General features: G+C 44.3%; 1 protein-coding gene across 1 annotated transcript; it reads right to left on the bottom strand.

Annotated features, from left to right (window-relative positions):
• Nucleotides 1-14,717: 14,717 nt before the first annotated feature.
• Nucleotides 14,718-28,428, bottom strand: LYZ (lysozyme). Its single transcript, XM_063930488.1, has 4 exons — nucleotides 28,171-28,428; nucleotides 23,174-23,338; nucleotides 19,958-20,036; nucleotides 14,718-15,089 (listed from the first exon to the last, which is right to left on the bottom strand). Exons 1-4 carry the CDS (start codon nucleotides 28,313-28,315, stop codon nucleotides 15,005-15,007), a joined length of 474 nt encoding a protein of 157 aa, XP_063786558.1. The 5' UTR covers nucleotides 28,316-28,428; the 3' UTR covers nucleotides 14,718-15,004.
• Nucleotides 28,429-64,790: the final 36,362 nt, after the last annotated feature.

Here is a 64,790-nt window from a genome sequence, read left to right as displayed (position 1 = left end):
TTGTCTCACTCTAAGACCTGGGGGCATCGGAGTTGGGCAGACCTAATCCGCCCTTCAAACGCGGCTGCCGTGGGCCCAAGAAACCATAGTCACTCAGGCGTGAACTGACCACACGGGTGAGACAATGGAGGTAGGGTGCTAGGGGCTATTTCCATACCACACCTTATTTTCAGCATCACGTCCTGGTGCTCTGGACTCACTACGCAACATCGCTCTAGTTCTGAGCACCAGGAACGTAACAGCATCAAAGAGAATTGAGGGACAGGAGAGGCGCTGCGCTCTCCTCCCCTCACACAGAACGAAGCCAGCTTGATGCAGTATGGTGGACGGCCTAGCGGTACGACGTACTGGCTGGGAATTTCATACTGGTACGCCGTACCGCCCTGTACCACCATACTTGCAGCGCTGCTGCCCCCTTAGCAATCAGATACAGCTGAAAGGGTCTGGAATGTAGCCTGACGTATTGGATCATTTCGAAGGATGCTACCATCTTTCCTAGAAGCTGTACACAAAGATGCAGAGAGACCATCTGGTTCTGTAAAACCTGACATACCATTTTCCTTGATGTCCTTAATCTTGTCTTCTGGGAGAAACACCTTCAGATGTATCGTATCTAAAATGAAACCCAGGAATTGAATCCTCTGCGTTGGTTGCAGATTGGATTTTTTTAAATTCACGATCCAGCCGCATTGAATCAGAAACTTATGAGTGATCTGCGCATCTCAGATCAACTGGTCCTGAGAGGGAGCCTTGATAAGAAGGTAGTCCAGATACGGTATTATCGTTACCCCTAACGATCTCAATTTCGCTACCATGACTGCCATGATCTTTGTGAAGATTCTCGGGGCTGATGATAGACCGAACGGTAGGGCTCTGAATTGGTAATGAGTCTTGCCCACTGCAAACCGTAAATAGGCTTGGTGTGGGGTCCAAATTGGGACATGGAGGTACGCATCTTTTATGTCGATCGACACAATGAACTCCCTTTTCTCTAGTCCCGCAATAACCGACTGTATTGATTCCATCTTGAATCTGTACACCGTCAGGAATTGATTTAACACCTTTAAATTGAGGATTGGCCTGATGGACCCAACCGGTTTTGACACTACAAAAAGATTTGAATAAAGGGGCAAATACAGTATGAATCGCAAGTAGCGGTTCGTACAGAATTTTTGCTGAGGGTCCGCGGGCGCATGCGCAGCAGGCCCTATTGCGCATGCGCCTGCAATTTCTGCGGGGGGGCAGAAATTACGATCGCCTCTGCCTGTCAATCAGGCAGAGGCGGTCGCGGGTCGGTAGGGGGCGGCAACGCTCTGTTTTCTGGGTGGAAACGGAGCGTTGCGGGGGCGTGCCAGCCCAAACAGTGGGCTGGTACGCGCGAATGGGGGCATGTCGGGGGTACGGCCGCAGCGGCTCTGTGACATCACACGCAGCTGCTGCGACAACAAAAATGGTGCCGGGACTCTTGCGGCCTCAGTTAAGCTGCACCGGCAGGAGTCATCCCTAATTTCTGCTAACAAGCAGAAATTGCATGCTGTTCGCAATTTATGCTTGAAGCAGGGGGGAGGCGCCGGTCAGCATGCTGGGCGGCCCCCAGCATGCGTGCTAATGGTTAACAAATTCTGCTGATTAGCAGAATTTGCTAACGTTACTGAATTGGCCCCAAAATCCCATTCCTCTTTGAGAATTTGGGACAGGCATAATTACTTCTGTCTGAAGTAACTTTTGAATCGCCGCATCTAATGCCCTCGCTCTTTGACGGCACAGAGGAAGACCTGTTGTAAAGAACTAACTGTGAGGTTGGTTCAGAAAATCTATTTTGTATCCCTGGGAAATAATATTGTTGATCCAGACTTCCGGTGAAGTTTCAGCCCAGGCGTCCTGAAACCTCTCCAACCGTGCGCCCACCATAGAAGACCCAAGGTGAGCTGGGAGACCGTCATGCCACGGTCTTGTCAGCAGGCTTAGAGTCCTGTTTTCGGGCTGTGGAATGGCCTCTACCTCTGCTTCCACAAGCTTGACCACCAAAACCTCTACCTCTGGCTCGAACGGACTGAGACCTAAATGAATTGAACACCGGACCAGAGTAATTTCTTCTTAACGATGGTGTGATTCTAGGATACGTGGTAGGCAGAAAAGTAGATTTTCCTGCCGTGGCCTGTAACATACACTCAGTACCAAATAAAGCCTCACCCACAAAGGGGATCGCCTCCACTGCCTTCTTTGAATCTGAGTCCACCTGCCAATCTCTGAGCCACAGAATCCGTCTGGCCGATATAGTCAAAGCTGAGATGCATGATGCTATCCTGCTAGCATCCTTTGTAGCTTGCCAAATCCAAATGTATGTAGCCGACTCATGGATATGCTCTGCTAGTCTATTTCTTCCTGGCTGTTATCTTCCGCTACTGCCTGAACAATTTGACCAGCCCATGCTACAATAGCCTTGTTCATCTAAGCTCTGATAATTGTAGGCCTTTGTGATGTTCCTGTGCCACAAAGATAGATTTTAGTGGAGTATCAAACTTACGATCTGACACATCCTTTAGTGTAGTCATGTTTGGTATCGGTAAGATTGTCTTCTTTGACAGTCTAGCCAGGGAGGTGTCCACAATCGGTAGTGGGTAATTAGCCGTAAACTTTTTGGGAATCTGTTAGCGTCTATCTGGCTGCTTCCATGCCTCTCCCATCTGAGCCTGGAGTGTCTGAGGAACGGGAAAATTGCTGTTTGCAGTTTTTGAGATTCAAATAGATCAAACCTTTTCAAACCTTGAAGTTAAGGACCCGTTTTACAGCTTCAATAAAGGATTCTAACCCCTTGACCTCAGCATCCTCCTCCTGAGGACTGACGTCAATTATCGCCTCGACTGACTCTCCCTCCTCCTCATCCTCTATGAGACCTTCCTCCTCCTCCAATTCTCCCTGCAGGAGAAGGAGTGGTCTCTTTACCGCTTTATGCACATTCTTTTCTACCTATGCGGGCGGAGTAACTCTAATTAGGAATTCCTCCATAGTTTTGGAAAAACCTGCAGCCCATTATAAATGTTGCTTGCGGGATTCTGCCATTTCCTTAGAAACATCTGCCAGGGTATGTTCCCATGACCCAGTCGGACCACTGCTCCCAGGTTGAGCATCCATTTCCAAACGTGTGTCGCACGCCCTGGAGCTGCCAACATTAGTGCTCTTTTTTCCACATTTTGAATCAGCAGTACTTTCACCCTATTAGAATAGGAGGAGAAAGACCGTAGGGATATAGGGAAATATGAACACTTGGGAGTCACACAGCTTGAGTTATATTAAAAAACGGGGAAAAAAATGTTTTATAACCAGCCTGACATTTACAACCCTCACACCACCAACTGTTGATACAGCTTGAGTTGACCGGGTTGAGAATTGTGCTGCTCCTCCTCCACAGGACCTGTCAGTAGTGTCCTTTGGAAGACAATATATGAATTATTAATAATATCAAAAATGATTCCAGCGGGATTCAATAAACAGTGCTCCTAACATTAGTGCTCTTTGCTATCCTGGGTCTAGAGCCAGAGCAATTATAACATTTATAGTGGAAAAAAAAACTATATGCAGATATGGCTGCCTGTCTAATACTCTATATGCAGTGAAAATCATCTCCTCACTTTCCTCCCCTTCACTGTGGAGATTCCCGCTCTGCCAGCGCACCTAAAAGTGAAAATAAAATGGACGCAACTGAGATTTTTTAATTACTTCGTTGCAGCACCTAAAGCCTAGGGAATACCACTCGTCTGCTGCCCCCTATATCCGCGCCTCCCATCAAGGGATCTCAGCTCTATTAGCGGTGTACTTACCCGTCTCACCCCCTCAAAGCCTCTGCCAGTGCGCCACGTTCAGCCGCTCCGGAGCTCAGTCTCCGGCCAGTGGAAACACCTGCCTCAGGACCCGCTGCTCACCGCCGCTCCGGAGCTCCGTCTCCGGCTAGCGCAACACCTGCCACGGGACCCGCTGCTCAGCGCCTCCCCAGAGCTCCGTCTGACAGAGCACCGGCTAGTGGAGCCTACTCAGCCTGTGAGACCTGTGCTGCTGTCTGGTAGAGGAGCCTAACTAAGACCCTTAGAGCTACTCTCTGTTTAGAAGATCCCCTGGGTGAGCCACTGATCCCTTCATCTGGGATCGTTGCCTCACAAGTGCAGAATTTGTACGTTTGGAAAAGCCTGCACCCTCCTTTCAGATAGGTGGGATTGGGCTATAGATCATTTAGAACAAAAAGAATTCTTTCTGGAGCAAGAGCTCCTTTTCTGTGCTTCTTCCTCCTAGCACAATTTTTCAAACTGGAGGGATGGGGAGGAGTGAAGGGGGAGGAGCCAGCTGTGCATAATTTTTTAGTTTTACATTGTGCTACCTCTGGTCTGCATCCTTCACACCCCAGCTGTCTAGATCTTCAGTGTCCCCTAGTGGATGATAGAGAAATAATAGAAAGTACAATTAACAGAATGTGAATTTACTCATAGAAAAACCATGATGAGTAAGAGAAAATTGATCCGTACTATTAAGGGGGGTACACACGGAGAGATCCGTGCTTAAAATCTACACAATGGCCCTCATTCCGAGTTGTTCGCTCGCTGCTATTTTTAGCAGACTTGCTAATAGGCTAAAATACGGCAGTACTGCGCATGCGTATGCACAGCAGGGCGCACGCGCAAAGTATTTTTACACAAAACTATGCTATTTTACTCACGGGTGAACTAAGCTTTTCAATCGCTCTGCTGATCGTAGTGTGATTGACAGGAAGTGGGTGTTTCTGGGCGGAAACTGGCCGTTTTCAGGGAGTGTGCTAAAAAACGCAGGCGTGCCAGTTAAAAACGCAGGAGTGGCTGGCCGGACGCTGGGCGTGTTTGTGACGTCAAACCAGGAACTAAACGGACTGAGGTGATCGCAATCTAGGAGTAGGTCTGGAGCTACTCAGAAACTGCAAAGAAATACTTAATAGCAGAATTGCTAATCTTTCGTTAGCAATTCTGCTATGCTAAGATACACTCCCAGAGGGCGGCGGCTTTGCGTTTGCATTTCTGCTAAAAGTAGCTAGCGAGCGAACAACTCGGAATGAGGGCCAATATGACTAGATTGCTTAGATTTTAAACACGGATCTCTCCATGTGTATGCCCCACAGTGATAGCGATGCACTGCCTTGCGCGCCGCTATCGCCGGTGTTAAATTGGCCTGCAAGCAGGCACATTCTAGCACATCGCTCATTTCACTCAGCACTCATCTCGCTGTGCTGAGCGTGGGAGAGATGTCTGCTGAGCGATCTGTGACAGATCGGATCGCTCAGCACACATCTCTCCCCATGTGTACTGCTCTTTAGATCCAGTGTAATCTAGGTGAACTTTCTGCCATTTTATCTCCATTGGTGAATTGCTGGAACAATTCTACTTATCAGCAGAGGCGGATTTAGGGGACTGGTCGTCCCTAGGCACAACATTATTGGGCATACCCACACATTTCGAAACTATGTGTGCGCCCCAAAACACTGGCGTGGCTTCATGCTGGAAGGGGCGTGGTCACTGAAAGTGGGGCGTGTCAACATGACACGCCACTCATTTCTCATCACTCTGGGAACATTCCATATGAACCTTACTTATATGATGGTTTCTAACAATGGGGAACTTCTGAAGAAATGTATCCTCCCTAGGAAGACGGTGTCTTCAGTCGTATTCACTATTCATGTAGGATATTGTCTGGAAGACGCCTTTTTGTGTAGGAACAAGGTCATCATCATACAACACCGGTTCAACCATACTTGTGCCGCCTGCGTTGTCTCTAAGCACAACATCATCTCCCTCCTGTGTCTTCCAGCACATCATTTCCCACCTGCAACTCTCAACCACAACATCATCATCTCCCTTAATTCCTGTAGCATCTTACCACATATAGCAGCAACACACTGGCACACGCACATACAGACCCCTCTTACCACATATAGCAGCAGCACACTGGCACATGCACATACACACCCCTCTTACCACATATAGCAGCAGCACACTGGCGTACGCACACACACACACACACACACACACACACACCCCTCCTACCACATATAGCAGCAGCACACTGGCGCACACACACACACACCTATTACCACATATAGCAGCAGCACACTGGCACACGCACACACACACACACACACACACACCCTCTTACCACATATAGCAGCAGCACACTGGCGTACGCACACACACACCCCTCTTACCACATATAGCAGCAGCACACTGGCGCACGCACGCACACACACACACACACACCCCTCTTACCACATATAGCAGCAGCACACTGGCGTACGCACACACACACACCCCTCTTAACACATATAGCAGCAGCACACTGGCGTACGCACCCCCCCCTCTTACCACATATAGCAGCAGCACACTGGCGCACGCACATACACACACGCACACACACCCCTCTTACCACATATAGCAGCAGCACACTGGCGCACGCACACACACACACACACCCCTCTTAACACATATAGCAGCAGCACACTGGCGCACGCACGCACACACACCTCTTACCACATATAGCAGCAGCACACTAGTGCACACACACACACAAACACCTATTATAACATAAAGCAGCAGCACACTGGCCACCCATACACTTCTTATCACATATAGCAACACACTCAAATCAAATGAGGAGTGACGGCAAGTATAGGTGCGCAGAGCAGAGGTCACAAGCCACACCCTGCAGAGTATCATAGCCTGGACATTCCATAGAGCAGTGATTGCAAAACATGCTCTGCAGAGCATCACACCTTGAACATTCATCAGAGCAGATACTGTGACACACAGGTCTGCAGGGCATCTTACCTGGGTCATTCTGCATAGATGACATAACTCTCTGTGCCCAGTGTATCACAGGGGGTGGTATTCATGTGACCGCCGGTCAGCTGACCGACAGTCACATGACCTCCTCCACCAGCCCGACGGCTCACTATCCCGATGGTCGGCATGCCGACCAACAGGGACTATTTCCACTCGTGGGTGTCCACGACACCCATAGAGTGGGAACAGAACCCGTGGCGACCGCAGGTCGCCACCGAGCCCGCAGCGTGGCGAGCGCAATGAGCCCGCAAGGGGCTTGCTGCACTCGCCCCTCCCCGCCGGGATCCCGGCATCGGTATGCTGCCGCTATCCCGACGTCAGTAAGCTGACCGGCGGTCAGGTCAGCAGTACTACACCCTATCACAGGGAATAGTATAATAATGCACTGGGTTGGGTCTGTAGTAAAGAGCCACACTGCTCCCATTACACTAAAGGAAGAGAGACATGTCATAGCCCAGGACATATCACTGTCACATATGGTACTTTCTTACCAGTCCTAGGTAGCTCCCATCCATTCACTCCCCAGCAGCTAAAATCTCAGCCAGTCCAAGACTAGTTCCCAACCCAACAAGTCCCTGGCAACTCCGATCCAAACAAGTTCCAGATCTGCTGCCATAAAAGCCGTTTCCAAAGCAGCTGCCATCCATCCCATCCAGCACACTGGCACACACACATACACTGACACGCACATACAAACTCACACGCTGTCCTGCTCCAGCAGTGGCCATCTTTAGAGTGTGCAATGCATTATGGGATTTGTAGCTTTTTGGGTTTTTTTTCTACTGTTCAATGTCTGAGCAGTAAAATCCGATACCACCCCTCTTCATTCTGTGGCCGCCAGGTGGGTGTGGCAGACAGGACGGGGGAATCTGTGGTGAACGGGAGTGTGGGCTGTGTGGGTACAATTCTGTGGGCAGTGGTACTGGCAGGCAGGGGGCAGTCAGCAGCACCCGTATGTGACTGGTCATTGTCTGGCCATGGTGGCGGGGTGGGCGGGTGGGGGGGGAGACCTGATGTGCCGCCCATAGGCCTAGTAGGAAATCTGGTACTGCTTATTAGTTATCGCATATAAGACAAGCACATACTGGTATTGTTGGAGGTAAACCTCCTTTAGCCTCAGCCTTCTCTGAGAGGACTCCAACAACAGCCTGTCTTTTGCATTCAGAACTACCTGTGAATAAAATATGTGCCGTGCAGCCAGCTGGAGAAATCAAATATTCACACACTCAGCCTGGTGTATTCAATCTGAGTTCTGTTTAATGTCCTTACATACAGATATATATATACTTGAAAAAACCCTCAGATGAGTTTACAGATTAACCTCAGGGTTGTGTCCTCTTCCTGATAACGGTCTTGTTCTTGTTCTTTTCCTTATCTCTATCAGACATGGCTTACCCACAAGTTCCTATCTTTATCTCTATCAGATATGGCTTACCCACAAGCTCCTCTTTTTGCTAACTGAATATTTCATCATTCTAGACATTTCTGTTTCCCCCCAACATATATAAGCATATCATATATTAATGCTAAAGTAAGCTTATAATGTATTGAATATAACAAAATGGAGTGACATTGGCTTTATTGCAGAATCATACTAATGCTTGCCCATCTACCTTCCTCATTTTCCCTCCTTTTGATTCTCAAAAAGACATCACACTATACCTCGCTACCCTACTTCGCCGAGCAGGCCAGGCGATGACCTGGTCAAGTACGTCTGTCTCCCTGGGCCTATTGCCAGGGGAGGGTAATAACCATCCCGTACAGACAAAATAGTCACAAGGCATAGATGCATAAGAGTCCTTTTTACAGTCTTTTTTGATTGCTTCCATTTTTGTAGATGGGTGGTCTGTCATTACGTGATTCAATATCATCATATTCATCTTGGTCACGTTCATCCATTTCTTCTGTATGCTCGAATCTTGCGTATTTAGCAGGTTTCTTTTTGTTTATCTTGCGTTTTACTTTTTTCGAAGTGCATGAAATACAACAGAGAATAATACGTATGAGTACATATACCAGCAAACATACTCCAGCTACTTTTGCAATTAGGAGAACAATGCCCATTATCCATCCTCCAATCCCCTTGAACCAAATTGGCATGGTTTAACCATCCAAAATCCCAGTCTCCCCATGTCCATGATGATTCCATCACCTTTCTCACAAACTGCTGTTTTATATCTTCTATTTCCTGCATTTTTGCTTACTGCCCTCTTTGCCTGGCTTCTAACAGCCATGCCCATTCGTTACTCTTATGCAGGGAGGGCCTTGTCCAACAGCCAGTCATACATGTCCATTTCAAACTGTTTTCTGGGTAACACTTCCAACATGTCTGTAACCTTGCAAAATATTTTCCCCATGTACTGTAATCAAATTTACATTTAGTCTGACATTCCATTGCTTTTTCCATTGGTTCCTGTCCACACTCACACAAACATTTATCCCTGCCTTCCATTTTTGCACACTGGAGTATAAGCCACACTGCATGTCTTTCTTACACTTCAGGGGTATTTATTCATGGTTACAGGGTATTTTTCCTACTTATCTCAGGGGCTGGAGTAGGGCCTTGACTTACAGGCGTGTTTACCAAATGTACAGTAAATACAATTGCAACAACCAACATTGCGGATCCCAAATAACCCCCCACAGGGACCTATCAGGCATAGGTCCAAGTAAATTCATAGTTATTACTTTCCTGGGGGTTTAATAGTGATCTTGGTCTTCTTGCAGTGCGATGCATGCACCCACGAATCTCGACCCTCGAGTTTCACCGAGGTGGGGGTCACTAGCAACACTTGGAAAGGACCATCATATCTGGGCTCAAGTGCTCCTCTCACTTGTCTTTTTAGGTAGACCCAATCGCCAATCAGGATGCTGTGTGGTTCAAGATCAGCTCTTTCTGGTCCTGAGGATAAAACTTGAGAATGCATTTCAGTTAGGTGTTCATTCAACTGCTTTATATACTCTGTCATATTTCCATGTTTATGCTGCAGTTCCTGGGGCAAATAACTCCCTGTCTTAGGTTTTGTCCCAAATAAAATCTCATAAGGTGAGTACCCTGTTTCCTTGCCTGGTGTTCTAACTGCAAACAATGCTAAGGGCAAGCACTTTACCTATGCTTTCCCTGTCTCTAGCATGGCCTTTTGTATTTTAAGCTTTAGGGTCCCATCTTTTCCCATGTCTTGTGTTCTGCTTTTGCTTGTTCTTGTAGCTTGATGAGAGTCTTTATGTTCACTTCTTCGGCTTCTTCCTGAACATAAATGGCTGGTTCATGTTTGTTCTTTAGGGCTGCTTTCCTTGCTTCTGCATCTGCATTATCCTTGCTTTCTTCTGTTTCTTCCTTAGTATGTGCTTTGGTCTTTATGACTGCCATTTGTTTGGGCAGTTCCAATGCTCTTGTTAGTCTTTGTATTAGATGCCCATTCTTTATAAATTTACCTGCTGCTGTAAGGAAACGTCTGTTCTTCCAGACTTCATGGGGGGAAACAATTGCATACCCTGCCACCCTGTATCCTTGAACATAATAACTAGAACCATCGGTAAACAATAAAAATTTTATATTATGTATCGGTCTGTCATCAATCTTCCAATCTGGCTGTATTTCTTCCTTCATGAGGGCTATACAGTCATGTTCTTGTTCCGGGTATGGTTCTGTTCTTTCCTCTGGCTGTACTTCTTCTTCTTTCCCTCCTTTTGAACCGTCAGGTTCATCTTTAAGAGGTAGTAAAGTTGCAGGGTTGAGAGTGGTACATCTCTTAATAGTAAGTTTGCTTGCTGATAGAAGGGCTACTTCATATTTTGTCAGCCTTGCTGTGCTGAGATGTCTTGTAGATGCCTGTTGCAGTATTTCTGTGACTGCATGTGGAAATTGTATGGTAAGTGGGTGATCTATCACAACATCTGCACATTTGTAATTTAGGATGGCTACAGCTGCTACTGACCTTATGCAGGTTGGTGATCCTTGCATCACTCCATCCAGTGCTGCTGAATAATAAGCGACCTCCTGTGTCAGGACTCCTGTTGCATGTCCCCTATGTTCATGGCAGAACAAGGTAAAAGGCTTTGTGTAGTCTGGGAGTCCCAGGGCTGGAGCTGAACATATGGCTTCCTTCATCTTCTTAACTGCCACCCATTGTGTCTCTTGCTCTTCTTGGGAGTTTGTAGCAGTCTTCTTGGCATTATACAGTGGTTGCATAAGGGCTGAAGCTCCTGCTATCCAGTCTCTGACATAGGACACCAAACCTAGAAAGGCTCTTTTCTGTGTTAAGGTCTGTGGATTTGGAGCATCCAGTATAACTTTTATTCTTTCTGTTGTAAGGTGGCATGTTCCTTGAGAAATTCAGTGTCCTTCTGCGCAAATTGCAGCTTGGCTTGTGTCACTCAGCAGTCTTTATCTGCAAGAACTTTAACAATGATATTGTCTCTTCTTGGCATTGCTGTTTGGTAGCAGTTGCTAGTAGTAGATCATCCACATATTGCAGTAGCTGAGTTTCTTCTGGATAGTCAGGTGCCCATTTCTTCAAGACTGTGGCCATGGCTTCTGTGAACTCTGATGGGCTTGTAGCTCCTCCTTGAGAAAGTCTTGTCCAGCAATATTGCTGTCCATCATGTGCAAGCATATCTTTGATCTGTACTTCTATGGCTGCTGTCTGTTCCTTGTTCAAGGGGTACTGTTTTATAGTTACTGGTTTGATAGCTTCACAGGTTGGACCTTCATGGTTCCCACATCTCTTTTTCCTTTTGCCCATACCTTGTCTGGAACTCCCCATCCTCGCCAGGTTTTAATTTGTTCTGGGGTTTCTTCTTCATCCTCTTCTGTGGTGGTTGCTAGAAATATCTGTACAGCGGCTTGCACTTGATCATAGTCGGTGGGTGATAGTGCTGTCTTGAATATCACCTTGTTCCCTCTGTACAGAATGCTTGCTTGTAGTTTCTGTAGCAAATCTGCTCCAAGCAAGTTGACTGGGCAGGTGGGAGATACTAGGAACTCTACTGGGATTTTATGTGGATGTCCTTGTACTTGTACATTGAGGATCCTAGTTTTCCTCAGCTGGATCTTTTCTCCACTTAATCCCTTTGCTGTCACTGGTTTTCCTGTAATGAGGTGTGCTGGTACTTCTTCCTGTCTTATAACTGATTGGCTTGCCCCAGTATCAAGCAGGCAGGAAACATTTTCTCCCGTTGGCAGTTTGACTTTAATAAACCCATCTTCCATTCTGTCGGGGGGGTTCATCGGGAGTATCACTGGTACTGGGATGCCGGGACTTCAGTCTGACTTATTCTCTATCCAACTCTTATATGTGCGACAGTCTCTTTTGAAATGTCCTGGTTTCTTGCACCAGAAGCATTTTCCCGATTCGGGCTTGATCATGGCTCTTCCTTCCCCTTCTAATTTTTTCTTTGAGCCTTCTTCTGTGACCAGGTAGACAGTTTTGGGTTTGGCTGCCTTTTTCTCCTTTTCTTCCTTTTCCAGATCTTCTAAGGCCTCTACCGTATCCAGAATTTGATCCATAGGCGTAGACCTATATGCAGGAGTACTAGTAATTAATTTCTGTTTTAGACTTGGTCTTAAACCTTCCAATACTCGATATCTGACCATCCTTTCTCCTGCTTCTGCTTCTGGGTCCAAACCTTCATTTCGGACCATATCCTTAATTTTACAGAGGTAACTTCTAAACGGTTGTTCTCCTTGTGGTCCAATGTCTTCTGGATACCTTTGATTTCTTAAATAACACCATCTCCTTAGGCGTGCCACAAACTGTGGTCCACTGGCTATAGTTTTCCTTTGTGCTTCTAGTACATCTTCTATCTGTTCATGATAATCAGTGGCTTGATGAGCTGCCATATCCTTAATCTGTCTTAGATCACCCTCTGCTAATTTATTTTTACATATTTGTTCCACATCTACCCATGCTGCGGAATGTAAATTACACATAGTCTCCATATATAACCCAAACCGTCCTGGCTGTTTGTAGGGATCTGGGCTATCTTTTATTATGGCTGTAACTTCCATTACTGAAAAAGGGGTATGTTGTTCTCTTGTAAGAAACTGTGGTCTAAAATTATTCTGTCCTCCTTGAACATATCCCTCCTCATTCGCTAATATAGCCTGTCCTCCTCTTGGATTGACATAGGCATAGGTACGTACTGGGTAACAAGCAGGAACATCTAAGTTTTCTGATTCATCTTTTTCCTCAATTTCATGCATCTGTAGAGTTCCATTTTCTGCTTCAGTGTAAAATACATTTCTTGTTCCCAGTCTCCCCTTTCTCAGTTTTCTTTTGTCTTTATGAGACAATGGGGATCCTGAATGCATTTCCCCTTGACCGGGCAGGTTGTACGGTTTCAGTCTATTTATCATTAATGGAGTTCTGTGGCCTGTTCCTATCTGGGGTGTACAGTTGGGACATGTCATCCTCTCTGGTTCCAACAAAGATGCACATTGGGGACATTTAGTTAAATCAGGGTACTGGTTCCATATTATAGGAGGTTGCCCTGGGGTTCCCAGATTTGCGGGCTAAGGGGGTGGATCTGTGACTAGTGTAGGTACTGGGATTGGTATTACAGGTGGAGGAGGGGGCAGATTGGGAATAACTGGCACATTATGGCCCTGGTTCGTTCCTGTAGTTGCTAAACAGACCGTCATATGCTGGTCATCTTCCCTCTCTTTCTTCTTCCTTTAGATTAACAAAACCATGACATCCTGTTGTTAATATACCTTTCATATAACCCACAGTTTTACCATAAACACCTTCTTGATGTCCCCTACACCTTTTAAAACCTGATATATCTTTTTCAGTGCGTACAACAAATGTAATATTTACTGACCCATGAGGACCTTGCACAAACCACTTTAAACTAACAGTACAACACCCACAACCATATGAGCTTTCAAAATCAATACATTCTTCAATTTCAGACATAAATTTACATTACTGTTCTGATACAAAAGAGGCAAGGCTTTTACTAGGAAGCGCTTGAGTTGAACAGAGAAAACTGGCACTTCTGACACAGACGTTAAAACACGTAAAGTAACAATTGGCGAAAATCGCAGTCAATTTGTTACTTACCGCGGTTTAAACGGTTCCAACGTCTAGAGTCAGGTGACTTGTTGCTCCTCTAATCAACTTCTTGGCTTCCCGGGTTTCGGCACCATGAAAATGTTGGAGGTAAACCTCCTTTAGCCTCAGCCTTCTCTGAGAGGACTCCAACAACAGCCTGTCTTTTGCATTCAGAACTACCTGTGAATAAAATATGTGCCGTGCAGCCAGCTGGAGAAATCAAATATTCACACACTCAGCCTGGTGTATTCAATCTGAGTTCTGTTTAATGTCCTTACATACAGATATATATACTTGAAAAAACCCTCAGATGAGTTTACAGATTAACCTCAGGGTTGTGTCCTCTTCCTGATAACGGTCTTGTTCTTGTTCTTTTCCTTATCTCTATCAGACATGGCTTACCCACAAGTTCCTATCTTTATCTCTATCAGATATGGCTTACCCACAAGCTCCTCTTTTTGCTAACTGAATATTTATCATTCTAGACATTTCTGTTTCCCCCCAACATATATGAGCATATCATATATTAATGCTAAAGTAAGCTTATAATGTATTGAATATAACAAAATGGAGTGACATTGGCTTTATTGCAGAATCATACTAATGCTTGCCCATCTACCTTCCTCAGTATCATGTAAGGTATGCATGAGTCATGTTATATAACAGTAATAGAGCTTATTTAACTCCTAAAAGATTCAGAATTTACCTATAAATATTACTTCTAAAGTGTTTAGATCGTCATCTGTCATAAAATTAAAGAGAATCAAACACATTAAATAGCACACAAAAATATACATATCTTCTCATTAATTTATTGATTGGAGTGATCCTACATTACAATTTTCGGAAACAGTAAGGACCTAAAAAAAAAATAAGCACATATATATATATATATATATATATAGAGAGAGAGAGAGAGAGAGAGAGAGAGAGAGAGAGAGAGAGTAGTATTGCAGGTGCGGCTCGCAATGCATAATTTCAATAAAAAGCATAGAGGCTAAGGGTTAACTTCACCATTTCCATAGCTGTGTAATGTCATCAGGATTTTAACAGTGTGTGTGTGTAATTTCAAGAGTCACTACATTTACAAAATTACAATACATCAGCAGTATCAAGTTTGCAATCTTTAACCCATTGAGACAAGTCTCTTCCTTTGCAGTTATTTCTCCATCCAACCCTGCAGAAGAAAAACAAGTATTTATTAGGACTCGTTTATTGTCTGTCATTGTATACAAGCACAACAAAATTTGCACAGAAATTACTGTAACCAATTAGAAATTAGCGTTACTCTAGTTAAAATTGGACAATCAAATATCTGGTTGCTAGGGTGTTGTGAACCTTTTGCATATGCAGTATTAACTAGTAATGTGCACCGGAAATTTTTCGGGTTTTGTGTTTTGGTTTTGGATTCGGTTTCGGGGCCGTGTTTTGGATTCGGACGCGTTTTGGCAAAACCTCCCTGAAATTTTTTTGTCGGATTCAGGTGTGTTTTGGATTCGGGTGTTTTTTTACAAAAAACCCTCAAAAACAGCTTAAATCATAGAATTTGGGGGTCATTTTGATCCCATAGTATTATTAACCCCAATAACCATAATTTCCACTCATTTCCAGTCTTTTCTGAATACCTCACACCTCACAATATTATTTTTAGTCCTAAAATTTGCACCGAGGTCGTTGGATGGCTAAGCTAAGCGACCCAAGTGGCCGACACAAACACCTGGCCCATCTAGGAGTGGCACTGCAGTGTCAGACAGGATGGCACTTCAAAAAAAAAGTCCCCAAACAGCACATAATGCAAAGAAAAAAAGAGGTGCACCAAGGTCGCTGGATGGCTAAGCTAAGCGAACCAAGTGGCCGACACAAACACCTGGCCCATCTAGGAGTGGCCCTGCAGTGTCAGACAGGATGGCACTTAAAAAAATAGTCCCCAAACAGCACATGATGCAAAGAAAAAAAGAGATGCACCAAGGTCGCTGGATGGCTAAGCTAAGCGACCCAAGTGGCCGACACAAACACCTGGCCCATCTAGGAGTGGCAGTGCAGTGTCAGACAGGATGGCACTTAAAAAAATAGTCCCCATACAGCACATGATGCAAAGAAAAAAAGAGGTGCACCAAGGTTGCTGGATGGCTAAGCTAAGCGACCCAAGTGACCGACACAAACACCTGGCCCATCTAGGAGTGGCACTGCAGTGTCAGACAGAATGGCACTTAAAAAATAGTCCCCAAACTGCACATGATGCAGAGATAAATATATATATATATATATATATATATATATATACACTAGTGGTCAGCAAAATTCTGCACTGTCCTCCTACTATAATACTGCGCACAACTACAATGCAGCACAGATATGGATAGTATACTTGACGACACAGAGGTAGAGCAATGGACTACTGTACCGTACTGCTATATATATACTGGTGGTCAGCAAAATTCTGCACTGTCCTCCTACTATAATACTGCGCACAACTACAATGCAGCACAGATATGGATAGTATACTTGACGACACAGAGGTAGAGCAATGGACTACTGTACCGTACTGCTATATATATACTGGTGGTCAGCAAAATTCTGCACTGTCCTCCTACTATAATACTGCGCACAACTACAATGCAGCACAGATAAGGATAGTATACTTGATGACACAGGGGTAGAGCAATGGACTACTGTACCGTACTGCTATATATATACTGGTGGTCAGCAAAATTCTGCACTGTCCTCCTACTATATACTGCGCACAACTAAAATGCAGCACAGGTATGGATGGATAGTATACTTGACGACACAGAGGTAGAGCAATGGACTACTGTACCGTACTGCTATATATATATATATACTGGTGGTCAGCAAAATTCTGCACTGTCCTCCTACTATATACTACAATGCAGCACAGATATGGAGCATTTTTCAGGCAGAGAACGTAGATATTTGCAGCACACTGAGCACAGATATTTGCAACACACTGAGCACAGATATTTGCAGCACACTGAACACAGAAAATGAGAGAACGCTGCCACGTCCTCTCGCTATCATCTCCAATGCATGAGTGAAAATGGCAGCGCCGCGCGGCTCCTTATATAGAATATGAATCTTGTGAGAATCCGACAGCGGGATAATGACGTTCGTGCGCGCTCGGGTTAACCGAGCAAGGCGGGAAGATCCGAGGCTGCCTCGGAACCGTGTAAAATAGGTGAAGTTCGGGGGGGGGGGTTCGTATCTTGACGAACCGAACCCGCTCATCTCTAGTATTAACAAGCTTTTTTTCTTAATAATTACAAAACATAAGATGATTATATATGTACAGTATGTATGTATGTATGTATGTATGTATGTATGTATGTACAGTACGTATGTATGTAGAAACATATTTTTATACTTGCATATTTTTAATACCTTTTTATTATTATTTTTATCATAACATTTCATATACAATAAAGAAGATAACAAAAAAGAATGCACTCAATATTAAAATGTAATTTGAGTTGAGATACAATGAGACACAATAAGCTGCAATCTCCAATCCTCCCACTTGGTAGTTCCTATGATACTTGAAACAGTCTCCCTCTTAGGGAGGAAAAGAAAAGATTTCCTTCTTGGACCTTTAGAGGCATCACTATATTTCTGGAAAAGAAAAATGGTGCCAGGTAGACTGAGGAGGGATACTACGACTAAGGAGCCTGGTTGGGAGGGGGTGGTTTCATCGGGCCCAAAAGGTTGCGCAAAACAGCAGCCTAAACAAATGCCATATAAGAAATGTCACCACATTTCCACACCATATAAATCAAATAAAAAAACTGATTTGACACAGTGAAGGTGCTCACTTATAATGGTAACAAAGAAGATAAAAGTTACAGACAATAATGTCCTTCTTGGATTTGTCTTATGTTCTCATCCACATGTAGAGAGAAGAAACTGCCACAGTGTAGTATTTATGAAATCTGTAATGAGTAACCCCATGCAGACATGGCAGGAATCACAGTGGGTGGTCAAATGATATTATAATAATCCACCACCATCAAACTGCAAAGAATCTACCAAGAGGGGCACCCCTTATGTGGTTGCACACACACTTAAGAATTTGAAATACTTGAAGGTTTCTTTGAGCTTCAAGCGTTTTCTAATTCTATTCCTTCCAGGATGCATATACATAGAAGTAAAAAAAAAAATCAAATAGTGTAACACCATATTTATGAGCCCAAAAAACTGAACTGTAAGAATAATATAATGTAAGCACAAAATGGTACATAAAAAAAATGGTACATAAAAAAACAATTCAAACATATACAGAATCATTGGACTTGCACCAGAATAGGATGTTTTGACAAAGATTCCCTAGACAAAATAAAACACATTGACAAAGAGGCATGTGTGGTCATATCCACTGGTGGGACTTGTTGACTAGAGGAGTGAGAGTGTTCCTGGTGTGATGGAGACCTGGGCTTCCTTACCGGTCATCAGGTTATATGCCCTCTTTACATCCTATTCTGAGTCCAGTTACTCTGCATATGTTTCTAATAGTTTTTTATGTTCCATTTCATGCTTTCATTTTGATTATTGTGCATACTTGATGTAATCTAGAGAACAGTGAAATTTCACGCAAATTGAGAATTACAGCCTCACAAGTCAAATAATATAAAAAAAAATATGAATTAACCAAAGCTCCAAATCCAAAGTGAAATATCCCTTTGTTGAAAATCCCTTAGTATGTAAACTCATATTAGGGCACCTTTCCTCTTGGTCTTCCCTACCACATTCCATGTCACCGGTCCTCTGCTTCTTTGTCTCCTGCTCCCCTTCAGTGACTATTTGCCCACCCATACATTGGGTACGGGATCATTGATTACTTTGACATAACCACCACCTCGACTTACCACTGCATCTTCAATCTTCGGGAGTAGCCCTAATGGGCCCTACAGACATGCCGATCCGCCACCGAGGTGCCCGACGGCCGATACGACCGACCCGGCGGCGGGGGGGGCAGTGACGGGGGGAGTGAAGTTTCTTCACTCCCCCCGTCACACGGCTCCATTGAAGTGCAGGCAAATATGGACGAGATCGTCCATATTGGCCTGCATGCACAGCCGACGGGGGAACAGCGATGAACGAGCGCAGGGCCGCGCATCGTTCATCGCTGGAGCCTCCGCACTGAAAGATATGAACGAGTTCTCGTTCATTTATAAACGAGATCGTTCATATCTTTCAAACAAATCAGCCAGTGTGTAGGGCCTACAAGCTGCCCTTGTTTTTTGTCCTAACCAGTCTGCAGTCATAGTAGTGATTGGTACCTATGTTATGAATTTATGCTATATTAGCTGTTCTGTATTGTATTTATGCTCTGATACTATTGTTTTTTTTTATTTACCCTTTACAGCACTGCACACTTTCTTGTGCTTTAATTAAAATAATAATAATAATAATAATAATAATACTCCATAATAAAAACAACAGGGATATATAGGGCCATAACCCTTAGGCATACTTACCGATATTCTGGCTGCTCTCTGCGGGAGAGAGCAGTCAGGTCGGCTCAGCGGGCGGGCAGGGGAGGCTGTGCTGTAAAGGAGGGGGTGGCCAGAGGCAGGACAGGGGTGGAGCAAGGGTGGGACGGGGGCGGAGCAAGGGCGGGATCACAGTGACACCTCCTTTAAACCACGCCCCCGCTCTGTAATGCCGCGATCACCGGCATTACACTGCAGGGGGCGTGGCTATGATGACGCGATTCAGCAAGAATCGCGTCATCGACTGCCCGGACCGCCCACTTTACACACTAAGTGGGCGGACGGGCAGGGGGGACCCCGCAAATCGGGAGACTTGCCTGCTCTTCCGGGGGGCCGGGAGGGTCACCCGATTTTTGGAAGCCTCCCGGCCATTCCGGGAGAGTAGGCAAGTATGCCCTTAGGTAGTTGTAATTTTAGTGAGATTCACACGAGATGTGATTAGTTGTATTTTATAATATGATTTTGGGCTGATCTCTACTGTCTATTTGCTAAGTCTCTTCTGCTGAAGATAAAGCAAGAAAGAAAAAAATCTATTACTTACCATGCACCCATGCCATTTGGATCACTCACAACACGTTTTGCACATCTCACAGATTCAGTGATATCATTGGAAAGTAGTGCTGTTAATAAAAAGTACTGGTTATAAAACTATTATTTATTTTGGAAAAACAGTCATTCTTACACCCAGTAATGCTAGTCTGTCACTTGTCACTGTAGGTGTAGAAATCTACTGATAAAAATCCCAGTCTGTCCTCCTCTGTTCTCTTTAGCAAATAACTAGCATCATATGTATGCAAGGTGTTATAGGGTCAAGGAAAAAATTACTTAAATGGCCTAATTTATGTGTTCATTATTTAGTATGAATAGGTTATCCTATGTGCACTCTTCCAGTGGTTACTGTTTGTTTCTCATTTTCATATTTCAGCCACAGTCAGAATTTATTGAGAGTTATTTACTAACATTGCTCAATTGCAAAAATGTAAACCACAAAAACAACAGCAACCTATAATCTGTTAACTATAACCTGTCAAGTGCAAGAAAACAAAAACATGCATCTTATTGGTTACTATGGTTTTAGTGCATATTTACACATTTCAGCAATATTAATAAATAATTTTAATTAAACTCCTCCCAGAAAAGAGAAATCAAAATTAAGTTGTCAGGACTGTGTCAGTTTTGTATCTGCCTGCAGGACCTCTGTGCTACCAGAATAGGAGGAGCCCAGAGTCTGAGGGGGCCGCGGTATACCAGGAAATCTAATCAAGTACCATAGCGGTCTCTCCCAACAGTCTCATACCACTCTGTGTGTCTGAGGGAATCTCTAATCCTCCTTTAAAAATCTATTGGGAGGTTAGTCACATAGCTTTCCTGGGTATAAAGAAATTTTGAGGCCATTTTTCTTTTTCTAAAGGTGTCTCCAACCAATCCATCTGAAAGAGGTTGTGCATTTTTCCCTTGAAAAGAGGTAGAAATGGAGGATGAGGAAGGATCCATGTCTGTCAGATAGACTTGCGGGATGCTGCGCTAATGGCCAATGGCCTACAACCCTTGGCAACCCTCTGGCCTGCAGGGATAATCCCCCCAAAATTGCCCATTCTATGTTAAAAGGCAGATAGTTCACTAAATGTTCTGTAGCGTCGAACCTGCAACCAAAAGTAACGGAGCAATGGACATGTCCAGAAGCAGTGAAATAGATCTGCTTCTAGTGTACGACACCGAAAACACTCACCAGAAGCAGACATAGGGGGTCATTCCGACCAGATCGCTCGCTGCAGTTTCTCGCAGCGCAGCGATCGGGTCGGAACTGCGCATGTGCCGGCACATGCCAGCCGTCGTTGCCTAGCGATCGCCTCTGAGGCAGAGGCGGTCGCTGGGAAGGAGGGGGCGCGGTCCAGCCAACGCCGGCGTGGCCGGACCGCTGGGGGGTGGCCTGTGGCGGCTGCATGACGTCACACGCAGACACTGCGGGCAGGGGAGCAACGAGTAGCTCCTGGCCAGCACGCTAAAGCTGCGCTGGTCGGGAGCTACTCTTAAAGTGCAAAGGCATCGCCGCTGTGCGATGCCTTTGCACTTCTGCGGGGGAGGGGGCCGGCACTAACATGTGGGGCGGACTAGCCCTGTACTGGACGTCCCCCTGCATGTCAGTGTGAATGATCGTAGCTGTGCTAAATTTAGCACAGCTACGATCAACTTGGAATGACCCCCATACTGCTACATGTTGTCTGTGGGGAGAACAATACACTTTATTAAATATGTTCCAGTTATATATTTATTAACAGTTTCTTATATAGCGCAGCAAATTCCGTTGCGCTTTACAACTGGACACAATGATGAGACAAAACTGGGTAATAACAGTCATAGAGAAGGAAGGCCCTGCTCGCAAGCTTACAATCTATGGGGAAATAGGCATTGATACACAGGACAGGTGCTATCTATTGCATAGTTGTTCACCAGATTGCAAAGGTTCTTGGTGGGCTGCATGATATCACAACACAGCAGTGATGAACCAGGGTCAGGAGGAAGGGAAAGTGAAGAAAGAGAAAATATGTGGAAGATATGTGTGGACTGTACAGTGGTGATATTATTGGATAGGAAAGATTATGAAGGTAATTTGAGTGGTTCTGGATGGAATTTGATAAGCTTGTTTGAATAGGTGAGGAGTTTTCAGGGAACGCTTGAAGATTTGGAGACTAGCGAAGAAATGTCCACGATCATTTCTGGACACTGTGCAGAGGAAAGTAAGTGACATGACTTTATTAAATTCTTGAGTAAAAAATCTCACGTGAGTGATGGAAAAATCGGACAACCATTGCCTCATACTCAAATGGACAATGAAATGATCCATGGGCAACCATATCCATCCATAGTGCTTGTATAGATATTGCCTTGCCAGTGGCAGGCGGAGATCTCAACATACAATAAAGGTCGCTGGACCAACCTGCCTCTGAAAACACTGCATTCACCGAACCAGCATAATGTTGTATTTGAAAATATGGCAATGGGTAACACTGAAGTATGGGAAAATTTTGCTTGGCTTGTACAAATGATAATGTTTTCTTGGAAATTAGGTTAATGATATATTGTTTTAATATTTCTTATTCATTATATATTTGGATTGTATGAATATACTTAATGGGTTTTTTTGTCTATAGAATAGATTTTTGATCATCTAATAAACACACTTTTCAGGATTTTAATTATATTAGTTCTATCACTATATATCGTCATATCACTACAGATACGTTTATTGGCATAGTATCTACTTTTAAATAACATTGGGTACAATAATTATCCGAGTGAGCTCAAAGTAATTTGTTTAATTTATCTTACGGTTGTTTTCTATCTCTTCACATTCCCATTCTCATTTCATTTTTCTATTCTCCAAATTTTACTCTTGTATTCTTTTATTAACTAGTATATATTTTAAGTTGTCATGTAAATCATTACATTTTAGCACTATTTATTATATCCAATATCGTGTTTTTCCTTCTTAGTAAAAGTAAGCTAATTATTTAAGAAACACTTATTTCAAATATTCTCTTGAGGGAGAGGGGTGTGCCCTAGTTTTCATTCTTACATAGAAACAGAATTTTCTTCTTTTTTTGTAATATATTTAATGATTCATTTGGGAATTCAGTTCACTTGAACACAGGATAATATATGAAAAATAATGTGCATTAACCTACAACATCTGTAGTATAATTTACATAAACAAATAAAAGAATGAAAGTCAGACATTGCACTGTCAGTACCTAACCATTACAGTTGATATTGCAAGCATTGCGAGATCTGGGGGTCTTGTAATCATTGCACCACCAACGGCTATTTATTTGGAGAATGCCATAGTCAGTGCTGTTGTCACCCCTGTTGAAGTTTGTCCTGTCTGTGAAAAACGAGCTTTCGAAGAATGCAGTACACACCCCTGTAAAGATTATGGTTGGGTCTTTTTAGCATAAACAAAACATGTTGTCATGGTTGTATTAATTATACACAATTACTTCATGGAATTAGACTACTAGTACACAGTAATTCAAAGATTCCCTATAATCTGGAAACATAATTTCCTTAAGTGGTCACTCCCTCAAACCAGAGCTTTGTGCAACCAGGGAACATCTATTCCTACCACAGTTCCAGCCAAGAGATTGCAGCATGTGGTTGGTACTTCGGCACACACATCCCTCCTCTGCTAGCATTAAGGCACACATTTCACGAGTGATATTCTTGTTAACACTCATCATGAATGTTAAATCGTGATCCTGTCAGTTTTCAAACACATGACAGGAGCTGATTGGATTAGGAGTTATGGCACCCCTAGGCAAAACAGTAATGGCTGCCCCCCTCTGCCTAATTTTATTATTTTCATTGATAAGCCCTTGTTTGATGATTGGCAATTTAATATCATAATAAAAAAGGCACTGACTATGACATTACATGCATATTTGCTATCCAAGACAGCTACCAGTGACGTGCGGTGAGGGCAGTGACTGGCGAGGCACTGGCGCCACCTCTCCCCCCCCCCTCCCCAAAAAAACCCCCATAGGGTTCCCCTTCTTTTATAAAGACCAGCACTAGGCTGAACCAGCCAGGGGGAGTAATTCCATAGCAGGGGAGACACTCAGCATGGGGTCACCCTGCCATAGCATTAAAAAAAAAAAAAAACCAGTCAGCCCAGGGTTGGAATTCCTAGAGAAGTGGGGACCCCAAAAATTTAAATGGGGTCCCCCCTCCTGAGCAACAACCAGCACTGGGCTGAAAGCCCGTTGCTATGCGCCGCACCCCTGGTGGCGATGGGTGCGAGGTTCATGGCATACTAATATTGTTCTTTATAGTCAACCTACAGGTCCCAGCAAGCCTGCCCAAGCATGCCGGCACTTGGAGAACCACAAGTGCCAGCATGCCCGGACATTAAGGGCCCGCTGGCACACGTAGTCCGCCTGTAAAGAAAATATTAAAATAAAAACACAACACCTGATGTTTTAATATTTTATTGTGCAGGACCTTCACATGGGGGAGGCGGCCTTTAAGCTCTTTTGCATGGCTGCCCCCACTCCAGGACTTCCGGCATCTTCACTTGGGGGACGGCGGCCTTTATGCTCTTTTGCATGGCTGCCGCCTCCCCAGGGCTACCAGCATCTTCGGTCTTCGGGAGCTCTTGACTGCTCCCTCCCCGCCGCCGGACTGACCACCGCTACCTCACCGCTGGCTTATATAAGCCAGTTGAGGGGGCGGGGCAATGACGCAGCAAGCCATGATTGGCTCGCGGCGGCCATCTTGAATTTCAAAAATGCAGCTGAGGCGCCATTTTTTAAATTGGAAGCTGCTCTCCACTGCCAAACTCTCCAGAGTGGCTGGCAGGGGCTGGATCCTCTCGGAGGAATTAATTTCCTTTTTTAATTAATTAAAAATGAATTTCCTTTTTTGGTACTGAAGTGTTACAGGTGCAAGGGCAAAATGTAAGCAGTATTACAAAATAAGGTTTATTTTTTTTTATATATACATATATAAACCCCAATATAAATTAGTGAATCTGCTTGTAGTGCAAAATTTGACTGACATACCAGATTATAAGTGTTAAGAATTTAGGTGAGTTAATATACAATTGAAAGAAAGTGTAATACTGTTTCTTTTCTCTCCTTTTCCTCCATTCCGCACCAGCTCCAAACCGATTTTACCCTGATGAACTCCTTTTGAGGACGAAACGCATCGGTTTTAGAGTTTTTTTCCTTTTTAAAGGCAGTAACCCATAAAAATTAATTGCATTATATGGGGTTGACTGCATATTTATGTTATTATCATTTTGTACCATTTACAAGTGTACAATAATTTTTTATCTATATCTGTGTTTGGTAGCTGAATGTTATATCACCTTTTATATAATTTTTAATATAATTTCATATTGAATAGTGTATTGTGCGCCCTCAGAATTTGTTTGTAATATATATATATATATATATATATACAGTATACATACACACACACATATTTTTAAATAGATGCAATGTTAAATTTATGTTACAAATCCCATCAGTTTGTTTGTAGTGGAGAAAAGTAGCAAAATAATAGAAATCAAGACAAAAAAGGAGCAAGTTCATAACCTTCATTGAGCCTTTAAGATACAGTGTTTAAAGTAACAATCCAAAAGGTTTATATCCTGCTTAATTTATAAAACCTGTCCCCACCTCGTTTATTCACAGGTACATGTTCAAGTGAGACCAATGAATCTTAAAGTTGTAGAATCGCATGCATGGCACTGTTTAAAGAGCCGGGGGACACTATGATTTCCCTAATTGTTTTTTTATAATTTCTTATATGTATCTTCTTCCAAAGCAGGAAGTAAAGTCTGAGCTAAATAAGATTTCAAGGTCTTTGCTCTTTTGAATACCATACAGTATATCAGGTCTCCTAGAAACATGTTCAGAAAGGACAGGATACTTTTATATATGCCAGTATCTAGATAAGCTTTTTTGGATTACACTATTAAAAGGAGTTATATTGTGTTACAAAGGGACAAAACATCATATCCTCCCTATTTTTTTCTGGGTATTTTTTTCAAAAGAGCAAAGACCTTGAAATTTATTTAGCACCAAGTTTAGTTCCTGCTTTGAAGAAGACACAAAAGCTAGTATGCTTTTAAGAAAACTAGAAGGGTTTTATACTTGCGGTACATGCCAAGTGTGCCCACATGGGATAAAAGGAACAAAAGTATTTATTAACAATGATAGCCTGGCACCGCGGGATGCCGGGGTCCGGAATGCCGGCAGCAAGGAGAGCACAAAAGAGCCCCTTGCAGGCTCTCTATTTATTCTCCCTCCAGGGGTGTCGTGGACACCCCAAGTGAGAGAATAGGTGTCAGTGTTCGGTATACTGAGCGCCGCGATCCCGACAGCCGGGATATTGAATGCATCCCCTTAATACATCTGCCCCAATATGTATTAAGCCTTGAAAAGTGCTCCTAACAGCTATGTTACAGGCTGTGTTTAAAAAATGACAGTTTGGATCTGACTGGTTGGTACTTTATCTCTATCCACTTTATCTCTCTCCAAGGCTTAGCACATAGACCCCCAAATGTTCTAAAAACACAGAAGTGTGTTTATTAGGTTTAAAGCGTATTAGCCAAACAAAGCAGCAACATTTTGAGCAGTAGTATGCCCGAAACATTGCTATTTGTTTGACTAACATGCTTTAAGTCTAATAAACACTTTGGTGTTTCTAGAACATTTGGAGTGTTGTGCATCTTCATTATATATAGATAGATATCTCTATTCGGGGGATCAGTACGAGATCCCAGCGGCCAGGATCCTGGCGGTCAGGAGACCAACGCCGGGAGCCCGACAACCGGGATCCCGTGGCGAGCGCAGTGTGTCCCCTTGCGGGCTCACTGCACTCGCCACGCTTCAGGCCCGGTGGTCGCGACAGGTTTCTATTGCCGTCCGGGTGGTGGCATGGACCACCACCCAAGAGGGGTAACCAGCCGGTGGTCAGGACTCCGACTGACGGTATTTCAGCTGGTGTCAGTGTTTTGGCATCGGTATCCTGACCGCCGGGATCCCGACAGGCGGTCAATTGACTGCCTCCCCTATTCGGCACTCCAAATGAAGGTTTAGAACCCTTGTGTCATCAAAAATTTGATACAAAAAAATGCAGTCCTTCCCAACAAAATAAGAAAGAACATAGGAGATGCTCTTGGAATTTTACAACGCTTCAAATACTGTATTAACACATTCACCATTTACATTACCTCAGTGTGTTTATGTGAAAGGTTATATGTTTGTCTGTTTGTTACAAGCACACTGAAGAAGGGGCTCAGAGTATTTTTTTTATTAACAGTTGCTTATATAGTGCAGCAAATTTTGTTGCACTTTACAATTGGAAACAATGATAAACAAAACTGGGTAATAACAAACTCATGGAGGTTGGAAGAACTGCTCGCAAATTTACAATCTATAGAGTAGCCCTTAAATGTTGGTGAAAGTGTTAATACAGTCTTTGAAGTTTTCTAAAATTCCAAGGGGTAAATTTACTAAAGCTTCTAAAAGTGTAAAGAGGTGATGTTGCCCATAGCAACCAATCAGATTATCTCTATCTATTGCATCCTAGGACATTATAGAGAGAATCTGATTGGTTGCTGTGGGCAACATCACCTCTTTTCACTATTAGAAGTTTTAGTAAATTTACCCCCAAGAGTGCTGTCTACACTTACCATATAATGGGAAAACTTAAAACTGTAATCTATATAGAATCACAGAATGTTAGTTCCAAATATTGCAATATATGTTACACATATATTGACCAACTGCAGCAAAGACTTACTCCCATCTGGTCACTCCTACTCTACTAGACAAATTCATTTAGCTGTGTGTTTACCAAGTTCATACTTGCCTACTCTCCTGGAAGCCGGGAGGCTCCCAAAAATCGGGTGGCACTCCCGGCCCCCCGGGGAAGTGTGCAAGACTCCCGGAATGCCGCTCACCCCCCCCCCCCCCCCCCCGCTCACCTCATCCCCTGGCTTCCCTCGGCTACGCAGCAACCTGTCAGATAGAAGGGGGTGGGGTGATGATGCGATTCATGCTAAATCGCGTCATTGTAGCCCCGCCCTCTGATTTACAATGCTGGTAATGTAGGCATTGTAAAGCGGGGGTGGGGCTACACTGACGCGTTTGCATCACCACGCCCTCGTTCCACCTCCTCCACGCCACCTGCTTTGTGACCTGGTATCATAGAAACTTAAATTCTGTACTGACACAAAGTACTTACAGTTTGGCAGTGAGTACCCTCTGAATCCATCAAGTCCCTTTATTTTCATAGCCCTTGCAAGTTCACATCTTTCATATTTCTTGGAGTTTGCAAATGCAAGTATGAGGAGAAGCGCTCCAAGGATTTGCATTGCAGAGTTGTTCATTTTGAGTTACAAGACACAGGTTTGAGATATAGTGACTCCAAATCTCAAACTCTGAAACAACTTCCTTTAACTGTACACAGTGGTCTGCTTAAATTGAAAGGAGTATGACCACATATGCTTCCTTATTCTTCAAATGTGAGTGGAAGTAACCTGATATCTATAACATAATTTCGGAAAGTACAGAATGCAGGCGTTTTTACAATGATTTTTTTTTTCTTTAACGGAAAATATCTGGTCATATTTTTTTAATCCACTTTTCAAATAATTTGAATTTATCTTTTGTAGACATTATTTAGATTTTTTTCAATATATAACACAAAACTTTTGATTAAAGTATAAGAAAATGAATCACTATGTATGGGAAGAGACTGCCATCAATAGAGTTCCTTGGATGTTTGTTAAAGTGCATATTAGTATGGCTGCAAATGTTAGCCTGGGGGCCATGCACAAAGCACTGGCCCATAAGTAGCAGCACATCCTTAAAGTAGCCCATTTGAAAGTACCTAATTTTCAACCATGAAGGTGGTACGTCCTATTCTGGTACCACCAGCCCCATATATGTTACCAGAACAGATTTTTTTTTTTTTTTTTAATGCTTAATTCTTGGAATAAAGCATTTGTTTAATGCAGCACCATAACCCCCAACATTTTGTGGCCAGTACCTTCTGACATGCTTGACCACCCCCTGTACTATTCACAACTTTTTCAATAACACCGTCCTATTCAACCTGTAAAATGCTTACCTTCCAAATTTTTTACAGCACCATAGCCTGAACTCCTCCATCTCACTTCCTCTGCTTATTCTCTTTCTTCTTCTCCGATTCTTTCCCAATTCCATTTCAGTTCTACCAAACTCAAATATCTTGGCATTTTTATCCCTGCTAAATTATCAGATATATACTCCATTAATGTACACGCTGTCATCTCTAAGATCACCCAACTTCTTGCTTCTTGGACCGCCCTGCCACTATCCCTGCTTGGACGTGTTGCTATCCTGAAAAGTATTATTTTTCCTAAACTCTCATATGTACTACACATGATACCTATGAAATTGTCTAAAACAGACCTAGCATTGTGTGATAAACTATTTACTAAATTTCTTTGGGATGCTAAGAAACCTCGTATTGCATTGCATAAGCTTAAACTCTGACGTGAGGATGGTGGCATGGCTGTCCCTGACCTTTTAGCCTTTTCTCGGGCTGTGGCATTTTTCGCTATATTTCTGACTGGCTACTCTCTAAATCCACTTAAACAAATTTTTATATTGAACAGGTGTTGGCCTCCCCCTATGATTTGAAAGCTCTGCTCCGTTCCCCCCAAATCTGCCCTCCCAGCTGCCTTTCATTCTAATATGCTGTTCTGGGATACGTATTTGGCATTGTGGGCCATTAATAAGGCTTTGCGCAGAAATCCGTTACATTCTAAATGTATTCCTTTTTGTGGTAACCCATGTTTTTTGCCTCCCTGGGATAACATTAAGTTCTCTCATTGGAAGGAGAAAGGCATTGCTGATATCAAAGATGTGTTTGACCCAGGGGGCCGTCTTTTGTCTTTTAGTGAGTTGGAGCTTAAATATGCCCTTCATAGGAATGAGTTTTATATGTATCTTCAGGTTCGTCACTTTATACATTCTCTTCCATTACCTTTTTTTTTATCTGAAGAAATTTTATTAGAAAGATTTTTCAATACAGAGCATACACAACAGATTAAAGACAAACAAAGTCAATATCATAGTAGTAGTACGTCTGTAAACTGTGATACAGGGTAACAATACTAGAAAGTATAAAAAACAGGAACAAAAGGAAAATAGAGGAAAGGAGAAAGAGAGAAGATAAAAGAAGAAAGAAACATAAAATAAGGGAGATGCTGGCAGTCAATATTCCAGGGAAAATGTAGAGAGCTTACGCATATATAGAACCTGAACTAAACAGTGGGCAGATACTTAGGAAACCAGAAACGGCTCATGTATATGATCTATCCTATGATATTCAGTCCTACCGGGGTTGTGTCAAAAGGGCTCAACCTCATCGTTTCAACGATTCATAGAAACGGAAAAGTAAAACATTCACACAATACAAGACAGAGCGTTTCGGGGAGCAATAAAGGAGGAATAATAATCAGACCAAGGCAACCATTTGAGCAAAGGGGATTGAGGAGCCAAGGAATATTTAACACTCATAGTTTCCATTTCAAAATTGCGCTGGATTGACGCTATAATTTTGGACAAATGCGGTGGGTCTGTTCTTTTCCAATATTGCACAATGGCGGATCTAGTGGCTATGAGAATATGTCCTATAACATAAGCGTGTTCAGAGGATACAGAGGGGGGGAAATAGTGCAAAAAGGCAATCTCAGGACGAGGAGGAAGGGGCACCTTTGTAACTTTTTCAATCAGTCCAAAAACGTCCGTCCAAAGCGGCCTAATAATCGGGCATATCCAGAATATGTGTATTAAGGTACCATCAAATCCACAATGTCTCCAACAGAATTTAGAGGAATCAGGCCAGATCCTATGGAGTTTATCTGGTGTGTGATAAAGGCCATGGATTAGCTTAAACATCATTTCAGTGTGATTAATGCACCGAGACATTTTAAAAATATTCATGAAAATGTTGTTCCATTCATGATCTGCCAGAGGGATATTAAATTCTGTCTCCCAACGTGTTTGAATATGTAGTTTCACATCATTATGCGGAGAAAGGAGAGTAACATACCACTGAGATATACCGCCTTTGTGGTTTATGGTGGAAAACTTAGCCAAGATATATGGTGGGGGAGTAGGGGTGGAGAGAGGAGCAGGTATGTTCATCATTATCCAATTTCGAATGCGTAGATATTTATAAAAGTCCTTTGCCGGTATTGAGTGTTGGGATTGTAACTGTTGGAAAGTTTTAAGCCCCGAATCATCGTATAAGTCCTTGATCAGTCGAATGCCAAGCTCCCGCCAGTTCCGCAAAGAGAGATCCGGGAGTAATTTAGAAATCGCTAAAAGGGATAAATGTGAGGAATGTAAAGGACAGTCACCCAAATTAGTGACCAGTCTGTCCCAGACTTTATGAGAATTAGTTACACTCCTCATAATTTTAGCAGAAGGGGGTCTATGTGAAGGTTTGACCCAAATTAAATCTGGGAGAGGAAAGTCAGAGCATATATGCCTTTCAATGTCAACCCAGGGTTTTACAGAATCTGTCCGAAGCCAGTCCTTCAACTGATCAAGGAGACACGCATGTTGATAAAGTTCAAGATTAGGGAAAGCAAGACCGCCGCTACCTTTGGATCTAAACAAGCGAGTTCTAGCTATCCTGGATTTTTTACCCTTCCAAATATAAATAGACATAACAGAGTAAAATTTGTTAAGTAGAGTAAGCGGGACTAAATAAGGTATGGCTCTGAACAAATAAAGAATTTTAGGGAGGAGCATCATTTTAATCGAGGAAAGCCGTCCTAACCAAGAAATTTCATAATTTGTCCACTGTTTAGTGAGGGCTTTGAACTGGCCTAATAGAGGGAGGTAGTTACAATCAACCGCGGAATGTGATCTGGAGGGGATCCTGATCCCAAGATATTGAAGGGAAGAGTCTTGCCAGGCATAATTATATGTAGATTGTAGGGATTGAATCAATATCGAAGGCTAGCGCCTCTGTTTTAATCGTGTTTAGTTTGTAGTAGGAGACTTCAGAGTAGGCCTGAAGAATATCGTGAATAGCTGGGAGAGAGGACTCAGGTTTAGTTATAAACAACAGGACGTCATCTGCAAACAGGCAAATCTTATGTTGTGTAGGACCTATATGAACCCCACTAACAAGAGTAGAAGACCTAATTTTCTCTGCCAGAGGTTCTATTGCTAGGATAAAAATTAGTGGCGACAGTGGACATCCCTGGCAAGTGCCGTTGGTGATAGGGAAGAGATCAGATAGAAACCCATTACTAAAAACACGCGCTGAGGGTTGTGTGTATAGACGCAGAACATTTTGTAAGAATTGTCCCGAGAACCTAAACCTGGCAAGAACTTCGGATATATATATCCAATGAATCCTGTCGAGAGCTTTCTCCGCATCAAGAGAGAGCAGTAGTAGGGGCTCCCAAAGTATGGAGTGAGCTTCTAGAAGAGAGAATACTCTCCTAGTATTATCAGGGGCTTGGCGACCGACAGTGAAACCCACCTGATCTTGATGTATCAAAGTGGGGATCAACGGATTCAGTCTATTTACAAGCAGTTTGGCATACAGCTTAATATCCGTGTTTAAGAGTGCTATGGGTCTATAATTTGTGCAGATAGACGGGTTCTTGCCAGGCTTGAGAATCGTGATTACCTGTGCCTCCAACATTTCTCCAGGGAAAGGGTTAGAGGAAGCATCATTGTACAAATTAAGAAGAAGTGGGGAAAGTGAATCTTGGAATGTAATATAAAAGAGATTAATAAACCCATCTGGGCTGGGGGCTTTGTCCTCTTTGAGGGCTTTCAAAGAGGCATAGATTTCATTCTCAGTCCAGGGTGTGCAAAGTGTGGAGGCGTCATCCGGAGAAATGGAAGGTAAATTAATGGAATCCTGGAAAGACCGTATAAGCTGTAAGGAAGGTTGAGGGGGTCATGTTTAAGGTTATATAGTTTCCCATAGTATGAAGCAAATTGATTTGCAATATCTTTAGGGTTCAAGGTCAGTGATCCATCCGGGTTAGTCAAATTTTTAATTCTATTGATAAGATTTTTTCTTCTAAGTTTCCGCGCCAATAGTTTAACAGCTCTATTGCCTAACGTGTAGTATTTTTGATTTAATTTGGAGACCGCTCTTTGGATGTGTGAAAGGTACAGACTATTCAGTTTCCTCTTCGCTTCAGTCGGGGACGTAAGGATGAGATCGTCTGTAGGGGACTGTTTATGTTTAGTTTCTAAAGTCGTCACCGCCAACTCATAGGCCAATTGGACCTCCCTATCACGGCGCTCTATGAGCCGAAGCATGTATAGCTGCTCCTCTCAGGACTGCCTTAAGGGCACACCAATGATTGGAGATAGAAGTATCAGTAGGGCTATTGGTGTCCAGATAAGAAGACAAGGCCTCCCGTAATATAGAGACTCCGTCCTCATCTTTCAAAATGTAATCCCGCAACCTCCAAGGGCGAGGAGGGGAGGTAGACGGTTTGTATGACCAGGACCAAATTAAAGGTGCATGGTCGGACCACGAGATCGGCAATATTTTAATGGTGGGGATCTATTGCAATGTCCATTTATCCGTCAGGAGCAAATCGATCCTAGAATAGGATCTGTGCACTTCCGAATAAAACGTGTAATCTCTGGCACCAATGTTCCTGACTCTCCAAGCGTCATATAAATCAAATTCAGTCAGTAAGTGTGAGAAGGAGGAGGCTAGAGATTTGGCCGCGTTGGCAGACTGTTTATCAAGTTTCGAAGATTTATATAAATGAGGATCAGGAACAAAATTAAAGTCACCCATAAGAAAAGTCGCACCTTTCTTAACAATATACAACTTTTGGAAAAAGGATTTTAGGAACCGGGGTTGATTGGAATTAGGGGCGTAAAGGGAAACCAAAGTAACATACCTAGTTCGCAACTTCCCCACTAGAATCAGATATCTGCCATTGCCGTCTACCCACTTACCTTCCAATTGAAAGGAGCACGATTTATGAAATAGAATAGTGACTCCATTTCTTTTAAATGGTCCACAAGAGACATAATGAACTGGGTAATTGGTATTGGAGAATTGTGGAGGAGAGTGTAACGCAAAGTGGGATTCCTGTATAGCCACCACATCCGCCTTTTGGTCAGCAAAATATTTCAGAGCCAAACGCCTCTTGCGGGGTGAGTTGAGCCCTTTGACATTAAGACTTAAAAAAGTGGCCATGGGGGATGGTATGACAGAGTGGTACATAGCACAGCGAAAAGCATCAGTAGCAATTGTGTCAAAATACAATACATATCGACATAGCTCTCCAAAAAAAAAGAAACAAAGTCAGCATCAGTAAAGAAAAGGACATAAGAAAAGGAAACATAACAAAAAATAAAACAGGGGAAGAAAACAGAAATAGCATCCATAGAGGAGCTCCTCAGAGATACCGTCACACAGGTATCGTGACGGGCAAATACGGGTGGGTGGCATGCTGGCCAAAAATTCCCACCGCTTCTTCCAAACCAGAGCACAATTAACAATTAATAATCAATCAAAAAACAGTAAATAAATAAATGAAAGTAAGGTCATCCCAAAATGAGAAAAAAGGGACATTTTCTATGCAGTTAAAACAAGAAACAAGAGCAATTCTACCTCGGCCTAAGAATAACGAGAACATTGGAATATCAGGCAAATAACAAAGCCTATAAGACAATAAACATGTAAACATAGATAAACCTGTAAAGAGAAAAAGCTAAACAATAGCTATCATAAGAATAGCACAAGGCAAGCTTCAACCCGGAACTAATGTCCATTCTTGGGCGATTTGTTTCGGTGATGCAGCGGAGGGAGTGGGTTGTATATCAAGAAGGATGTCCCATTTTTCCAGGATTTTAGGCCCATCCTCAGGGGTGTTGATAATAGTGGTAGTACCATTACGTAGTACTATCAGCTTAGTAGGAAATCCCCACTTATATTGGACCGCAGCTTTCCTTAAGGTTGACATAATAGCGGAAAATGAACATCTTTTGGCCAGAGTCGCTGGGGACAGGTCCGGGAAGAGTTGAAGAGAGTCCAGGCAAGTCACCGTAGGTGAGGAGGGCATTGCTGCACGCAAAATTTTCTCTTTAATGTGAAAATAGTGAACTCTGAGAAGGGTATCCCGGGAGGCTTGAGCAGGAGCTTGTCTTGACTTTGGAAGTCTATGAATTCTGTCGATCAGAAGATCAGGTAGCGGAGCATCTGGTAACAATTTATGAAAAAGACCAGTAGTCATATTGGTCAGCATTAGAGACAGCATCAGGGATGCCTCTTATTTTGATATTGTTTCTATGGGAGCGGTCCTCTAAATCCGTAGTTTTCTCACGGATATAGGAGACTTCCTCTAGGAGAGAGTCGTGTGCAGTGATTAGATCATTGTGCGATGCGACCAGCTCCTCCATCTTGTGCTCAATATGGTCCGTCCTGTTACCAATTTCAGAGATGACAGAGCGAAGAGATTGGATGTTAGATTTAAGCTCGGCCGAAATATCAGAATTGAAAGAGGCTAATAAGGAGTGGATAGAACGTAGCGTGACCGGACCATCCAGGAAATCCATATCAGCTTGTGCGGCGGTAGCCGGGTTATGTAGTGTTGATGAGGTAGTTTGAGACAATTGAGCCGGAGTTGACGAGTGAAGGAATGAACGGGCCTTAGAACCGGAGGAGGAGGGCCCAAAGAAATTCACTTGCGGAGCAGATTTAGACCCCTTCGTCTTCTTTGGAGGCATGTTGAGAAGACCCAAGGGGGATTAGTAGATCATACAGGTGAATGGAGGATGACCTTAGCAAATGATTACTCAGGCAGGAAGCGGTGGTGAGGTAGACATGATGTTAGAAGGACATATCCTCACGGTGACGTTGCACCATAGGCACTGTAGTTGTCATCAGTGGTCGCAAACCGGCGCCATCTTGGAAGATCAGATTATATGTACGAGAGCAAAGTGGAGGCACGGTTGCTATGAGCCTTCCCCAGCTCCCAGCTCCACACCTCAAAACTCCCAGCTTGGACCAGCCAGCAGCCAGGGTCTGCAGTGTAGAGGCTCACAAATATCCAGGGAGGCACTGAGGAGTGTGTTATCCGAAGGATAGTAAATGTACAAAAGATGGTGTTTCTTACCCTGTTGTAATACAGGAGATGTAACTAGCAGCAGCAGCAGCACTATCCAGCCAGAACTTCCTTGCCACCTCCAAGATGGCCGCTGTTACTGAGCCCCTGTAATTGCAGCCCAGGGGTCCCCGCTCCTGGGGGATGTTGCTGACCCCCCAGGCCACTTTGAGGCATCCACAGCGGGGGATCCAGAGGCCGGATGAGCCGTTTATATAGGCGTGGCGTCATAGGTGTGCGCAGGGGGGGTGCCTGGTGCGCACAGGCACCCCCTAATGTCCGGCACCCCGATCTCATATGCCTGATGCAGCGATCGCCGAGCAGGCTGATTACTGTCCCCTCTGCGCTGCACCCTGCAGGACTGCATTACTGACCGGACGCCTGGGTTAATCAAGGGTGCCACTGACACCGGCTTTCAAATTCCCAGCTCCACCTCCATGTACAAAAACAGTGCGATGTGACGTGATTACATCATGCTGCTCGCATGCCCACCCATCACACTCGCTTACCTCGCTCCTTCTATGCTATGCCAACGCCAGCCACTGATGAGCAGCATGCAGCCAGCGTTCCTCTTAGGAAGACAAATTCAATACTGGCAGACGGCCGGCAGCAGCATGGACACGTCACTTGTTTTTCCAGCAGCGTCAGTACTAGTCTGTGACTGTTAGTGTCAGTTTAGTTACTGACTTGTAAGTAAGTTGCTGCAGCTTGCAGGGGAAAGAGAGGGGGAGCCAGACCAGGCTGAGGAGGAGCAGTGTAATTGCAGTGAGTGCCATCAGGGGTGTTTGTTTGGAGCACACCACAACATCTGACAATGCATCTGCTTTATTAGGATTGGTACAAAGGTGGATATTTTATATGCGTTGACCATCAATAGATGGTGCTAGACACGCCCAAAACGCGATGCTAGACACCCCTCCGACGGTGCACCCCCTAATAAAATGTGCTGCGCACGCCAGTGCGTGGCGTCCTTGCATCCTCCACTGCCCCCACCAAGATGGTCGCTGGCACCGGACACTCGCGGGTGCCTCCGCGGCTTCACCCGGCGCTCGGTTCCAGGGAGACAACCGCTATTCCTCGGTTCCCGTCAGCGGCTTGCAGGAGGGGTGAGTGGCGGCAGCGAGGGCCGTTTGCGCCCGCACGGCCCGCGGAGGATTCAGCTGCCCGACCGGGGGGACATCCAAATTTAGGTCCCGGCTTTGGTGCAGGGGGAAGGCCGCAACCCGCAAGAGCAGGAAAAACCTGCTCCCCAGCACTCCCTCTTCGGGTGGATAAGCTCAGGGAAGGGTTAATAGGACACTGGGTGATTATGAGTCCCAGATGGGCAGCCAATAAGGGGTTTAAAGTGCAAGTAACAGCACGAGCTCCCCTGGGACACGTCCAGTCACTCAGGCAGCAAGCCACCCCCCCCCCCTTCCATTACCTTTTGATGTGTCTTTGGATATTGATCCGCTCACACCTTTAATGTCTTTGATCTCATTAAGATCTTTCAAGACTAATATGGTTTATTGGGACCTGGTTCCTTCTAAAAGCTGATACCTGGTGGCGAACCATTGTTTCCAGCTGGTCATCAGATATGTTGACACCGGTGCTACTTACTGACTTACTCGGTGATCTCCCCCACATTTTAAAAGCCCTTCATTCTGCTCAACTGCAGGAAATAAATTTGAAATTTTTACATCGTGCCTACATTTCCCCTGGTCAGTGGAAGCATATGGTGCCTACCGAATCTGGGTCCTGCCCTAACTGTAAGGCCCCTCATGCTCTATTATATTATAATTGGTGGCAATGTCCAAAGATACTCAAGTTTTGGAACAATGTACTCCGATTTATTAATGCGACATTTGGCGTTAGGTTGCCTCTCAATCCCAAGGTGATTTTAGGTCTTCAGTTTTGGGACTGGGGTTTATCACCGCAACATAGCAACATTGTACTTCTGTTGTATGTCCTTCTGACTCTTGCAAAGAAATGAATATTGACTAACTGGATAAAAATGTACCCCCCTCGGCTAGATACTCTACTTTTAGCTCTCAGTCGCACAATGTATTTTTTTTTTTCAAGATTCATTTTTATTAGTTTTTAAAATAGCATAGGAAAAGAGGGGTTACAGAAATAAAATGAGGGGGGGGGGGGCATCAATTGCATAATAGTACATTACAATGTTCTCTGAAGTAGGTAGATACATAAAATCTGTCTACAACATACCGATCATTTATAAAAACAGAAATTAGAAACGGAAATTAAAAATAACCTCCTGAAAGGGGAATGGGTTTGAACAATTATAATAGGGCTTTGCGGATATTTTATAAGGTCTTGTCTAGCCTCTCCCAATCTGGAAATAAACCAAAAATTAAGATGGGGTGCTATCAGGGAATGTGCGCCTTCCTATATTCACTCCACACCGTCCACCTTTTGGCCTGCCCACCATTCCCTGGAGTAAAAGTTACACCTGCAATCTCAAACTCAAAGTGAGATTGAACAGCAGCTTCTATGGCAGAGATCGTAGGTATCACAGGGGATCGCCAGTTACGTGCCAGTAGTAATTTTGTGGCATCCAAAATGAGGCCCAATACATATCTAGCTGGATGGGGTATATATATGGGGAATACGTGTAGTGGGGTCAATGTAGGTTGGGGGGGTACTGGGAATCCAACGATCCTAGAGATGAGGTTAAAAATTTGATACCAGAGAGTAGAGACTATAGGACACTCCCAAAATATATGAATGAGGGTGCCCACTTCACCACATAGTCACCAGCAGTCGTTGGGGGTAGTGGGCCAGATTGAGTGGAGAAGGGCTGGGGTCAGGTATTGGCGATGTATTAGTTTATACAACTGTTCTATGTGTGATATACATTTAGACACATGAAAACAAGATTTAAACACCAAGCGCCATTCCTACTCCATCAGAGTACAATTCATGTCAGATTCCCATTTCACAAGGGATCTAAGTTTCACTGGGCGAGGGGGGCAATTGAGAAGAGCATACCATCTGGATATTGTACCTTTACAGACAGTTCTCATAAACAAGGTATAAATATATTTGGGAATCGGTAATACTCTGCTATGCGGCAAAGTTACACTTTGAAGCCAGTGTCGAAGCTGGAGATATTTATAAAAGTCTCCTTTGGGGAGAGAGAATCGGGATTGTAGTTGGGTGAATGACATTAATATACCCTCTAACTTCTTGAAGGGTCCTAGCCACCTGAGAAATCCACATGTGAAATGATAAATCCGGAACGAGGCCTGCCACTCCGTCTAATGGGAAATCTAGTGGGGGAGAAAGAGCTCCGGTGTCAAACCCACCAACGCTCGCCAGGATTTGCGAGCAGACTGAACCACGACTGACTTCGAGATTAGGTTCGACCCTTCGGAAATGGGCAGTCCCAAAACACCAGATATAGGGAGAGGAGAGAGTAGGCCCCCCTCCAAGGAGACCCACGGTTTAGGGGCATCTATCTCATACCACGCTCCCAACGATGCCAGTATACATGCCATCTGGTATAAGTGTAGATCCGGGAAAGTCAAACCCCCTTTTGATTTTGGTAAGGATAAGATTTTACGGGCAATTTTTGTTTTTTTGCCTTTCCATACATAATAGATTAATACAGAGTTAGATTTGGCCAACAAGGAGTTGGGTAGTAGAATGGTAATAGTCCTAGACAGATATAACAGCTTAGCAAGTAGTACCATCTTCAGGGCTGCTATGCGACCTAACCACAATATATTATATAGTATCCAGTTGTTTGTCAACATCTTTATTTTAGTCAAAGGGGGGGGTGGGGGGTAGTTAGACCAAATAAGGTCAGAGACCTTAGGGGGGATGTGGATGCCTAAGTATTTCAGGCTGTTTACCTGCCAGGCGTAGTTATATTGAGATTTCAATGTATTGAGCAGTATAGTAGGAAAGTTGATCGGTAGAGCTTCCGTTTTGGAGGTATTAAGCCTGTAATATGAGACTGAGGAATAGGCCGGTAGAGTGTCGTGAAGGGCCTGGGGGGGAAGTATGAGGTTAGGTGATGGTGAGAAGAACGTCATCCGCAAAGAGGCATACTTTATACATACTACCAAACAAAGTCGGACCCTTCACCCTGGGATCAATGCGAAAAGCTTCCGCTAGGGGTTCTATAGCCAACACAAAAACATAGGAAGATAATGGGCAGCCCTGGTGAGTACCATTAGATAGCGTAAATATGGGTGAGATCATACCATTTATAAACACTCTAGCCGAAGGAGCAGAGTAGAGGGCAGTAATAGAGGACAGGGCCCTGCCCAAGATTTCAAATTTAACCAGGATAGCTTTCAAATAGCCCCAATGTAGTCTATCGAACGCCTTCTCGGCATCTAGCGAAAGCAACAATAGAGGTTCCGCTGATGCCGAGAAGGTATCCACGAGATCTATAATCCTCCTAGTATTATCAGGAGCTTGTCGATTCCGAACGAACCCAACTTGGTCCTGGTTAACAAGGGTAGGGAGCAGCGGGTTTAATCTATTAGCCATCAATTTTGCATATATTTTTTACATCTGAGTTCAAAAGAGCTATAGGGTGATAGTTAGATAACATAGTTGGGTTTTTCCCAGTTTGGGAAAAGCTACTATTCTGGCCTCCAACATTTCTGACGGGAATGAACCAGATGACGAAGCCTCGTCAAAAACAGGTATTAAAACTGGGACCAGGATATCTCTAAAACATTTAAAAAAAAAACGTTTGTGAAGCCATCTGGGCCTTGTCTGATAAAAGACCCTCAATAACCCGTCTGATCTCCTCGGAGGTCAAAGGGCGTTCCAATAAGTGTAGGGAGTCATGATATAAGCTGGGTAGGTTTAATTTGCTCAAAAAAGCGTCAATCTCAATAGTAGATGGCTGCGGGGTAAAAAGATCCGTATGGAGGTTATATAGAGCAGAGTAATACTCTGCGAATGCATTGCTATGTTCGATGGATCAGATACCTTCTGGCCTTTGGAAGTGATGATTTCCTTGACTCTTTCATTCGCCACTTTCCCTCTTAGCTTTCTGGCTAACATTCTTCCCACCCTATCCCCTTGGATATCAAATTTGTGTTTTATCCTAAATAGGTTCTTATGCACTTCTTTCAGGGTCAGGATATTCCATTCTTGCCTAGTGCGGGGTAGTTCCTGATAGATCGATTTATTAGAGGGGGAGGATTTAAGTTTGCCTTCCAAGTCTACCAGGCATGCTTCGACGTCACTCTGCTGCTTAGGCAATAGCTTTCTATGCCGAGTGGCTGCTTGGATGATGGAACCCCTAACCAGCGCCTTCAATGCACACCAGTTATTAAACACGGATGTGTCGGCGGGATCATTACATTCAAGATACGTAGATAAGGATTGAGAGATAGATGCCCTTGCCTCTTTATCCTCTAGAAGGTACTCGCCAAGGCGCCAGGATCGTGGGGAGGGCCAATAATTAGTCAATTCCCATCGTAATTTTAGGGCTGAATGGTCCGACCAAGATACTGGCAGTATGATGGCCCTTTGTATTTGTTGTAGCGTCCATTTATCTGACAGCGCCAAGTCTATCCTAGAAAATGATCCATGGACCGGGGAGTAAAAGGTGTAATCTTTACAGTTGGGATTCCGTGCCCTCCACACATCGTACAGGCCATATTCATATAAAATACTTCTAAATGATTGGGAGTGATCCCGGGTTGAAGGAGGCCTTAAAGGGCCTTGGGCGGTTGACTTATCTAAGTGTGGGTCTAAAACCATATTAAAATCCCCTAGGAGTAACAGTGATCCATTGAGGCAGGACTGGAGAGTAGAACAAAATTTCCTAATAAATAATATTTGCTTGACATTAGGGGCGTAGACCACCACTAGCGTGACCTGTTTGTCATTCAATTTCCCGATGAGGATTAAATATCGACCTTCAATATCGGTGAATCTTTTGTCTAGTACAAAATTACATGAACGGGAAAATAAAAAGGCAACTCCCGACTTCTTCTTAGGACCATTGGACATATAACAACATGGAAAATTGTGATTCGAAAACTGTGGGGGAGAGGACGCCATAAAGTGGGTTTCCTGTAGGGCTATCACATGTGCCTTAATCTTTGCAAAATGGCATTGAGCAAGTCTACGTTTATTCGGGCGTTGAGGCTTTTAACATTAAGGGGTGCTACGTTGACCATTTTGTAGACTTAAGGGGAGATTGCTGAGACATAGGACTGTTTTGATTTTGCGAGCTGGAGAACACGCATGCAACTAAGCATACATCATGTATATTGCAATAAGAGGAGGAATAGGTAGGAGGATAAAAAGTAGTAAAAAAAGGAGAAATGGAAAAAAGGGAAAAAAAATCAAGCACCACAAGGGCGCATCTAGGGGCCGCCCAACGTGGCGGCACTTAGGAGGCATTGGCTATATAGGCCACCCCCAACGCTCCATAACTGGAACTCCATAGTCTAAATTGAGCAATAACAGTAGTGCACCACACCGGTCAGGCTTATAACAAATCATTTAAGCCGGGTGCAATTAGACTATGGCTTCAAATATGAACAAGATAGAAGACATAAGAAATAGATAACACCAGTGAAAAAACAATTATAAGATGGATGACGTGGTTATCCGCAACAGATTAAACATCATATATCTGATTACTACGTCAGATCAAGTATATGAGAAAAAAAAACATTGATATGTAACATATAGAAAGAAATCAACATACGACCATTAAAGGCCGCCCGGCTGTAGCACAGAGCTCTGCCGCAGGGAAGTAAGAGACACGCGGGCCGGAAGTCACGCTGTTCGGCTCCCAGCATGCCCGCTGACCGGGAGCTGTTGGATGTCCTTTGCAGCCGCCGGATCAGGACGCCCGCCCCTCTCCACGAAGGCACAGGCACTGCAGGCTGGGGAAACCAGCAGCTGTCCTGGGAGGGCTCTCCGTCTGGAGATACAGGCGGCTCTGCAGATCTGGATCGTCGGGCTGGCCACAGATCAGACTCCACTCCCCGGCTCCAGATGTAAGTCAGGCCGCAATACGAGTACTCCTCCGTTCACTGCGGGAGTAACAGGGGGGGATCTGTAAGGCAGGACAGGGTCTCCCAAAGCTATCAGGAAGGGGGAAGACCATAAAGTAATCAGAGAATGATGAGCGATAACCCTAGTAAGGCAAGGGTTTGCGGGAGTTCACACAGAGTACGTCTTTTTGCTTGGGCTATCAGGCCACACCCCAGTTGCACAATGTATTTTGAACGTCTTTCTACGCTACCAGATCTTAAAAGGAATGTCCTACATTTTTACACAAAATGGGGCACGTATATAGAGACTTTGGATGACTCTCACCAACAACTTGTCTTACGCCTTTTGAGTCAACTAATTGGTTTCTGTATAGATGACTTTGCTTTATTCTGCTTAATTATTTCCGGTACATGAGGCAACTCCAGGGTCTTGGTGTCCTCCTGCATTTTGATATTGCTTGTGGTTTCTTATGATATTTACCCTCTTATGGCTGGGAATATTTCTACCTCTTTAGCCTTCCCTCCTTTCCTTTCCCCCCATGTCTTATCCACTTTGGGGCTGATTCAGACCTGATCGGTGCTGTGCGTTTTCGCACAGCAGCAATCAGGTCTGAACTGTGCATGCGCCGGCGCATGCTAGACAGCCGACGGCTATTGTAGCCCTGTGATCGCCTCTAGGCGGTCGCTGGATAGGAGGGGGCAGGGTGGCGGCGCGGTCCGGGCAACGCAGGCGTGCCCGGACAGTTGGCGGCTGCGTGACATCACGCGCAGCCGCTGCGACCCAGGCAGCGACGAGTAGCTCCCTGCCAGGTCTGAATTAGCCACTATGTCTCTTTGTTTTGTTTTTGTATTGTCTGGGTACCTTTTTGATATGTCTGTGGCTGTTCTTACCCCTTTTTCTATTTATATTATTGAGTTTTAATTTTTGCTGCCCTTTTTATTCAGAGATATCTGTTTCTATAACTCTTGCTGATGATGGTTATTACCTATTTTTTGTGGATGGCGTTTACACTGTATTTTGTATTTACAATGGGCAATTGGAACTGTGTTTGTTTCTCTGCTCTTCTCGCTGTTCTTTGTTGTTCTCCAGAAAAATCCAATAAATATATTTAAAAAAATATATTTGCAACTGCACTTGAGGATACATTCAAAGTTCTTCAAATTTTCTGTATGGACTGACCTTCATGTCTTAAAGTAATGATGGACTGTCGTTTCTCTTTGCTGAGTTGAGTGGTTTGTGCCATAATATGGATTACAACAGTAGTCAAATAGGGGTGTCCATTGTGTACTAACCCTACCTCTGCACAACACAACTGTTATGAACCACAGGTAGTGGTTCATTCCCGTTTTCCGTTTATGTATTTTATGTGTTAGTTCTCTTGCAGGCCAGTATTTCCCTTTGCTCTGGTTTAGAAGACTCTTGTTTGCTGCCGGTGGTGAGTCTGTGTAATTGCAGCCTGTTCCCATGTGTTCAGCCTCACCTGTCTGTTAATTGCACCTGTCAGTTGTGCAGCAGGGCAGCTGCACAACATAATTAATTAGGTTCTCTGCAGCTATTGGAGGGCTGCCTGTTATATTCTGTCTCAGTGCATTTCACAGACGCCGGTGATAGTTCCTGTCCAGTTTCAGAGCTTCTGTCTAGCTGCTTCCAGCCTTGATCCAGTGTCTGATCCAGTGTCTGATCCAGTGTCTGATCCAGTGTCTGATCCAGCTTCTTGCTTTGAAGCGTTCCTGTCCTGAAGTCCAGTGGCTTTGTCTATTCCTGATCCTGATTCGGTATCCTGTTCCTTGGTGTCCACTGCTCAGTCGTTGGAACTCTGCCTGTCCTCTGGTCCTGAGAGCCTGTGTCAGCTACATTGGGGGTACCTGTCCGTTTGCCAGTATTTGTACCGGTTCCGTGAGTAGCGGCTTTGCCGCGTCCGTCGGCCAAGGCCGCTGTATTCTTTAGTTTCTAGTTACTGGTGTTTTGCATATGCTGTCACCGCCGGTACACAACAGTATTGTGTTGGCGTGTGGACAGCATTTCCTTTGTTGTTGTTTATCCTGGCGGCTGTGCCGCACATACTTTATTTAAGTTCTGTAGCGCCCCTAACTCTGTATTTCTGTCTTTAGTTAGAGGTTCCCCTTGTCATCACCCCATCTCAGTTTACGCCTTGTCTCCAACTAAGACCGGGGGGCATCGGAGTTGGGCAGACATAATCTGCCCTTCAAACGCGGCTGCCGTGGGCCCAAGAAACCATAGTCACACAGGCGTGGGCTGACAACGAGGGTGAGACAACGGAGTCAGGTTTCTGTAGGGGTTGCTGCTGAGCTCCGTATCTATTTCAGCTTTGCGTTCCTGTACTTGGGGCTCATCCGTTCAGTTCCAGGAGTACCAAGTACAGTGAACGTAACATTATCACCGGCCATACAACAAAAAAGAATCAAAGCTAAATAGTAGTTTTCTCTTTTTTGGCCCAGTCCAGTCCTGTCTAGAGTCTAGTATACAGAACCCAGTCCAGTGTGCAGAGCCCAGTCCAGTCTTGTCTTGTCAAGTTCAGAATCCAGTCTAGAATCCAGTCTAGAATCCAGTCTAGAATCTTGTCTAGTTTGAAATCCTCCTATGCCTACTATGCAAGCCCTGCAGGCGTCTCTCTCAGCCCTGAACTCTGCTTTCAGTGCTTTGAAACCTGAGCAGCTGGAAGTTTTGCAGCAATCCTGAAAGCAACTGCAAAACCTTCTGACCAAAATTTTGCTTATCTTGCCAGAAGTTGTTGAGAGTACATCTATCTCTGAAGAGACTCTTGTTCACAATATGGTGACAAGAGAATCCTCAGGTTCAGTTGGAGAGAAAAAGTTTAAAAGTTTTCTGTGGCCTAGGCTCTCAGAAGAGGAGCATCTGCGTCGCAGAAACTTAAATTTATTCCTGTATTGTGGGGGTTTAGGCCACTATCTGCAGACCTGTGAGTTGCGCAAGCCAAAGTGTGGCGACAAGTCCTACCCTCTGTCTAAGTTGAGTCAGGATTTAAGACCTACTCCTGTCTCCACTGTGGCAGAGGTACTTGTCACAAAACCCACACTAAAAAGCACTCTGTCCTATAATTGGGGTCCTTGGGCTAGGGAGCCCCATTATAGATTCAGGAACCAAAGGAGAATGTTTCTCTCCTCTCTTGGTTTTCCTGTTGAATCAGAGTTACAAACCCCGGTACCCGATGCCCGGGGTCCTGGAGCGGTACCCGATGCCCAGAGTCCTGGAGCAGTACCCGATGCCCAGAGTCATAGAGGGACATCGAATATAATAGCTCAGGTGTCAATACCAGAAGGGGTCTCAGAAGCTGTTACCCCAGGTAGGGACTTGAAAAGCGCAACCCCAGAAAAGGTGTCTAAAACCATAGTTCTAGAAGGGAACTCGAGAAGCAAAACCCCAGAAGGGATCTTTGAAGTAATATCCCCAAGTGGGGTCTCGAGAGACACAGCCCCAGAGAAGGGTCTAGAGGTCGCTTCCCCAGGAAAGGACTCAAGAGGCATAGCGTTAGTGGAGGTTCTGAAGGTTATAGCTTCAGCAAAAGTCCTGGAGGTCATAGTCCCGGGAGAAGTTTCGATAATTATCGACTCAGAGAGGGAGGCTGACGGCCCGATCCCATAGAGGGAGGCTGACGGCCCGGTCCCAGAGAGGGAGGCTGACGGCCCGGTCCCAGAGAGGGAGGCTGATGGCCGGGTCCCAGAGAGGGAGGCTGACGGTCCGGTCCCAGAGAGGGAGGCCGACGGCCCGGTACCAGTAAAAGAATCCGAGGTGCTGACCCCAGCGGGGTTCCCGAAGGCCACTGCCCCAGCGGGGTTCCCGAAGGCCACTGCCCCGGGTGGGGTTCCGAGGGCCACTGCCCCGGGTGGGGTTCAGAAAGTCTCAGCCTCGAGTAAGGTCAGTAGTGACCAGCACTCCAGTTAGTCAGATGGGGAGGAAGCAGATCCTGACTCTTTTGATATCTCAACGTCTATAGTCTTTGATGGGGACTTATTTCAATTTTTTGCGCACTAACCAAACACTACTACACCATTTTGTTGTCTAGACCATTTCTGGGTATCACTTCAGAGAACCTTGTGCTCTATCTGATATATTCCTTTAGAGGAGAGCCTTTTGAGTGGGCGTCCAACTTAATGAAAGCTGAAGATCCCATTCTTCAGGATCCTCCGGCATTCAGTGATGCAGTTATTAAGAGATATGGTTCCAAAGAAATTTGTTCAGGTTCCTCTAGGTCACCCGTCTTATATGCTGAGAGTCCACCGTATACTGTAAACTCGGCACAAAAATCTCAGCCCATTGCTTTGACTACAGGATGTGCTTTTCTGTCTTCTTCTAGTTGCAGTACTTTGCCTAAAAGTTCAGCTCTCAAGGTTAAGAAACCAATCTCTGATTTGAACCCAGCCTTGCTGGAAGGTACCATCAGCTCAGACAATGTTTGGGGAATTACCTTGGTCAGACCTCAAGAACTTTGTAAAAAAAAAAGAAGAAAAATAAATAATTATTGACTCTTGCCTTGTGTAGAAAAAAAATATTTTTCCCCCCTTGTCTTGTGTCCAGTGGCCACCGTCAAGGGGGGGAGGGGGGCACTGTTACAAGCTGTTGCCACAGCTTGTTTCTTGTCTTTGTCTGTTTGTTCCAGTATCAGGTTTTTTAGTGTATCCCTTGTTTCGGAAAACCTGAATTTTGGGGTCCGTTGACCCCTCCTCAAGGGGGGGGGGGTACTGTTATGAGCCACGGCTGTGGCTCATTCCTGTTTTGCATTTTGGTTATGTATTTTATGTTATACTTCTGTTTCTGTTCCCCGTGGGTGTCATGGGGTGTCCAGAGCCCACCCTTAAGGAGAGGGTACTGTTATGAACCACAGGTAGTGGTTCATTCCTGTTTTCCGTTTATGTATTTTATGTGTTAGTTCTCTTGCAGGCCAGGATTTCCCTTTGCTCTGGTTTAGAAGACTCTTGTTTGCTGCCGGTGGTGAGTCTGTGTAATTGCAGCCTGTTCCCATGTGTTCAGCCTCACCTGTCTGTTAATTGCACCTGTCAGTTGTGCAGCAGGGCAGCTGCACAACATAATTAATTAGATTCTCTGCAGCTATTGGAGGGCTGCCTGTTATATTCTGTCTCAGTGCATTTCACAGACGCCGGTGATAGTTCCTGTCCAGTTTCAGAGCTTCTGTCTAGCAGCTTCTGTCTAGCTGCTTCCAGCCTTGATCCAGTGTCTGATCCAGTGTCTGATCCAGCTTCTTGCCTTGAAGCGTTCCTGTGCTGAAGTCCAGTGGCTTTGTCTATTCCTGATCCTGATTCGGTATCCTGTTCCTTGGAGTCCACTGCTCAGTCGTTGGAACTCTGCCTGTCCTCTGGTCCTGAGAGCCTGTGTCAGCTATATTGGGGGTACCTGTCCGTTTGCCAGTATTTGTACCGGTTGCGTGAGTAGTGGCTTTGCCGCGTCCATAGGCCAAGACCGCTGTATTCTTTCGTTTCTAGTTACTGGTGTTTTGCAGAGGGGTCTGCATATGCTGTCACCGCCGGTACACAACAGTATTGTGTCGGCGTGTGGACAGCATTTCCTTTGTTGTTGTTTATCCTGGCGGCTGTGCCGCACATACTTTATTTAAGTTCTGTAGCGCCCCTAACTCTGTATTTCTGTCTTTAGTTAGAGGTTCCCCTTGTCATCACCCCATCTCAGTTTACGCCTTGTCTCCAACTAAGACCGGGGGGCATCGGAGTTGGGCAGACATAATCCGCCCTTCAAACGTGGCTGCCGTGGGCCCAAGAAACCATAGTCACACAGGCGTGGGCTGACAACGAGGGTGAGACAACGGAGTCAGGTTTCTGTAGGGGTTGCTGCTGAGCTCCGTATCTATTTCAGCTTTGCGTTCCTGTACTTGGGGCTCATCCGCCCAGTTCCAGGAGTACCAAGTACAGTGAACGTAACATTATCACCGGCCATACAACAAAAAAGAAACAAAGCTAAATAGTAGTTTTTTCTTTTTTGGCCCAGTCCAGTCCTGTCTAGAGTCTAGTGTACAGAACCCAGTCCAGTGTGCAGAGCCCAGTCCAGTCTTGTCTTGTCAAGTTCAGAATCCAGTCTAGAATCTTGTCTAGTTTGAAATCCTCCTATGCCTACTATGCAAGCCCTGCAGGCGTCTCTCTCAGCCCTGAACTCTGCTTTCAGTGCTTTGAAACCTGAGCAGCTGGAAGTTTTGCAGCAATCCTTAAAGCAACTGCAAAACCTTCTGACCAAAATTTTGCTCATCTTGCCAGAAGTTGTTGAGAGTACATCTATCTCTGAAGAGACTCTTGTTCACAATATGGTGACAAGAGAATCCTCAGGTTCAGTTGGAGAGAAAAAGTTTAAAAGTTTTCTGTGGCCTAGGCTCTCAGAAGAGGAGCATCTGCGTTGCAGAAACTTAAATTTATTCCTGTATTGTGGGGGTTTAGGCCACTATCTGCAGACCTTTGAAGGGCGGATTATGTCTGCCCAACTCCGATGCCCCCCGGTCTTAGTTGGAGACAAGGCGTAAACTGAGACGGGGTGATGACAAGGGGAACCTCTAACTAAAGACAGAAATACAGAATTAGGGGCGCTACAGAACTTAAATAAAGTATGTGCGGCACAGCCGCTAGGATAAACAACAACAAAGGAAATGCTGTCCACACGCCGACACAATACTGTTGTGTACCGGCGGTGACAGCATATGCAGAACCCTCTGCAAAACACCAGTAACTAGAAACTAAAGAATACAGCGGCCTTGGCCGACGGACGCGGCAAAGCCGCTACTCACGGAACCGGTACAAATACTGGCAAACGGACAGGAACCCCCAATGTAGCTGACACAGGCTCTCAGGACCAGAGGACAGGCAGAGTTCCAACGACTGAGCAGTGGACACCAAGGAACAGGATACCGAATCAGGATCAGGAATAGACAAAGCCACTGGACTTCAGGACAGGAACGCTTCAAAGCAAGAAGCTGGATCAGACACTGGATCAGACACTGGATCAGACACTGGATCAGACACTGGATCAAGGCTGGAAGCAGCTAGACAGAAGCTCTGAAACTGGACAGGAACTATCACCGGCATCTGTGAAATGCACTGAGACAGAATATAACAGGCAGCCCTCCAATAGCTGCAGAGAACCTAATTAATTATGCTGTGCAGCTGCCCTGCTGCACAACTGACAGGTGCAATTAACAGACAGGTGAGGCTGAACACATGGGAACAGGCTGCAATTACACAGACTCACCACCGGCAGCAAACAAGAGTCTTCTAAACCAGAGCAAAGGGAAATCCTGGCCTGCAAGAGAACTAACACATAAAATACATAAACGGAAAACAGGAATGAACCACTACCTGTGGTTCATAACAGTACCCTCTCCTTAAGGGTGGGCTCCGGACACCCCATGACACCCACGGGGAACAGAAACAGAAGTATAACATAAAATACATAACCAAAATGCAAAACAGGAATGAGCTACAGCCGTGGCTCATAACAACAACTGATGGTCTCAAACACATTAAGAAGGCAAGTAATTCCACAGATTGTCTCTTGACAATGCACACCTGTTAATTCAAAACCATTCCAGGAGACTACCTCATGATGCTGATTGAGAGAATGCCAAGAGTGTGCAAAACTGTCATCAATGCAAAAGGGGGCTACTTTGAGGAATCTAAAATATAAAACATATTTTGATTTGTTTAACACTTTTTTGTTTACAACATAATTCCATATGTGTTCTTTCATAGTTTTGATGTCTTCAGTATTGATCTACAATGTAGAAAATAACAAAAAAAAAAAAACATTGAATGAGAAGGTGTGTCCAAACTTTTGACTGGTACTGTATATAGTCTTTCATGTCTTCGTACAGGTACAGTTCGGTGTGCTGGGGGACACTGGGGGTTAATCCCCAATGTATTTCTAGGTTAAACTACCCCCCTCCCTTTCATGCACCTGAATTGTATTTTCTAATTTATATGAGCAACTTATTTTGTTCTGTTTGATATTGGAGTTTGCAAATGCAAGTATGAGGAGAAGCGCTCCAAGATTTGCATTGCAGAGTTGTTCATATTGAGTTACAGGACACAGGTGTGAGATCTAGTGAATCCAAATCTCAAACTCTGAAACAACATCCTTTAACTGTACACAGTGGTATGCTTAGTTATGATCACATGACCAATGTGCTTTCCCACTTCTTCAAATGTGAGTGGGAGTACCCTTATACTGTAACTATGATGTAATTTCAGTAAGTACAGAATGCAGGAGTCTTTACATTGATTTTTAAACGGAAAATATCTGGCTATATTTTTTTAATCCACTTTTCAAATAATTAGAATTTATCATTTGTAGACATTATTTAGATTTTTTTCAATATAAAACAAATTCAAAACTTTTGATTCAAGTATAAGAAAATGACTCACTATGTATGGGAAGAGATTTCCAACAATAGAGTTCCTTGGATGTTTGTGAAAGTGCAGATTAGTATACAAAGCCATTCTTCCATTTCCATCTAAATTTCCATCAGGGGCTGGCTGGCAAATGTTAGCCTGGGGAGCATGCACAAAACACTGGCCCATAAGTAGCAGCCCATCCTTAAAGTAGCCCCTTTGAACGTCCTGTTCTGGTACCACCATCCCCATATATGTTACCAGAACAGAATTTTTTATTTTTTAAAATGCTTAATTCTTGGAATAAAGCATTTGTTTAATGCAGCACCATAACCCCCAACATGTTGTGGCCAGCACTTCTGACATGCTTGCCCATTACCTGTCCTATTCACAACTTTTTCAATAAGATCGTCCTATTCAACCTGTAAAATGCTTACCTTCCAAATTTTTTACACAATTATCCTATGTACTAAATGTAATCCGCAAGGATAGCAGTAGCGATAAACACTGTCCCTGTTAATGGCTTTCCCAACATATCGAAGGAGTCTTTGACATTTGTGATAGACTCCTCCCAAGAGTCTGACATTGCGCATGCTCACACATCACTTACTAGATTCAGAGCCTCCTTCTGCGAGAATGTTTACTTAGGCATAAAGAGGATTACTCCTTCTGGCTAAACTTTGCTTTTTGGGGTTTGGTACTGTATGTAGGGGTCAGACTGCAGTCCCCATTGACAATAATGGGAACTGCAGTCTACTGCGGTATTTATCCTTCTGCAGGAGATTTCTGTTCTTACATGACAGTGATATATAAAATGATGTAGATCTCTAGTTTCTGCATGATTTTATGAAAAACCATCTTGATAAATAGGCACCAAAATACATTTTAAAAATGTACTACAAAGATTTTTTTTCTTACCTTTGAATGAAAATGCTGAATGAATTCTCGGCTTCTAGCTGTGCCCTCGCTTCTGTCCTTTATCTTATTTTATGCTGGCTGCAGTTCCTTATGGCTCTTCATCTTCTTGACGCGTGGAAGGCAGAGTTGGGGACACAAGGGGAAGAAGAGTTGGAGAGCCAGGGATGGGAAAGGGCAGAGAAGGAAGTGGAGCGCTGGATATAAGAGGATCAGAGGGATAGGTTTGTCCAGTGGCAGGAGAAGGAAGAGGGGTGCTTGATATACTATAAGGGTGAAGGGGAGTTGGGGACAGAAGGAGACAAAAACAGGGGACAGAGGATGTAGGTTGGAACAGGACAGAGATGGAGGTGGTGTGCTGTGTATTAGAGGATCCCAGAGACAAGAGGAGTATCCTGGGGCTGGAGAAGGAGAATGGGTGCTGGATGAAAAGGTGAAGGGGATAGGAGGACAGGAGGCGGGACCCGGGGGAAAGGAGGAGTAGGTTGGGACAGGAGAAGGTGTGTTGCCCTGTATTAGAAGCATTCAGGGGCAAATGCAGGATTTATAAGGAGGTGTTTCCAGAGAGGAGGTGGAGCCAAGAATAAGAGGTGGATACATATATATAGCCAACAGTGGCCCTCATTCCGAGTTGATCGGTCGCAAGGCGAATTTAGCAGAGTTACACACGCTAAGCCGCCGCCTACTGGGAGTGAATCTTAGCTTCTTAAAATTGCGACCGATGTATTCGCAATATTGCGATTACTAACTACTTAGCAGTTTCAGAGTAGCTTCAGACTTACTCTGCCTGTGCGATCAGTTCAGTGCTTGTCGTTCCTGTTTGACGTCACAAACACACCCAGCGTTCGCCCAGGCACTCCCACCGTTTCTCCGGCCACTCCTGCGTTTTTTCCGGAAACGGTAGCGTTTTCAGCCACACGCCCCTGAAACGCCGTGTTTCCGCCCAGTAACACCCATTTCCTGTCAATCACATTACGATCGCCGGAGCGATGAAAAAGCCGTGAGTAAAATTACTTTCTACATAGCAAAGTTACTTGGCGCAGTCGCAGTGCGAACATTGCGCATGCGTACTAAGCGGATTTTCATTGCGATGCGATGAAAAATACAGAGCGAACAACTCGGAATGAGGGCCAGTGTCCAAACAGTGTCAAGAGAGGCTGAGGCAGCCTAGGGTGATGTCCAATGGGGACATGGCATAAGGCAATATCCCCTTTTTGCCCCTGATGCATCATGCCAAATGTTGAAAGGTATGCTATAGCGGCCAGAAATCATGGGCATTAAAATATACATACATAAAATATTATATATGTGCTTAAATACAAATTACATGCATTGGAAGATGCTATGCTTGAAGAGGGACCTGCATATTTGTGATATATTTCAGGCATAAAAATGACACCATTTCTTCTTCTATGAGAACACAGTATATCTATGCTAACTACTGCACAGGCTCCCTGCTCTACAGTATATGAGTATTGCCTATCATGTCATATCAAAACAGGTTTAAATATATTGGTGGGAATTTAATTGTTATCGCTGTCCAATCTCCCATCTAAAGTAACGAGAAATTGCATGGGTGATATTCAATCAATGCTGTTTTTCACACTGATCACACCTATTAGTGTTGGGTTTAGCCGCTTAAAGAAGCTACACCAGATTAAACTGATGGATGTGATCACTAAAAGTGCTATTTCAGCACCCAAACAGGTCACTTTTTGCACATTTCAGTGAAATGAGAGTAAAGGATTGTTACATAGTAAAAAAAAAAAAACATTTGTAGAATGTATTATAAAGTTGTATTGTGGAGATGTAATAGGGTGCTCACACTTTATAAGGTGCGGGTTTGTCCCAAAACTTGTCCAATGTAATAGTCTGAGAGTTTTTAAGTTTAAGGCTATTACATTGTGCGAGTGTGTGTGTTTTTCTCGTATGAAAACTCGCACATTGTAATATGAGTTTCATAGGTCAGTGAGATCCGTGCATACTTCTGTCTTAGAAAGTATGCAAATAGTTACAAATATATATTTTTTAAATTACGTGCGGTCCTCCCCTAAAGTATAACCAGCCCTAGGCTCTTTAAGCAGGTCTGGTTCTAAAAATGCAGGGGGAAAAAATACTGAGGTCCCCCTGTATTTAAAGAACCAGCACCAGACTCTTGGACTGGTCCTGGTTCCAAAAATATGGGGGGGGGGGGGGGGACATAGGGATTCCCCATATTTTTGTAACCAGCATTTGGCTCCACTAGCCAGGGAGGTTATGCCATAGCCAGGGGACATATTTATATAGGTCCCACCGACTGTACCATTACCTAAAACAACTAGTCAGCCCTGGTCGGGGTACCCTGGGAGAGTGGGGACTCCCAAATAAAGTGGTCACCCTGGGCGGTGGGTGCCGAGTTGATAGCTTTCATGGGCCTGATGGTACCTGTAGTCCCCCTGTAACAGAAATATTAAAACAAAGACAGACACACACACCGTAGAAAGCAAAAGTTTATTAAAGACCCTTGCACACACATACTTACATTCAGTGCCGTAACTAGACATTTTAGTTCTGTGTGCGTCATTTTAAAAAAATGTTAACTATTTGTATACTTTCTCATACAAACTCACTTACAAAAAGCTAGTCTATTTATAGGTGAGTTTTTGGTAAGATTTTGGTACCCTATTGCATTGCTCTATGGAAAACATCTGGATGCGAGTTTGCTTGTGTGCGAGTCACAGGATTGTGGTAAACATGAGAGTTTGCATGTTCCTACATCCTATTACATTGACTGAGTTTGTAAAATGTATGAGTTTAGCACTAAATTGGCATATTTTACAAACTATTAAATTTTGCCAGTTATATCTGTTTCAATTGGTGAGTGGGTACAAAAAAAGTGTGATTTAGAGGTTTATAGTTGAGTTACTGCCACTGCATATATAAGCTGATTCATCCAAATGTGTGACTTATGGGACATACAATTTGGAAAGTAGTCATCAGCCAGTTCTCAATGGGATGCGATTTGGTCAAAAATGTGAGTTTGTAACCATCTCACAAATGTAATAGCGTGCAAATGTGCTTCACCTCATATTTTTCGTGCTCTTACGCAACTCGCAAAAAACCAACTGGCATCCAGATGTTTTCCTATTGGAAATATGGATCTTCGACAATGTAATGCAATGCAAGTTTGTAACTTGCACCCAAAACCTTACTAAAAATTGTAAAAACAATAGATCAGGTTCAGATAGGCGAGATTACTGTCGTAATACTCCAAAAAACACTTTGGTGTCATATTAACACAGCTGTACCCCATATTTAATACTGACATCCCTATATCACTCACAACCAAAGCCATTGCACCTGTGTGGGTGTGTAATATTTTTTTTATTTTTGTGGTTTGTTTAATAAAAAATATATTTTTTGCAAAAATGCTGTCATTGCTGTGAAAACTATTGCCACAGCTTGTGAGGTGTTGTGTGCTTGGTCTCTTAATAGAGAGTGTAAGACTCTCACCATCGCATATCCTAATGTGCAGTTCTCCTGGTAAGAGAAACGCACATTGCGCCCAGTGTGCATTTTGCTAGGTATATGGCCAGAAACCTCTTCCTCCTCCACCTCACCACCAGAAATCACCTCAACCTCCTCCTCCACATTACTCCCTTATCCTCCTCACTCACTGCCTCACCCACAACTACCTCCTTCTCCTCCATCCTCCTTAGCTTTCCAAGGGTCCTGACAGATATTATAGCACAAAACAACTCCTTCTCTGACTCTCTCTCTCTCTCTGATCCTGCTCACAAAAACACCTCACTACCTATTGATAAAAGCTAACTATTTATCTTATTACATTCACTATAAAATGGGTAAGAGACTCAGTACGCGATTGGCGTATGGGGTACCGTAAGGGTACGCACTTAGCGTAGCAGACGCTTAGTCGTGGTTGAGACGCACATGCGACACGCTCGCTCACAACTTAACGCGTGGTGTCGAGCACGCTATAGGCGGCCGACTACCGTAATGCTACGCTACTAGCGTAGCGTACGCTCGTGACCACGAGGAGAACACGAGCGGCGCAGATGCTCACGGGATGACACTCAGTAAACCTTGTATGCAACACAGTGAAAGATTGAGTTTGTACTGTAAACCTTGGTTTTGTAATGTGAGCACAATGCAATGCTAATTAACCTCTATTGTATGAAAGCCTCTTGAGCGATTGAGACACTCTGAATACTCTCAGCAATGTAATAAACACACAATACCTTGCTAAGGTTCCAACACCTTTACTAACAATATCTAGCTATGTAAAAGTTAAAACAGTTAACAGTTCATACACTACAGGCTAACATCAATATCTAAGCAGGCTAACTACACATAAATATACAATATCGTCACAATCTTATACAATAACAGAGAGAGAGAATATGGCAAATACAAACAGAGATTTAGAATGGTCACAGAGAATAACTTACACACACTGGGGAATGATCGCTGCGCAGCTCTGGTACCAGCTCCGAGTTAGTCAAGATGAAAACCGTTTGTGGAGAGAAGACTGAGCTGGCCAGGCTGGCTGTCCTTATATACACTGCGTACAGTATACTACAAAGGGACCTACAATCTAATTGTTCATTGGACACAGGAATGTCTCCTCGCATCATAACAAAAGGTCATAGGTTAGCTTGAACAGGTGGGCTGTGACTATATCAAACTGCTCAGGTGGGAGGGAATCTGAGAATTCCCGCCGCATGGATAATGAACCGCAAATATAGTAAATGTCCAGAAACTACTAATAGACATAACTATACGCAGGAGCGATTAATCTTTACCTAACCAGCACCGGATTGTTTCTAATAAAATGTTCTTTAGTTAGGTACCAAACACAACTGCTCAAACCCTGTCTGACCCTTCGTACCATGCAAAGAGGAATTTCTCTGTCCAGCAACCAGTTACATTAAACAAACTTACAGTCATTATTAAGGGGAACATTATCTATAAAACATACTATTTGGTTTTATTATTTAACGTTTGAGTCGCCCGCTAGACGCACACAAACTCTACCGTAAATGCACATACCACGCGCTCGAGCGCATGGCCGAGGAGGCGCCATCACGCAGCTGCGAGTATCCGCACGCACGGGAGAGAATGTGCACGTGCAGCGGGCAAGCGCATGAGGTGAATATATGGCAACGTGTAGCATGATATTTTTCCGACTTTGACACTATCAAAGACAAAATGGTGGCTCAGGGGTTTATATCGGGTGTGTGAGGTAGCCGTAGCAGTCATGGGTCATTTGAGTGCCAATGGATGAGGTCCTTTCAAACGAGTGAAATCGCAATGTAAAACTGGCATTCTGGTTGGTCTAAAAACTCACATGCTTTCTGGTCTGTATTATCATGAGAACTCGCATGCAGGTAACATTTTTTACTAAAAACTCACAATACATTACACTTGAGAGTTGCGGCACCAACTTGCACCTTCTCAAAGTGCAAGATGGTGTAAGTTGGAATTTGACTGAAAACTCACACCACATTACATCTGGCCCCATATGGGTTTTACAGTTAGTAATGCTTAATAACTGGATTACTCTATATTGGCTATATATAAGTTTGTTTTGTTTTTTGAAAAGTACAACATTTAAATGTTACATCTTTTCACTATATTACAATAAGCACCTGTTCTTGTGAGTTATTCATATTTGAGCACCACTAAGGTCCATGAAAGATTTATTCCTCCATTGGCAAGACCCAGAGGGGCAAATACAGATGAGTATTATGGCAGTTAGCGTAGTGTACTTTGCTGGAAGGAGGCACACAAGAAGGATAGGAGTGTTCTAATATTGACCTCAACTGCATTTCCCCACTTACTATAGAATTGCCTTGTTACAGCAAATAGATCAATGAGATTTTATTGACATCAGTACTTTGTAGGTCCACCACGTGCTGTGATTTCTGCAGACACTCTTCTTGGTAAACTGTCTACAAGTTCCTGGACAACAGCAGGAGGTATTTTTTGCCATTCCACCTTAAGCACAGTGACCAACTGTGACACTGCAGAAGGATGAGTTGGTTTAGAACACACACGTCACTCTTTCATCTCAGATGTTCGCAATAGGGTTAAGTTCTGTATTCTGAGCTGGCCAGTCCATCCGTACTGGCATTGCCCTGGTCTGTTAGCAGTTCTCTGTTCATTTAGGTTTTCATTTAGTTTAGTTTTGGGATTAGTTATACCATAGTTCTAAAGGTTATGTGGGGTGGGTTATGGTTTTGTTACTATTCTTATTGTGTGTTTGTTTGCCCATTTTATTACATGTGGCTATTCTCTACTAGTATTGTACTGGTGTTCTTCAGTGGGGGGGGGGGGGGGTCTTTCTTTCCTTTTCCCCTTTGTTGCCTGTGTTTGTCCCTATTATTTTTTCATTTTATTAAAGAAACAGAACAGAAATGCAACAGTAACATTAAATACAGTACCTTGATAGGCAAACACAATATGCAGTCACAAAAAACACATCCAGGGTGGGATTATAGGGGGCAACGAGGACAGTTATCCCGGGGCCCCACACCAGGGACGTGCGGTGAGCTAAATGGCTCAGGATACACAGGTGCAGCAGTATACACTCCTGGAAATCTGGTGAGTTTTGATTAGAGATGTGTGGAAAGGATACACAGGTGAGGCACTGCCTCACCTGCCATAGACTTTTTACTCCAGAGTTTGGGCTATAAAAATTATTAGCATAATGCAAAGAAGATATTTCAAACAAATTATCAGTATTTTTCATATATTTTATTCAGTCAAAACTCTGGTTTAAATGTAAGTATGACAGGAAAGGCTCTGCCTCACCCCACCGCACGTAACTGCCCCACACAGGGGTCCCCCACAAAGACACCAAAATTATTACATTATTGGAGGGAAGGATAGCATTTTGCAGCCTGTGCTCCAGCGTGTTCTGGCAGCATTTTCCCACACCTGCCTAAAACTTTTGCACAGTATTGTATAAATCACAGGTTCTCAAACTCGGTCCTCAGGACTTCACACAGTGCATGTTTTGCAGGTCTCCTCACAGAATGAAGTTAAATAATTAGCTCCACCTGTGGACCTTTTAAAATGTGTCAGTGAGTAATACACCTGTGCACCCGCTGGGTTACCTGCAAAACATGCACTGTGTGGGGTCCTGAATACTGAGTTTGAGAACCTGTGGTATAAATACTACGTGCTAAGGACCTCAATGTCACTCCATGTTAAATTGTAGAGTTTATTATAATTGTTATGATTATCAGTGTTCTTAGCGCTTAGAGTGTGCACCTGCATTTTTTTTCTGTGTGGCACTACAAGTCCCAGCAAGGAAGCAACTCATGTTTAAAATTATGGTGTGCAGTCCATCCCCCCTCTCCCTTTACTCTGTAATAGTGTGTGTGTGTGTGTGTGTGTGTGTGTGTGTGTGTGTGTGTGTGTGTGTGTGTTTAATAGCAAGCTGAACCGATGAACTGTATCTACCGTATTGCATGAGGAGTCCACCATTCATTATCTCGGAGCATACCATCCTCTAGCGGTAAATTGCCATCACATTGGACATTGCTTACCTCCCAAAAACCTGCCTATGCTGAACTTTACAAATATTGGGGAACAATTTTGGAACGGACCTCCTATCTCTAAATCCTCTTCAAATTCCTGGCTGCTTGGGTAACCCAAAAATTATTTACTGTACCATTTGTGTTTTTTAACTTTTTATTATTGATGCATGCATTCTTATGATGTATTTACTTTTAAAATCTAAGTATATTAATTTCTCATAAATAAACTGTGTAATTATTAGATACATCATCATTGTTGTTATATTTAACTAACTTAAGCGCAGCCTCCACTTTGCTTTTTTGAATCTAGAGATGCCTTCTTCCTGGACTACTGGACTAGCACCCCACCCACCTGCCCTCAGGTGTTTTTAATTAGTATGGGTCCTTGCATTTATAGTCTACAAATTAGAATGGGCACTATGATACGTAATACCTGGATACATTTATATGTCTGTATTAGGGATGTTAGCGACCACCTGATGAGGTCACCTGGTTGTGGTAGGTGGGCTCACATTTTTGGGAAAAAAATAAGAATTTACTTACCGATAATTCTATTTCTCATAGTCCGTAGTGGATGCTGGGGACTCCGTCAGGACCATGGGGATATAGCGGCTCCGCAGGAGACAGGGCACAAAAAGTAAGCTTTTAGGATCACATGGTGTGTACTGGCTCCTCCCCCTATGACCCTCCTCCAAGCCTCAGTTAGGTACTGTGCCCGGACGAGCGTACACAATAAGGAAGGATCTTGAATCCCGGGTAAGACTCATACCAGCCACACCAATCACACCGTACAACTTGTGATTTGAACCCAGTTAACAGTATGATAACAACGAAGAAGCCTCTGAAAAGATGGCTCACAACAATAATAACCCGATTTTTGTAACAATAACTATGTACAAGTATTGCAGACAATCCGCACTTGGGATGGGCGCCCAGCATCCACTACGGACTATGAGAAATAGAATTATCGGTAAGTAAATTCTTATTTTCTCTAACGTCCTAGTGGATGCTGGGGACTCCGTCAGGACCATGGGGATTATACCAAAGCTCCCAAACGGGCGGGAGAGTGCGGATGACTCTGCAGCACCGAATGAGAGAACTCCAGGTCCTCCTTAGCCAGAGTATCAAATTTGTAAAATTTTACAAACGTGTTCTCCCCTGACCACGTAGCTGCTCGGCAAAGTTGTAATGCCGAGACCCCTCGGGCAGCCGCCCAAGATGAGCCCACCTTCCTTGTGGAGTGGGCATTTACAGATTTAGGCTGTGGCAGGCCTGCCACAGAATGTGCAAGTTGGATTGTGCTACATATCCAACGAGCAATCGTCTGCTTAGACGCAGGAGCACCCATCTTGTTGGGTGCATACAGGATAAACAGCGAGTCAGATTTTCTGACTCCAGCCGTCCTTGAAATATATATTTTCAATGCTCTGACAACGTCCAGCAACTTGGAGTCCTCCAAGTCGCTAGTAGCCGCAGGCACCACAATAGGCTGGTTCAAGTGAAAAGCCGAAACCACCTTAGGCAGAAACTGAGGACGCGTCCGCAGTTCTGCCCTGTCCGAATGGAAAATCAGATATGGGCTTTTGTACGATAAAGCCGCCAACTCTGATACTCTCCTGGCTGAAGCCAGGGCCAGTAGCATGGTTACTTTCCATGTAAGATACTTCAAATCTACCGATTTGAGCGGCTCAAACCAATGGGATTTGAGAAAATCCAAAACTACGTTGAGATCCCACGGTGCCACTGGAGGCACAATCGGGGGCTGTATATGTAGTACACCTTTGACAAAGGTTTGTACTTCAGGCACTGAAGCCAATTCTTTCTGGAAGAAAATCGATAAGGCCGAAATTTGAACCTTGATAGACCCCAATTTGAGGCCCATAGACAATCCTGCCTGCAGGAAATGTAGGAATCGACCCAATTGAAATTCCTCCGTTGAGGCCTTCTTGGCCTCACACCACGCAACATATTTTCTCCAAATGCGGTGATAATGTTGTGCGGTCACTTCCTTCCTGGCTTTAATCAAGGTAGGAATAACTTCCTCTGGAATGCCCTTTTCTTTTAGAATCCGGCGTTCAACCGCCATGCCGTCAAACGCAGTCGCGGTAAGTCTTGGAACATACAAGGTCCCTGCTGAAGCAGATCCCTTCTTAACGGTAGAGGCCACGGCTCTTCCGTGAGCATCTCTTGAAGTTCCGGGTACCAAGTCCTTCTCGGCCAATCCGGAGCCACGAGTATTGTTCTTACTCCCCGTAGCCGTATAATTCTCAGTACCTTTGGTATGAGAGGCAGAGGAGGAAACACATACACGGACTGGTACACCCACGGTGTTACCAGAGCGTCCACAGCTATTGCCTGAGGGTCTCTTGACCTGGCGCAATATCTGTCCAGTTTCTTGTTGAGGCGGGACGCCATCATGTCCACCTTTGGTTTTTCCCAGCGGTTCACAATCATGTGGAAGACTTCTGGATGAAGTCCCCACTCTCCCGGGTGGAGGTCGTGTCTGCTGAGGAAGTCTGCTTCCCAGTTGTCCACTCCCGGAATGAACACTGCTGACAGTGCTATGACATGATTTTCCGCCCAGCGAAGAATCCTTGCAGCTTCTGTCATTGCTCTTCTGCTTCTCGTGCCGCCCTGTCTGTTTACGTGGGCGACTGCCGTGATGTTGTCCGACTGGATCAACACCGGCTGACCCTGAAGCAGCGGTTTTGCCAGGCTTAGAGCATTGTAAATCGCTCTTAGCTCCAGTATATTTATGTGAAGAGACGTCTCCAGGTTTGACCACACGCCCTGGAAGTTTCTTCCCTGTGTGACTGCTCCCCAGCCTCGTAGGCTGGCATCCGTAGTCACCAGGACCCAGTCCTGTATGCCGAATCTGCGGCCCTCTAACAGATGGGCACTCTGCAACCACCACAGAAGAGACACCCTTGTTCTTGGTGACAGTGTTATCCGCTGATGCATGTGCAGATGCGATCCGGACCATTTGTCCAGCAGATCCCACTGAAATATTCGTGCGTGGAATCTGCCGAATGGAATTGCTTCGTAAGAAGCCACCATCTTTCCCAGGACTCTTGTGCATTGATGTACTGACACATTTCCTGGTTTTAGGAGGTTCCTGACAAGTTCGGATAACTCCCTTGCTTTCTCCTCCGGGAGAAACACCTTTTTCTGAACAGTGTCCAGAATCATTCCCAGGAACAGCAGACGTGTCGTCGGGGTCAATTGAGATTTTGGAAGATTCAGAATCCACCCGTGTTGTTGAAGCACTACTTGGGTTAGTGCTACTCCGACTTCCAGCTGTTCTCTGGACCTTGCCCTTATCAGGAGATCGTCCAAGTAAGGGATAATTAATACGCCTTTTCTTCGTAGAAGAACCATCATTTCGGCCATTACCTTGGTAAAGACCCGAGGTGCCGTGGACAAACCAAACGGCAGCGTTTGAAACTGATAATGACAGTTTTGTATCACGAACCTGAGATACCCTTGGTGTGAAGGGTAAATTGGGACATGCAGATAAGCATCTTTTATGTCCAGGGACACCATGAAGTCCCCTTCTTCCAGATTCGCTATCACTGCTCTGAGTGACTCCATCTTGAACTTGAATTTCTGTATGTACAGGTTCAAGGATTTCAGATTTAGAATAGGTCTTACCGAACCGTCCGGCTTCGGTACCACAAATAGTGTGGAATAATACCCCTTTCCCTGTTGTAGGAGGGGTACCTTGACTATCACCTGCTGAGAATACAGCTTGTGAATGGCTTCCAATACCGTCGCCCTTTCTGAGGGAGACGTTGGTAAAGCAGACTTTAGGAACCGGCGAGGGGGAGACTTTTCGAATTCCAACTTGTAACCCTGAGATACTACCTGCAGGATCCAAGGGTCCACCTGTGAGCGCGCCCACTGTGTGCTGAAAATCTTTAGTCGACCCCCCACCGCCCCTGAGTCCGCTTGCACAGCCCCAGCGTCATGCTGAGGGCTTTGTAGAAGCCGGGGAGGGCTTCTGTTCGTGGGAAGTAGTTGCTTGCTGCACCCTCTTACCCCTTCCTTTGCCTCTGGGCAAATATGACTGTCCTTTTGCCCGCTTGTTCTTATAGGAACGAAAGGACTGCGGCTGAAAAGACGGTGTCTTTTTCTGTTGGGAGGTGACCTGAGGTAAAAAAGTGGATTTTCCGGCTGTTGCCGTGGCCACCAGATCCGATAGACCGACCCCAAATAATTCCTCTCCTTTATACGGCAATACTTCCATATGCCGTTTGGAATCCGCATCACCTGACCACTATCGCGTCCATAAACTTCTTCTGGCAGATATGGACATCGCACTTACTCTCGATGCCAGAGTGCAAATATCCCTCTGAGCATCTCGCATATAAAGAAAAGCATCCTTTAATTGCTCTATAGTCAATAAAATACTGTCCCTATCCAGGGTATCAATATTTTCAGTCAGGGAATCCGACCACACCACCCCAGCACTGCACATCCAGGCTGAGGCTATTGCTGGTCGCAGTATAACACCAGTATGTGTGTATATACTCTTCAGGGTAGTTTCCAGCCTCCTATCAGCTGGATCCTTGAGGGCGGCCGTATCAGGAGACGGTAACGCCACTTGTTTTGATAAGCGTGTGAGCGCCTTATCCACCCTAGGGGGTGTTTCCCAGCGCGCCCTAACCTCTGGTGGGAAAGGGTATAATGCCAATAACTTCTTTGAAATTAGCAGTTTTCTATCGGGGTTAACCCACGCTTCATCACACACGTCATTCAATTCCTCTGATTCTGGAAAAGCTACAGGTAGTTTTTTCACACCCCACATAATACCCCCCTTTGAGGTACCTGCAGTATCAGAGATATGCAAAGCCTCCTTCATTGCCGTGATCATATAACGTGTGG

The sequence above is a fragment of the Pseudophryne corroboree genome, chromosome 6 (assembly GCF_028390025.1).
Source record: "Pseudophryne corroboree isolate aPseCor3 chromosome 6, aPseCor3.hap2, whole genome shotgun sequence".
NCBI lineage: Eukaryota > Metazoa > Chordata > Amphibia > Anura > Myobatrachidae > Pseudophryne > Pseudophryne corroboree.
The sequence above is the reverse complement of the archived record's forward strand: the minus strand, read 5'-3'. Positions and strand labels throughout refer to the sequence as shown.

What these genes read in the sequence shown, in the direction of transcription:
- LYZ (XM_063930488.1), bottom strand. Translation starts at nt 28,315, where the DNA reads ATGAACAACTCTGCAATGCAAATCCTTGGAGCGCTTCTCCTCATACTT. An exon ending in AGGGTACTCACTGCCAAACT is followed by an intron (nt 23,339 to 28,170) that starts GTAAGTACTTTG and finishes TAATCTTTACAG; the next exon opens with GGGTGTGTACTGCATTCTTC. An exon ending in CCAAATGGCATGGGTGCATG is followed by an intron (nt 15,090 to 19,957) that starts GTAAGTAATAGA and finishes TTTCTTCTGCAG; the next exon opens with GGTTGGATGGAGAAATAACT.